The sequence below is a fragment of the Quercus robur genome, chromosome 4, assembly GCF_932294415.1.
Source record: "Quercus robur chromosome 4, dhQueRobu3.1, whole genome shotgun sequence".
In the NCBI taxonomy this organism is placed as follows: domain Eukaryota; kingdom Viridiplantae; phylum Streptophyta; class Magnoliopsida; order Fagales; family Fagaceae; genus Quercus; species Quercus robur.
The window spans coordinates 82,373,107-82,445,195 of record NC_065537.1 but is presented as its reverse complement, the minus strand read 5'-3'; the positions used below and the strand labels follow the sequence as shown (position 1 = coordinate 82,445,195).

Here is a 72,089-nt window from a genome sequence, read left to right as displayed (position 1 = left end):
CCCATGGGTTTGTAACAGTTGAACAGCTCCATTCACAACTCTACTTTTAAGTTCAAGTTGTTACTTTTAGTCTTTCAACTCGAGACTAGCCATAGAATCTGTTGGACAAAGGTTTTGGATCACAAGTCCTGCATTATTGGCTGAAAAGCCATCATTAAAACCATTTGTAATGAAATTGTAGCTGAAGTTCATCATCTATCATTTTAAAAAAAGAAAAGAAAAAAGTCCCTATCTATCACACAAACATGACAACTGACAAGGTATTAAATATAATACAAACCAACTAAATATTTTTTTGTTTTTATACATAAATAGTGTAATCCTCAACTACGATTTCGAAATTATATGTTCAATTGAGCTAGACGATTTGTGAGGTAGAGATGTTGTGTGGATTACGGATCAACTCTCTTTCCGTCTCTCTAGAGGTGTAATTTTTTAATTAAAGAAATTTGCACATCACTTGAAAAAACATTATATCATTGTTCTGTTAGCTAAATAGGTATTGAGACAAGAGTAGTTAACATAAAGATCAATAGTGCTCATTTTTTAAATTTCAAAGCCCAATAGCACCTGTTTGAAACACGAGGGGTCAAAAGCACTCACGTGGCAAATTTCAAAGTGTTAACGTGTATTAGGATATGTGGGCTTTAGGCCCACCTTGTTTACTTGTACAGCACACTCTGCCTCCTATATAAAGGCACTTATGTATATTCTATTACTTGAGAAATACAATACAATCATTCAGTATTTCTAACATGGTATCAGAGCCACTGCTCTGACCTTTTCTTAGCAGTCTTGTCTTCATTAGTGTGACTTCCTTTCTTTTACTAACGCTTCCGCCATCACAACTGCCGCCGCAGCCAGGGGCGGAGCCAGAAATTTTGGTTTGGGGGGGCCAAGTTGTAATGCTAATATATTAGTTAAGACAAACTTCTACACACACATGTATATAAATTAATTTACTAAGAGAATTTATCATTTTCTAAATTTTAATGAGTATATAAAAGTCATGTATTTCTTCTATTAGACATGTACAAAAATTTATCATTTTCTACATAATTTAATTTGTTAAACCTCTTAAATTATTTGATTTTAATACAATTCATTTTTCTTTTAAGAGCACCATTGAAATAACTCAAAATTTGGGGGGGCCAACTTCAATTTTTACATGCTACATTTTTAAAAATGTAAATAATATACATACTATAAAATAATTTTTTTAAATTTTGGGGGGGCCTTGGCCCCCCCACCTTTGTATGTGGCTCCGCCACTGGCCGCAGCCTCTCGCCGTTGAACCTCCAACGTCATCCAGCCGTCGTCCTTGGGTTCCAGACCTGCAGCCGCCGTCTTTAAGGAGTTTCACACTGCACAAACCACTGCTCTTTGCATCACCGCTACGAATATTGCTCCGATTTCATTTTTGAAGGTACCACTGAGATCGTCCTGCGCCTATCTACACACTCGTGGTAGCCTCGCCGCCATCGGAGACTGCACGTGCCCCCACGCGCCGTTCAAAGCTGCTGTGATATTGATCACGCGCCACCACGCGCCGCAGTTTTCTTGCACGCGCCGCCACGCGCGTCCTGTCTACGCTACGTGCTCCCACGCGCCGGAACCTGATCTGCTGACGACATCACCTCTGCCACGTCAACCCTAGCTGCGTCAGCAACCACTGATTTGCTGACGTCATCGCCACGTCATCCTGTGACGTCATCTGCCTGACCGTTGACCGATCGTTGACCGTTGACTGGTAGTTGACCGTTGACTTTGACCGTTGACTTTTCCGGGGTTGATTTTTGCAGTCCATGTGCTCCTTACCCAGTTTTTCGTGTAGATTTCATTTTTGCAGTCCATTTATGCATATTTTGCTTCTAAATGAAAAATAAGGACAGGTCTTCTTCTTGTTGCAATAATCGTCGCCGACAATCCAGCAAACGTTTTTGCAATTTTTGCAAACGTTTTGGCCACAATATTGAGACTTGCTATCATCGCAACAAATCAGCTGTGTCAATTTCCGCAGCTACTGTTGCTAACACTGAGAGTGTCCAACCAATGGCTCCCATCTCTGCACAGTCTAAGTCTTTAGGACGCACTTTCACCATGTCCATAGATGACCTTAAAAATATCATCGCCAATGTCATTCGTATGATTGGTAATGCATCTTATTCCTCTTCTCTCTCAGCTTTATCTGGTATGTCTCCTTCCTCTTGGCTTATGGATTCTGCTTGTTGCAATCACATGACTCCTCACTCGTCCTTATTTTCTGAACTTAAACCTGCACCACATCCTCTTAATATTCATACAGCAAATGGTTCCACTATGTCTGGTCATAATATAGGTTCCGTTTTGACCTCCAATCTCTCGGTTCCTGGTGTCTTTAATGTTCCTGACCTTTCTTACAATTTATTTTCTGTGGGACAATTAGCTGAGTTAGGTTATCGCATTATCTTTGATTATTCTGGGTGTATTGTGCAGGATCCAAGGACGGGACAGGAGCTTGGGACCGGTCCTAGAGTTGGGCGTATGTTTCCCGTGGACAACCTTCGTCTTCCACTTGTTGCTCCTGTTTCTGTTGTTGCAGCTACTGCAGTTTCTTCTACTCCTTCCCTTGCACTTTGGCATGCTCGTCTTGGTCATGCATCTTTCTCTCGAGTACAACAATTGGCTTCTAGAGGTTTGTTAGGTTCAGTGTCTACAGAAAATTTTGATTGTGTTTCATGTCAGTTAGGAAAACAACCAGTTTTGCCTTTTAATACTAGTGAATCAATATCCACTGATATCTTTGACCTTATTCATTCTGATGTTTGGGGGCCTTCTTCTGTCTCTAGTATTGGTGGATCTCGATATTTTGTTGTCTTTGTTGATGATTACTCTCGCTATAGCTGGATTTTTCATATGAAATATCGTTCTGAGTTATTGCAAGTATATTCTAATTTTGCAAAAATGGTTGAAACTCAATTTTCCAAACGTATCAAAAATTTTCGATCTGATAATGCTCTTGAGTACACTTAATATGCTTTCCAAGCTGTTTTGCATTCCTATGGCACTGTTCATCAACTAACTTGTCCAGGTACCTCTCAACAAAATGGTAGAGTCGAACGAAAGCTTCGTCATATTCTTGACACTGTCCATGCTCTTCTTCTCTCTGCCAAAGTTCCTGCTCCTTTTTGGGGTGAAGCTGCCCTTCATGCTGTTCATGCTATTAATCGCATTCCAAGTCCTGTTATTCAAAATCAAACTCCATATGAGCGCCTTTTTGGGTCACCTCCAGACTATCACCACCTTCGCTCTTTCGGTTCTGCTTGTTTCGTTCTTCTTCAGCCACATGAGCATAACAAACTTGAGCCTCGGTCAAGACTTTGTTGTTTTCTTGGCTATGGCTAAACTCAAAAGGGGTATCGGTGTTATGATCCTATCTCTCATCGTCTTCGTATCTCCCGCAATGTTGTCTTTTAGGAACATCACTCCTTTGTCGAGCTCTCTCACTTCCGTGCCTCCCTGTCTTCCTCCTCTGTTTTAGATCTTTTTCCAGATGAGGCACATATTCCTTCTGTAACTACTCCTGATCCTCCTTTTGTTGCTCCTAATCCTCTTATAGACTTTTCTGTCCAACCACCAGATACCTTTGATCCCTTTCCTAGTTCACCTTTTAATGAACAGGTGGAAGATACACAGGTTGAAGACGAGCTGCCCAACCCTGAGCTTGGGTCCCCTGCTCCTGCTCTGCTTGAAGATCTTGCACAAGACATTCCACCTCGTCACTCAACTCGGGTAAGATCCATTCCTACACATTTACTTGATTATTATTGTTACACTGCTCTTGCTACACTGCATGAGCCTCACACCTATCGTGAGGCTTCCACTGACCCTTTGTGGCAGATTGCAATGAAAGAGAAACTTGATGCATTATCTAAAAATCATACTTGGGATTTGGTGACTCTCCCCCCTGGGAAATCTGTGGTTAGTTGTAAGTGGATCTACAAGATTAAGGCTCGATCTGATGGATCCATTGAGCGCTACAAAGCTCGTCTTGTTGCAAAAGGTTTTACACAGGAGTATGGGATTGATTATGAAGAGGCCTTTGCTCCGGTTGCTCGTATCTCATCTGTTCGAGCTCTCTTAGCTGTTGCTGCTGCCAGAAAATGGGACCTTTTTCAGATGGATGTCAAAAATGCATTCCTTAATGGGGATTTAAGTGAAGAAGTTTATATGCAACCTCCTTCTGGTCTCTCTGTTGAATCAAATAAGGTTTGTTACCTTCGGCGTGCTCTTTATGGCCTTAAACAAGCTCCACGAGCTTGGTTTGCCAAATTCAGCTCTACCATCTATCGCTTAGGTTACATGGCCAGTCATTATGATTCTGCCTTATTTCTTCGTCGCACTGACAAAGACACTATTTTACTTCTCCTGTATGTGGATGATATGATCATAACTGGTGATGACCTTAGTGGCATTCAAGAACTCAAGGGTTTTCTCAGTCAGCAGTTTGAGATGAAAGATCTTGAACATCTCAGCTACTTCTTGGGTCTTGAAATCACTCATTCTACAGATGGACTTTATATTACTCAAGCCAAGTATGCCTCTGAACTCTTGTCTCGAGCTGGACTCACTGATAGCAAGACTGTTGACACTCCAATTGAGCTTAATGTGCATCTGACTCCGTCAGGGGGGAAACTGTTGTCTAATCCCTCTCTTTACAGACGCTTGGTTGGCAGCCTAGTTTATCTCACTGTCACTCATCCAGATATTTCCTATGCTGTTCACCAGGTGAGTCAGTATCTGTCTGCTCCACGATCGACTCACTATGCTGCTGTTCTGATGCTGATTGGGCAGGAGATCCCATTGATCGCAGGTCTACCACTGGCTATTACTTTCTTCTTGGTTCTTCTCTGATTTCTTGGCGAAGTAAGAAACAAACTCATGTGGCCCGCTCCAGTATTGAAGCAGAATATCGTGCCCTTGTTGATACCACATCTGAGTTCCTTTGGCTACGGTGGCTTCTCAAAGACTTAGGTGTATCCACATCCTCTGCTACTCCTCTTTATTGTGACAACCAGAGTGCCATTCATATTGCTCACAATGATGTCTTCTATGAACGAACTAAACACATCGAGATCGATTGTCATTTTATTCGTTATCATCTTGTCCATGGTGCTCTTAAGCTGATCTCAGTTTCTTCTAAAGATCAACTTGCAGATATCTTCACCAAGTCACATCCTAAGGGACATCTTCGCACTTTGGTTGACAACCTCAAGTTGGTCTCACATTCACCTTGAGTTTGAGGGAGGCTGTTAACGTGTATTAGGGTATGTGGGCTTTAGGCCCACCTTGTTTACTTGTACAGCACACTTACTTGTATTGCACACTCTGCCTCCTATATAAAGGCACTTATGTATATTCTATTACTTGAGAAATACAATACAATCATTCAGTATGTCTAACACAAAGAACATCAATGTAGTTTCACCTATATTTTACCTTGAATTGCTATTTCAAGGACAATAAAAGATTCTTCTAATTTTAAGGAATTAAAATAATGCTTGACTCATATTTCAAAGACTGTAACCGAACTAAACACATGGAACATAATTTCCAAACAAAAGAGTTAATGAAAGTACACAAAAATAATAGAGAAATGAAAGACCAAAGCAATTTATTTTTTGCATAATAAAGACAATAACATTAAATAAAAATTATTGATGATTATTATTTAAGTTGCAATAATTATCCTTAAAAAAATAAAAGAATTGCAATATAATTAATAATATTTAAAATAACATTAATTACAATTTGGCCTTAAGTACTATGATTTTGTTTAAAATAATTATAATATTTAAAATAGCGTTATCCCATAAAAAATATTCATGGTAGGATTATTTATTAGCTAATAAGTTGAGCATCAAACAAGAAAAACATATTTGTTTTCTTCACATACAAAAAACATGGAAAACATAGGTTCTAGTTAACTTAACTGGTAAGTCTATTGTAAAGTTGTTATTTACAACTATTTTGTGTTGGTTTTAATTCCGTGCCAAATTTGATTGTAATTTTGTTCAACCATGTTTACCTTGTATTTTATGTGAGATTTCATTGTAAGGGTTGTGTGTGAGAGAGAGTGTAAAGACTCAAGTTCTCATTGAAGACCAAGTGGATTTCGCGAGAAGCTATCCCACGAAGTGAGCCATGTGCAGAGCACATGACTGGAATGTGAAGAGTCATGACAACTGGTTTTCGCGAGTAATTCGCGGGTAAGGCCTTCCCGCAAAATACCCGCGAAATATTTTATTTTGCTATTTTGTCATATGTGTTCCACCATGTCTTCACCCACACTATTTATACCCTCATTCATATTGTAAGGAGTGTTTTTCAGAAAGAAAACCCTAGAAATTAGCCTAGAGAGTTAGAGATTGTCATACCCACAATCCTCTACACAATTATTTGTGGTTTTCCTCAACTCCTACCTCTCCATATCCATATCCTTAAGAAGTTGATAGTCCAAACACTTACAATACCCAATCTAAGTGTAAAGTGAGGTTTTGATGCTGCTGGGAAGCATTGGAAGAAGCCAATCATTTGGCGGATGCAATCAGGCTAAATTGCGTGATCCGAAGAGTTAGAGAAGACAAGGCTTCGTCAAGTCAGTTGGTAGCAGGAGTTTGGAGGGCTCAAGTACATGGGGTAGACTAAGCTTGGAAGGTCTTTTGTTATTTATGTACTCCAACTTATTCTCTAGTGGATCGATTTACCGCTTGGAGGGCAGTGAAGAGGTTTTTCGCCGAGTTCTTCGGTTTCCTCTTCGATAATATGTCTCGGTATTATCTTGTATTTGTATCATTTTTCCCTACTCTTTTAACTTTCATTTTATTGTTGATACTTGATGAATATGGCTTAGAGTAGTTTTATTGTTTGTTTGCTCGCATTAACTCTTATTTCACACTTAGTTTAAGTTAAAGTAAAAACAATCGAGCCGTAACTTTTAATTGGAGGTCTAAACAAGCTCTTATGATTTCCCATAAATTCGAGTTTTCATCTATGATGGTTGAATAAAATATCAAGAGTTAAATCCTTGCATGCCTATATCAAGAATTGATTTGTGTCTTGATTTAACAATAAATAACATAATCATCAGAAACAGACGTTATAGGTTGAAACTCTATAATAAAAAAATGAAAAATATAAATATATGCTTACATGTATTAATGTATCGTTATATATGTGTGTGGAATATATATATAATATTGATAACATAAGTGCATTTATATGTATGCATGTCTATCAAAAGTATATTTAATTATATTATAAGTAAATAAAATATATGAACTTTACCATGTAATATTCATCTAATTTCAATTATATGCAAATCATAACAAAAAGGAAAAACAAAAACATTGTACAATATAAATAAAAATATCAATTGTTTATGTTTAACCATGTAAATATTGAATAGTGAGAATTTATATATATTCAATTGATGCTAAATGGAGTCAGGAATTTATATTTATTTTTTAGTATGTCATATATTTGAGTGTAATTTGATCTAGTTACAGTATTTATTTACAGAAAATATTTATGCTTCCAAAATCCATATTTTAATAATACACTTATAATTAAATTCATAAATACTATTCAAGAAAAAAAATTTGTTAATCTTTTTCAAGCGTTATATCAAATTACTTTCATTCATATGTTCAGACTCTAATTTTGTATAATAAAATAGATATATTGCAATGCTAAAACAGAGTGTACATTTGCATAAGTTATTATGATTAAAAACAATCTATTTTGTTGTTTTATTGGCAGAATCATGCATATGAAGATAATCTCACAATAAGGAACACTTACAAACATGCAATTTATAAGATAACATGCTAAAACAAAGTTTACATTTACATTAGTTACTACGATTAAAAACATGTTTCTCAAAAAAAAAAAATTGATTAAAAACATTTTATTTTCTTCTTTTATTAGTAGAATCAAGTATGCATCTGAAGATAATCTCATAATAAATAATGCAGTTGCAAACATTTAAGCATGCCGCTTGTCAGTGGTATGGAAAATATCAAAATGGTGTGGACTTCAATATCGGGAATGTGTCATAATATTTTGATTATCTCCCTATTTTGCTCCCTCTTAAAGAGACTAATTCGGAAAAATCTATGATGATTGTGTCATGAGTGATTGTTTGATCATTGTACAATTTAGAAACCATAAAATTATACATGTGTAACACAATTTAGAAATCATAAAATTATACAAGTGTAAGACAATTTAGAAACCATGGAGTTTTAAATGTTCGGCTAGTTGCTTTTCAAAACTAAATGATGGGAACCTCAATCGACATGCTTTGAGACCCAACAAACAATATTGAAATATTTGCCCAAGAAAGCTAAAATTCATATTTTTGATAGAAAACCCCGACCCAACGTCTATAAATGAAACGCAAACCAAAAGTATAAAGTTACAAACCTTGACCCAATGGTTATAATTGAATTACGAACCGAAAGTATAAAATTTGAACGCTATGAGGAAGAGTCCTTGATAAGTTCAAAAGTTCTTTAAAGAACCAATAGAAGAAGCAAACCTCACGTTTGTCTTGATTTTCATTCCAAAATTAATCCCTTGATTACAATGAGTGCATACTGTTTATAAAACATTGCTAAAAATAAGAAAGTAGATAAAAAAAAAAAAAAAGACTAAATAATAGAAGCCTAAAATTAAGGTTGATTTGATCTTAAATTAGCAACTCCTCCATGCCAAAAATAGATTGAAATGGGCAAGGAAATCACGCCCATGGAAGGCAAGTCAATCAGCCAATTAATTGGTCTGGAACGGGAAAGTCAATCAGCTCCACTATGCCAAAAAGAGACTGAAATGGACATGGAAATCATGCTTAAGGAAAGCAAGTTAATCATCCAATTAATTGGTATGGAACTAGAAAGTCAATCAACCATTAATCCACACCATTGCTAAGGAAATTATGCCCAATTAAGCAAGATCAACCCTATCAATAACTTGGATTAAATTTATTACGCCTTTATCTTCCTTTGGGCCAAGCTTGGAATGCCCCGTTTTAGAATCAACCAAAATCTCTTGAATCAGCCCATTGAGTGCTTCTTTGATCTTGCTCTAGTAATAGGCCCAACTGGAACATGCAATGGATTAAATCTCTTATTATGTGCATTTATATGTGTGAATGTCTAGAAAAAGAATATTTGATTATATTTTAACTAAATAAGATATATGACTTTTACAATGTGACATTTCTATAATTTGAATTATATAAAAAAAAGTAACAAAAAGGAAAAAAAAAATAATTCAGCAATATAAATAAAAGTATACAATGTTTATGTTTATGTGTAACCATGTAAATATTGAATTGTGAAAGTTAAAATTATATATATATATATATATTTCAATTGATGCTAAATGGATTAAGGAATATAAATGATGAGAATCAACAAGCACCATTAAAGGATCCGTTGTATGTTCCAGTTGAGCCTATTACTAAAGCAAGATCCAAGAAGATCAAAGAAACATTTAGTGGGCTGATTCAAGAGATTTGGGCTGTTTTTAAAACAGGGAATTTCAAGCTTGGCCCAAAGGAAGATGAAATCGTACAAAATTTAATCCAAACTATTGATAGGGTTGATGTTGCTTAATTGGGTGTAATTTCCGTAGCAATGGTGTGGATTAATGGCTGATTAACTTTCCAGTTCCATACCAATTAATTGGATGATTGACTTACCTTCCTTTAGCGTGATTTCCTTACCATTTCAGTCTATTTTTAGCATAGAGGTATGCCAAAATGATGATAGATTGTAAGTATGTTGTTTTTTGGTGGTGTGGGAATACTTAAAATCGTGCTAACTTTCAATGCTTTAGTTTGTTAAAGAATATTTTTGTTTCAAAAACTATCTTCCTCTTGAAGATATTGAACAATTTAGAAACCATAAAATTATATACGCGTAACACAATTTAAAAACCATAAAGTTTTAAATGTTTGATTAGTTGCTTTTCAAAACTAAAAGTATACAGAGATCAATAAAGTTTTTACCTATTTCAATTAACTCCCTCCCTAATCACTCTGGTAGGATTGTTTATTAGCTAATAATTTGAGCATCAAACAATAAAAATATGATTGTTTCTTCACGTAAAAAACACTTGAAAAATATAAATGTATATGTGCATATTATGTTATATATATATATATATATACATACTTTTATTGATGTACATAAATTCTTTTGTTATGTGCATTTATATGTGTCTTCTAGAAAAAAAGAAGTATATTTAATTATATTATAACTAAATAAGATATATGAACTTTATCATGTGATATTCGTATAACTTGAATTATAAAAAAAAAAAAATGTTTATGTTTAACAATGTAGATATTGAAGCATGAAAATTAAAATTATATATATATATATATATATGTGTGTGTGTGTGTGTGATTTTTCAATTAATGTCAAATGTATTCAGGAATCTAACCTAAATTATGGACATTTAATGGTCATACGGTAATTTTATGGATTCAGATCCTATAGATTTTTTATGGTACTCTACCAAATAAATTTCCTTAAATCTTAACAATTTTTAAATGATTTAATGGTCTAAATTTTGCCATGTCAACATTCCACTAACAATAATTTTAATTGTTTTGTTTGCAATATTATATTATTATTTTAAGAATATTGTTAGTGGAATACTAACATGGCAGAGTTTAGACCATTAAATTATTAAAGAATAGTTACGATTTAAGAAATTCTATTGATGGGAAATTTTGTGTACTCCTAGAGTACCATAAATACGTACTCCCTCCTCTCACATGAATGGTGAGTCCCACTAATTAAATTCATTTTAAATTCATTTATATGCGTACTCCCTTCTCAGTTAATTAGTGGGACTCACAATTCATGTGAGAGGAGGTAGTACGCATTTATGGTACTCCGAGAGTACTTAATAATTTTTCTCTATTGATAGAGTACCCTAAGAAATCTAGAAGATCTGAATCCTAATTTTATAGCATTTTGTTGTTAGTTGAGTGTAATTTGATCTAGTTATACTAATATATATTTTAACAAACACTACACCCTTTATGCTTAATTTTTTTATATAAAAAACAACACCCTTGACGATACACTTTACTAATACATTTTAAACTATTTACTACCAAATTATTTTAATACTATTTAAAGTATGGTGCGTTGCATGACTTCAGAATAAAATTTATGGACTATTCTATTAAAGTAAAAAAAAAAATGAGAATATATATAATATACATATATGTATGTATATATGTGTATATATATGTGTGTGTTTTTTTCAAATTCTCTTCTACAGTATGTATTGTGAGATTTAATTGATTAATTTAATTAGTAGTGTAAGTGAATTATGTTATTTTTTAAATAATATTAAGGAAAGAATGTATTACAAGTAGTAATTATAAAATAAAATATTTTATTAATACTCTTGAAATTATATATATATATATATATATTTTTTTTTTTTTTTGAGATAAAGATAGAAACTTTTATTTATATAAAAATATAAAGGTACAGCTAGAAAGAAATATATCAAAATAACAAATACCACAACAACACACAACAAAGTTTAACAATATTCTAAACAGGATTAATGGTTCTCCATTGCTAAAGACCAAACCAATGGACATAATCTTTAATACTCTTCCAAGTCAATTGCCCCTTCCAATATCACAGCACGGGTGCAGAGTTTCAGCATAACTAAATACCAAATCAGCATACAAAAACAACCCCATTACTACACATAATCATTAATACTCTTCCAAGTCAACTGCCCCTTCCAAATTCACAGCACATGTGCAGAATTTCAGAGCTGCTAGAGAAGAACATCACATACCAGAATAGCCTCCAACAATTGAAAGAAAGAACAATCTTTAACGTGATGTGACAGCTAATACCAGAACAATTGTTGGAGAACAACACTAAATACCAGAACAACAAACAAACACACACAAACAACAGCCTCCAAAAACATTATTAATGGTTCCCCATTGCTGCACATAATCTCTGATATTCTTCCAAGTAGCCAATTGCCCCTTCCAATATAGCTTTAGGATGTTGTTGGATCTTCTCAAAATAGAACTTATTTCTAGCATTCCATAATGCCCACGATATCGTTGCCCATCTGTCCAACTCCATTTGTGTAAGCCTATTTGCCATCATCCTAAAGAGTGCAAAGAAGTCTTGTTCTGCATTCGAACTTTTTTGGATTTTCCCTCGGCAAAGTGCCCATACATTCCTTGCTAAGGGACATTCCCAAAGAAGATGACCAATGGATTCAGGTTTCCGGCAGCATATATCACATTGGGGGTCAATTTTCATTTTTTTCCCATGCAAGTTTTCTCTTGTAGGTAAAATATTTGAGCAGGCGCGCCACACAAACATCTTAAGAGTCCATGTATTTTTTTCCAGAGAGCCCGATCAGTTACTGCTCTTGAGTGCTCAACCCGATTTTTTTCCTTCAGATTTTTTTTTTCCTTTAGTTTTCTTGAAATTATATTAGTAGTTGACACTTTGAAAATTTTAGTAGAGTTCAAATCTTTAGGGCCACTTAAACGCAACATTTTCTCTTTTCAGGTTATATTCCTAATTTCTTAAGTTTCTAAAAAATCTATTTTTCTCTTTTTTCTTATGTTGATGGCTTGGATTGTTTGAATCAATACATGTTTTGGAAAAGATAAATAGTGAACCTTTGGAAGATATCCAAATTTGGATTATATACATTTATTTAACTAATTATAATTTTCTTCTTAAAAAAAACTAATTATAATTTGGTCTTGTCAGTCTAGAAATTTTTTTGGTGCATAAACACTTGCCTCAAATTTTGTTTGCTAATGTAGATTAAGCCCACCTTAAAAGTATTAAATTACCCAGCTTCATTTAACATCACTTAAAAACCATAAAATCAATATTTCAAATTCCATGCTTCAGTATTTACATGGTTAAACATAAACATTTTGTTTTTATATTTTTATTTACGTTGTGGATTGTTTTAATTTTTCTAGCTATGGTTTTCGTATAATTTGAGTATCGCTCACCTCACAGCGTAGCTCATAAAACTTATTTAGTTATTATATAATATCCATTTTACAAGCATACACATATAAATATAAATATACATATGAAAAATACATGGCCATCAATATACATATATGTTTATATTTTCCACACACCTATATAACAATACGTGTATTTACAAATTTATATTTTTGATGTGAAGTAAAACTTCATACTAAGAAAAACCGTGAATTAACATAGGAATTTTATTTTTTAAAAAAATACATAAAACAAAAGCAATCACTTTTTTATTGTTCCATGTGGTGTTTGTTAGACATATGGGTGGAAAGTTAATATTTATAACAAATTTTATAAATTTATTCCTATTTAATTCCTTTCAAATGTGTTTTTAATATCTTGAAACAAATGGTTTAGGGTGTGTTTGGTATGTAGGTGTTTTATTTTTAAAAAAGTTGAATCCGGTGCAACTTTATTATTATTTTATTAGAGGAGAGATAATTTTGTTGCTGACTTGTCTAATCACGTGGAGTTCGCATTCTCAAAAAAAAAAAATGTGGAGTCAAGGGTTGTTCACAATATTTACAATAATGCCATTGAAAAACATTATTTAAAAACTGAAAACTGGTGAGAGGCGTTTTCTAAAATCAATATTTAAACTTTAAACACCCTAAATTGAGCAATGTTTTTAAAACACTCCAAAAAAAAAAAAAAATTCTTGCCAAATTTTTTATTTTATTTTTTTAACTATAGTTTTTAATGTTTAAATACTAAAAACTATTGTTTGAGTTACATTACCAAACGGTAACTTATTTTGTTTCTTATTTATTCTGTCCTTAATGTGAACGCTTGATTTTATTATATTATATATTTGTGATTTTTTACTAACAAATATAGTTCAACTAAGTAAACAACTTTTTCTAAAAAAAATAAAAAATAAAAAATAAGCTAAGTAAACAACTAAATAGATCCTACTAAAATAATAGTCCTTTACAACACCTTAATTAATTTACACTCTCACTTAACAATATACTAGCTTCATGTACGCGCTCATTGCACTGTGTGTGTATTGAGAAGATCTAGAATCCATATGTTAGTAGTACACTTATAATTAAATTCATAGTTAATTAAGTTTTAATATCAAATTTCTTTCATTCATATGTTCAAAGTCCATTTTGTATATTTTTTATTTCTGTTTTTAGGTTGGATACCAATATATCATAATGTGAACTTCAATAATATTATTTTGCTAGCTATCACATAAACACACATTTACACACACATACACATAATGGTTATGTTTATAATACATATATAATATTTGTGTCTATATTTTCCAAGTCTGTTACATGTGAAAAAACCTGTCACAATAACGAAAATCATGAATTATTAACTTATGATAATATTTCCAATACTTAAATTTTTATTTTTAATGCAACAACGGAGCTGGGTTAGGGACTTAGGGGATTCCCCACAATTTGTTAAAAAGTTTATAATGTATATATATTGTAATAAACTTTTAAGCATTCAATTGAAAAAAAGAAAAAGAAAAAGAGAATTCGCTTCCAAAAAAAGGTCTTGCTGCCCAAAGTTCAATTTTTTTCCCCCAAATGGCCCTCTTAAAGAAGAAAGTTTTTTTTTTTTTTTTAACAAAAACAACTTGTCTATTTTTAATCGAAAAAATAAAATAAAAGATTAATGCTAAAATAATGCTTCTCCCTTTTACCCTTTTTCCTCTTGTCTTGTGAGCTTGGATTGTTGATTTCAATTAGTGAGTGTTTAATAAAAAATAGAAACAACTTTTTGTTGTACCTTTTTAACTATGAATCATTCTTGGCTTTTAATGACTTCATTGGAACAATTGGAATTTTAATTTATTTGCTTATGACTTATGAATAATAAGTATGATTTAATAATGCACAAAGCATAAGCATAACATTTTTTAATTTAAGCATAAGCATAACATTGATTATGAAAATACCCGTGAAAACTCGTGTCACTAGACTTATTAAATTGGGAAAAACTAAAGATCCTAGTTACTAGTGTAACACAATTTGGAAACCAGTAGTTGCTTTTCAAAACCCAAAGTCTACACTATTCCAAAAATTAAAAAAAATTAAAAAAAAAAAAAAAAAAAAAAAAAACCCAAAACCATACACAAACCAATGAAATTTGCACCTTTTCCGTTTAGCTCTCTCCTTGTTCACTTCGATGATTTGTGCGATATTTGCCTTGCACATTCTAGATATATGTGTAGCATAACAAAGAAGGAAAAAAAGAAAAGAAAAAAGAGCATATAGTTTAATTGAACTAGAGTTTGGGGATAACAATGAGGCAGGATAGAGTTAGATCAAGGGTGCCTTGTCTTCGTCTTGTGCACTATTTGAGACAAAGAAAATCTATGCGGGATAAGAGAGGGGTGAGTTGGAGATATTGTCATTCATAATGAAACATTTTTTACATTGATGAAGTAGAGATGAAAGAGAATGTATTACTAGTCGTGAAAGTTCTAAATGGGAGAAGAAAAAAGTGTTTAAGGAGATAGTAATAGAATATGTAAAAAATAGTAATGATTAAGATTTGTATAAAAAAATTAACTTGTGAATATAAATAATTTGCAATACATATTGAATATAAATATATATTCATATTTGCGGTGGGGTGAAATAGGACATGGGTCATAGAGAGGAAAACCTCGACCTCCTCATCTCTCTAATACGAAAAAACTCGTGTGGGACAAGACAAGTTAAGCGGGTTGATAAATTTTTGCTATCCCCATGAACTAACATTTGAAGTATAAGAGCATTCACATCAGACTAAGAGCCTTTTTAGTTAAATTTGGTCAAAAAAGTTATTTTAGCTAACTAATTTGCAAATACGCTTACATTGAATGTAATATTCTATCATTATTTAATATGTTTCTCTCTCCATACTCGCTAATTTTTGCTCTCTCTCTCTCTCTCTCTCTAAACCACTGTAAAACCCTGCTCTCTCAACATAACTCCATCATAACCCAAATCAACAATCGACATCCTTCATTGTGAGCTCCAACATGAACCCCACCATCATTGCTCCGCCACAAACCCAGGTTCAACTTCAACCACCAAGCACAACCAAACCCAATCATCTATGAAACCCACTGTCAAGCACCAAACCCAATCAACCCACTTTTAATCAACAAGCACTACCAAACCCACCAATCACCGATTGCCTTTAAAATCCATCCACCACCATCATTGAACAGATTTGTGCATGAGAGAGAGAGAGAGAGAGAGAGAGAGTAAATAATTTAATTTAGCACTGGCAATGAACAATGCCAGTTAAGTCTCGTGTGATACTATTCATTTGGAACTTTTCTCAATATTACGTTGATCATGATGTGGAGAATTTTTTGGTTGATTAGTCAAATTTTTTTGCTAGTTTTAGCCTATGACAAGACTATTGTGTTTAGTCAAATTTTTATTGATTATCATCTGAACCCATTACTAACATTTTTGTTTTACTTTCCACTAATAATCTATCATATCAGTAGTCGTGAAATTTGTAATATTTATAAATTTCTCATATAATTTGGTTTGATTTTGTCCCCTTCAACATTTCTTTCTTATTTTGGCAGTAACTTTTCACAATTAATGTGATAAAAAATAGCTTTCCATTTATATTACATTGCCTATACACACACACACAAATAATTATGGATATGGAAAATATGGCTGTAATAATAATAATAATAATTGTATTAATATATTGACTTTGCAAAAAAAACGTATATATTAGCTTCAAAACCCTTTTCTTTCTCATTCTCTCAACAAAAGCTTTTGTTCCCGTTCCATGAAGCCCAAAAACCTTAGCCACAACCAGGGGCGGCCCAACATAATTTGGGGCCTAAGGCGAAAAATTTATGCAAGGTCTTTAATATGTAAATATTAATTAAACAAAATTATTTAATACTAATCAAATTAAAGTTAATTTGATACATTAAATACATAAATAATACCAACTAGACTAATGTTAATTTCATATAAAGAATTGAATATCATAGTTGAATTATAAATATTAATAAAAAGAAATAAAAATATATTGCGATTGAAAAAGATATTTTATTTTGGATATAAGACGATGCATAGTTAAATAAAGTTATAATCTAATTTTTAATTTTATATTTTGATTTTAAGAGAGAGAGATAGATATTATTTGGTGTGTGACTTTGTAGGATATTAGTTTACAAAAATCAAAGTCTCAAACTATCAAGGGAGATTAATCTATAATTGATGATTTAACATATTTGCAACATCTTTTTGAAATATTTTAGGGTTTTAATTGAGTTAAGGTTCTATTGGTTTCGTAATTTGAGAGTCTTAATAGAAATGAAAAAGGAAAATGCACTAATTAAAAGCACTATAAAATGTTCAAAATATAATGTGACACTGTCTCTCATTGATGAACTTCATCAATTTAACTAATGAATGTTTATATCACTTTTTTGTGATTAATAACATGACAATTTGTAAGTCAATAATAAAATTTGTAGTACCCTTAACATCACTAATAAAAAAAAATGTACAACCTTTAGAAAATATATATATAATTTTATAAAAATTTGGGCCTTTAATTATGAAAAATGAGGCCTTTTTTCTTAAGAAAATTTTTGTTTTTTGATGGGGCCTTAGGCCTAGGCCTAACTTGCCTAGGCCTTGAGCCGGCCCTGGCCACAACAAAGCCAAAACCCAAACCCACAATATATCTCCACTCACTTTCTCGTCTCTCTGCTGCTAAAAATCCTTCACCGACATTAGTTCTGTACCCAAAATTCCATTAACCTAATTTTGTAGAAAAAACCCAAAAAACAAAATCCCTTAAATATTTTCTATCACACTTTCTCTTTTCATTTTCCCGAGAAAATCCCTGGAATCGTTTTCGCATTGAGCAAAATCGTATTGGGCAATTTTAGTTAGGTTTTGTTGTTTTCCACTTTCGGTGAAAATCTCAACGGTTCTATATATATATATATATATATTTGAATTGCTTTCTGCCGAGTTCCAGAGGGGTTTGAATCCGTGGCGGAGATTTAAGGGTTTTGTGGAGGATCGAGATTTTTGAATTGGTTTTTGGAATTTAGGGCAAAATTATTTAGGGTTTTGTGGGTTTTTTTTTTTGGATTGAGAAAGGTTTTAGAGATGGGAAGCGTCGATGATCAGACATTCAATGTGAATTTCACTACCGATGGCGTTGGGAAGCTAAGGGAGGTAGTGAAGGAGAAGCTGATGGAGTTCACGGATTTCAGCGATGATCATCTTGTGGTATGAGCAATTTTTATTGTTTATTAGGCTTTTTTGGAATCTGGGTATGCTAGAAAATTTGTATTAGATGTGTAATGGTTTGTTTATCTATTGGGTTTTGTGTGTTTTAGAGAATTTGTGATTTAAAATTTGGTTTTTGATTGGTTTTGGGATATGGGCATTTGGATTGGTTCTTGTTGTTTATGTTTTTATATTGTGTTTGATTCATTTGAATATACTGTTGGGAAGGAATGTAGAGTAGAGATGCTGTAAACTTGAGAGAGACTAAAGAAGTTATGTGTTATTTCAGTGTGGTTTTAAGAAAAAAAAAATAGAATTGCCGGGTATGAGGTGTGAAGAAGAGGTGAATGGTTGTTCAACTATTTCTTTAGCAATTTTGTGACTCAATTTTATTTTCTACTTGCTATTGGTATATCTTGTTGTTTATAGCAAATTTCGTGATCAAGGAGTTTGGAACGTGGAGAGGGGTGGGTTGGAAAAGAATGGGTGTTGCTGCCTAGTGAGGGTTTGATTCATTTGAATATACCGTTGGGAAGGAATGTAGAGTAGAGATGCTGTAAACTTGAGAGAGACTAAAGAAGTTATGTATTATTTCAGTGTCTGGTTTTAAGAAAAAAAAATAGAATTGCCGAGTATGAGGTGTGAAGAAGAGGTGAATGGTTGTTCAACTATTTCTTTAGCAATTTTGTGACTCAATTTTATTTTCTACTTGCTATTGGTATATCTTGTTGTTTATAGCAAATTTCGTGATCAAGGAGCTTGGAACGTGGAGAGGGGTGGTCGGAAAAGAATGGGTGTTGCTGCCTAGAGAGGGTTTTTCCAGTATGTTTGTTGTTGTGTATTTGGAATAAGGGCAAGATGAGTGTGCTCAAGATTGTTGAGAGTTAACCCCGGTGGTGGGCTCATTGCTCTAGAGGTTCTAGGTCAATCCACCACAGTATTGGTCCATGGGGTTTCTACTTGCTCTCTATTTAGTTAATATTCTTTTATTTAGGTTTTACCCGAATGGGTACTTGAATGTTTGAGACTAGGCTGCTGTTGCCAAAGCTTAGATGGTTTTAAATGGCTTGAGTAGGTGCACTCGATTGGGATACTTTGCATCACATTTGAATTTTGTTTAATATCATCTGATTGGCTTTAGTTGCTATTTTGATCTATTTTGGGGTGGCTGGATAGGGTCACTTGGGTTTTGCATGTTTGGATTGAGCCTTATGTTGGGCATAGGTTTGACTTGAGTTGGATTAGGCTTGCTAGTTGCTACTGACAGGGTAGGCGAATCGACATTTGGTTGGCAGAGGTGAATCAGAATAGGGATTTGGTAGGCTTGGATGACATAGTTTGTATGGAGGTCTGGCATTTGATGTAGTGGTTTGCAGAGCTCGTGGAACGGAGATTTGGTTGTGTAGATTATGAGGTTTAGAGGTGCTGTCTAACATAGATCAGGTTATTGGGTCCCTGGGCTGTTTTCCTTCTTTCGTACAGAACTTGGTGTGGTAGTTGTTCTTTCTCCACGAAGAAAATTATTGTTATTTCTGAGAAAAGTCTGAGCTTTGTGTCGCTGAAGAAGTTAGCAAGTTCTTGAAGCTTTGGTATTTTAAGATGGAAGCAACTTCTGGTTCTGTGAGGACCATTTACCTTTTGGATAATGGTATGATGTGTTGTTTTGCTCCGGTAAACCTGTAATGATGAGAAAATGGCTGGAGAGATCCCATACTGAAGTTCTTTATATCACAGAACACATTGCACCTTGTAGCATGTTTCTGGTGTATTATATGTGCATTCATATTATAAAATTTGTTGTAATCGTGTAAGTTCTTTCATGAATGAATAATTGGTTGTAATTTAGGATCTGGATATCTATGAATTGTTAGTATTATTTATTGGTTGGGCTATTCATAGAATAATTTTTTTCCTGGTGTGAAATTGATTAAAAAATTGCATCAGGCTTTGTTATTGGGATTTAAAGAAAAAACCCATTTTTCTAATAGTTTGGGTAGTCATTGTAATTAGAGTTTGTCGTCATGTTTTTGCTTGTGTTGGACAAAAGTGCGCTTTAGTAATGGTGGATGTGATGAAACCAGAAGGTTTGTACTACAAAGTAACACAATCAGAATGTAATGTGATGATTATAAAGCTTTTTAAAGCTATGTTTGTTCGTATATCTCTTCAGTGCTTCTAAATGTTTCTTTTGCTTATCATTTTCTGTTTTCATTCTGTGCATGTTTTTGCTATATTATATTGTGTTTAACATCTTCCATCTCTGTTGAATTTTAGTGGGTTGCAGAAATGCATGTTGATGTATTGCCATTGCTTTATGATTTTCATATTTGAAGATCTTGCATGATTACTCAACCAAAAAAAAGAGAAGATTTTGCATGATGCTATGATTTGACGTAGATTTAACCACTTCATCATCTGTTTGAAAAGAAGGGTTTGGTATTGCAACTACAAAATTGACCTGATTCTCCAATTTGTATGGGCAGGAATATGTGATTGTGTTAGTAAAGAATGGCAAGCGCAAGGAAGATGCAAGGAATGAGTTGCGTGTGTTTTTGGATGGGGACACTGATTCTTTTGTATCTTGGTAAAACTTAGTCCCTTTTATGTGCAAAGTTGAGGCCGAAACAAATTTTCAACAACTTATCTCTGTTCGTCTTTAGCTTTAATGTTATTTATTTATTTATTTATATGCCTCCTTGTTTAACAGGCTGTGGGATCATCTTGCTTTAAATTTGGATTTGTATGTACAACATGAAGAGTCTTATATGGAAGAAGCTCCCAAGACAAAACCCCCATTGTGGGACCAAGGTGGAAAAAATGATTCTCATTGTTCAGATTCTGAATCAGAAAAAGAGAAGTCTAATATGTTATCTAGAAGCCGGCACAATAGGGAATGGAAAGGACTAGTGAGGGATGCAGCTGAACCCCCTCCTCTTCGGAGCTCTGATATTGACAAAATTCATTATGAAGAAAAACCTCATCGCAGAGTAAGTCGTGCAAAGAGGTCTCCTTCTCCCCGTTCTTTTCAGAAGAAAAGGAGTCAGCCGGATGAGCGTGAGAGCAAGAAGGTTTGAATTTCTATTTTTTTCCCTGAATATAAAATGAATGTTATTTTCTTTGTATATTTGAGCATTTGCAATTCACTATATGTATGTACAAATTCAGCAGCTTCCTAAATAAAACGATTAAAAACAAAGTGATTTGATAATTTATACAAATAAACTTTTAATATTTCTTCGTTCCACTAAATCTTATCATGTTTGGCGCTTTTCTTACTCTGTAGCTTTCTTTTACAAAACATCTATGTACACTTGGTTTCCTCTTCTTCTTTTTCTTGCTGAAATTAAAATTTTTTTTTATTAGTAATTACACGCATCTAGTGGGTCTTGGACCCATGACCTCACCCTCCAACTTGCTCTTCCATGGGAGGAGGTGCTATTTGCTCTAGTGCTCATTGGTTTAAATTTCAAATAGAAATTTTGATATTATTCACACGTCTTGCTTGAGCTTGTCAGGCTAGTTTCAATGTATTGCCTCAGTTCAACTTCAGTTTGCTTGCTAATTACTAGATACATTTATTGTTAGGAAATATTTTGTTTTGGTAGTTCTATGTGGGAGTAATACAGTAGAATCTTTTGTTCCAGTTTTTGTCAAACTAATTGTCGAGGATTAATGGGAAAGTGATTTAGGAAGAGTTTCCTTGGATTACTTGGCACACGGTTCTGGCAGGTGGGGTTGTTTGTCCGTAGTTTACTCACTTGGGGTGGGTCTAAAGGGCCCTGCCTTGGTGAGGTTCCATGTCATCAACAAAAGAAAGTGGTCCTTCTGTTTTCAATCTCTCCATCGCTGTTCTCTTCACTTCAAATCTTTCTCTATGTTGTACATATGAGAAAGAGGATGGAGAGAAAGAGAACAAAAAGATGGTGTTCACATGGAGGAATGACATGCTTTGCTACCATGCCATTCCTCTTCTCCTTTTCTAGACTTTCTTGATTGCTGTGACAGCTTGAGGCTATCTACCAGTACACAGCTTGTGTACTGGTAGGCTTCCTGCTTTTCTGCATTTTCTTTACTTACAAAAAAAAGTTGTATTATGATCTGTAGCCTTTTCTATGGTGTACATGTGTTGGGCTCAATCTCATAAATTTGTACACGCGCAAAAGAAAGTCAAATTTTTATTAATTGGATGATACACACAATTCAATTATTGTTACGATTCAAGTAAAATTGTGAATTTTAGATCTTTAAACAGTGAAATACAAATTTTAGCCAAATCACTCATAAATTTTATTTTATCCACCAAATTTTTTTTTTTTTTAATGATATGATTCATGTTTTGATAACTACGATGTTTATATCCAAAAGCACAAGAATTGAAGTTTTAACTCATTCGTGTCAACGTGTATTACAATATAGTAGTTTGATATATGGAATCAAAGGTACTATTAGTTAATTGGATATTTGTTAATTTTAGTATCTTCATATCTTACTATTAGTTATCTAATATATGATTTGTTGATTCAATCTTGTTGGGAACGTATTATGCTTTCTGTTTTTACTTTTTTTTCTCCCTCTCTTAAGGATTTTATGACGTTGTACTTAATTAGGAGATAAAAAAATAGAATAAGAAATTATGCTGTAGTCAGACAAATGGTGTTGCAGATCAGCATTATTTCTTGCTATTCCTTTTTCATATGTGCTTTGTTTTTTCTTCCAAACCTTCTGATCCTTAATGAACGTTTTGGCAGAGGGAGGCAGTTTCTCAAGTAAATATTGATGCCCCAAGGCGTCTACTTCAGTTTGCAGTTCGAGATGCAGTGGGAACTTCGAGGCCTTCCAATTTGGCAAAGGAACCCAGATTGAAGCGACTTCGTTCTGTGGTTTCAACATCCACTGGGGACTCATTGTTTGTTGATCATCCTCAGCGGATTCAGTCTGTTGCCAGAGTGCTAAATCCCATGTCAACTGTTATTAAAGCTGTGGCAGAGGCTGCAGAAGATGTAATAAAGGTTAAACCTTCTGGAAGTGTGTTTGACCGACTTGGTCGTGGTATGGATGTATCAGAGACCAGTGTCCAGCATACAGAATTTAGAGAAGCTGCTGTTGAAGATGGAGAATATGGGGATGTTAACCAAATTCAGCAACAAACATGGCCGAGCTATCATCAAAGAAGCAATTACAGTGGACAGTATGTTGGCGATATGAGTATGTTAGAAAGTGAAACTGGCTTGGCATCTGATTCTACATCTGACAATGAAGGATATGATGATGTCAATGTCATGGGCCGTAGAGTGATGGATGTTTCTCAGACTGGCACGTCTGCTGGAAACAAGGTTGAGGATTCAATGATGGTGCAGTATAGTGTAGCTAACAATGCTGATGATGTTGTTAGACGAAATAAGGATCATGATCAAGCCGTGGCAGCAGCAAATACTTCTCGTAGTAAGATAGTGAACATCTCTGTGAATGTAAACACTTGGAAGCCGCCTCATTATCAGGAGCCTAGGGAGATTGCAGAAGTGGATAATAGGAAATCTCTATTGGAGAGCGACACAGGATCTGGCAAGTCTGGTGTGCGTCTTATGACGGAGCCGGCCAAAGTTGGTAATGGAAATGTAAGATGCTTGTGTGCATAAATATATGTCCTCATGCATGAATACACAATTCAAAATTTTAAAATCTAATGTGTGTGTGTGTATGTTGCTTGTCTTCAATTTGTAATTTTTCTTTATTCTTTATACTGGGTTCCTAGAAGTAAACTTGTAGTTGTTGATGATAAACAGGCAAAACCTGCTGTGGATGCTCAGAAAGAGTCCCTGAAGACACTGTCAGCCACTCCTGGTTAGTGATGAATGCTCCTAAAATTTAAGATTCTAAGTTGATATACAACACATTTACTTTTTGTTATTTTTTCTCCTTTATTGGGGTGTATTATGATTGTTAGCCTTTTCAGTTACGAACTCCTTGATGACTTTCCTCTCTTCTGTTGTGGATATAATGTGATCCCTCTGTTGTACTTGCCTTTTAAAATGTTCTATTGCGTGGTATTTGCAGGTTTATATGCTGCTGGTCGACCTCTAGAGGATGCTGATTCTCGAACCATCTTTATTAGCAATGTAATATTTCATACTGGTGTCCTTCTGGGATAGAAGGGTAGCTCTGTTCCTCACATGTTACATTTGTTGTCCTTAACAGGTCCATTTTGGTGCTTCTAAGGATAGTCTTTCTCGGCACTTTAATAAATTTGGGGAAGTACTAAAAGTGGTTATACTGACTGATGCAGCAACAGGGCAACCAAAAGGGTATAGATATTTCAGATGCTTTGATTTCTCATTTGCTCGTGCAAATCTTTTCTATTATTCTTGGGAAAGATGTTTATTTTTCTTCTCTAATAACATTTTACTATAACATTGTTTGAGCAGGTCAGCTTATGTAGAGTTCATGAGAAAAGAGGCAGCAGACAATGCTTTATCTTTGGACGGGACCTCCTTCATGTCACGGATTCTTAAGGTATATTGCTTATAGAAGCTGGTTTTCTTATGTTACTTGAAATGATATTCTTTTTGCGTTTCTGTGGGTGTGCTTGTGGCATGAGTGGCTTTTCTTTTCCTTTTGCTTGTGTAACATACCAATAAGTTGAGACTATTGTAATGAGTTACTAGATAGCAGTTGTCCAAAAGTTTGAACAATTTATTATGGTCTTGCATATACTAATAAAAAAGAGAAAATTATGGTATAGCATTTGGATAGAAGATAGCTGTGTTTAGTGGTCAGACTGTTAGAATTCTCATAACATCTACCATCTCCTTCCATGAGTGGTGGCTGAGCTTGCACTAAATGCTTTGGTTGCCCGGCATCATGAATTTGCTACTATTTACTGTTAAGGCATAAGATGTGATTTGGTGATATTATGGAGGTGCTTATACAAGAAGGCCACATATGGTACACCTTCACTGCTTTTGATAGATATGTTAAACTGTTTCAGAGTTCAAGTTGTATTATGGGACCCATTTTAGGCTGGCTTTTCATGCTTTGTGGTTCAATGTTGTTAAGAAGTTTTGCAATATTTCCAGTGAATGTCACTTGTGGCATTCTGCATTTGTCATGTTTCGTTTTCTATATTTGTTTTAAGAAATGGAATCATAGATGCTGCCTCATAACCTGGCATATTAGTGTATAGGATTGCAATCTGAGTGACTCTTTAAGCTTATGTGAATTACAACTGCATGAAAGCTGGAAAGTCAAGAGAAGCAGCTGATAAATAATTAGAGATTTAAATGGGTCCAATTCTGGAACATTCTAAGTCGTGTATGTTCTGTCGTATTTCTCCCATCTGGCATTGACATTAGATTTAATATACATTGAAAACATCATTTGAGGAAGTTGGAAGGATCAACAGTCTGTTAATTTTTTTGAAATCATCATTATCTGTTAAAGTTTTATTATTGGCTCAAAGCAGGGTAACATTGTTATTAGGATAACAACACTGGAGTTCTTAAAATCCCATCCATCTATTTTGAAATTAGTGGATTGGATTTTCAATTTTGTCACATCATCAGTAACATAAATAGACATTAAATTTGTGATGGTTGATAATGTGGCAAAAATCCAATTCACTCATTTCTTTTTTGATAGGTAAATTCACTCATTTCACAATGAATGGATAGGATTTTAGGAAGTCTACAGTGGAGTAACCCAAAGAACTGTAGAGGATCTTAGTCCCAAATTAAGTATTTTTGTGTCTTTTGTTTAAATGTTGCACTATGTTGGGTTGGTTTTTATTTTCTCTCTTTGGGATAAGGATGTTGGGTTGGGTTTCTTGCAACTCTCTAGTTGATTTTATGGATCATTTGAAATTTACCTGTGTAATTGTCTAGGAAGCTTTCCCATTTGAGCTTTCCTTTCATTAGCAAAATTTTTATTACTTATAAAAAGCTAAATTAAGCTTTACATTTATATTGGAGAATGAGGCTAATAGGTGCATCATGCAAGCCAAACCCTGGCAGAATAGTTGTACAATGCTATGAAATCCATGATGTTCTCTGGTTGTTCCTTTAACATTTGGTTTCTGAAGCAAGCAATGTCTCCACTTTTCTTACTGTAGGTTGTGAGGAGAAGCGCTGCCAATCAAGAAGCTGCCCCGATCATGACATGGCCTCGGGGCAATCCATTTGCTGCTGCTAGGTTTGCCAGGGTTCCTTTTCCAAGAGGCATGTCTGGTGCATTTAGGGCTCGCCCTCCATTAAAACTTGGTGCTAGGAGCATGCAGTGGAAGCGGGATGCTCAGGCCACACCAGCTGAGAGCGGTGCTTCTGTCTATGGAAATGCTATTCCGTCACCCACTGCTCGTAGTCTCACCTATGTCAGAACAGAACCTAAGCCAGATGGGAATCCCAGTACAACCTAGTTCAACAGCCTTCCCCTTTTTGCAAAATTCTCAACTACGATGTACCAAAGTGCACTTGCAGGCCAGATGAGACCCTACCAGTTCTCTATATTTTGGAATATCATTCTTCTGTACATGAATGTTTTCAAGGGTTGAGGTCTGAAGAAGTGTAATAATTTTCTTGGTTTAATTTTTTGGCTGGAGAAGACCAGGGTTTTTTTTTTTTTTTTGGGATATAGTTCTGGTGGATCCAAGATGGGAAGAAGTTTAGAGAAAGTGGTTTGGACCAATTTCTTTCGGTGCCTATGGTTGTAATCTGTGAATAGGGTGGATGGATGGAATATTAATTAATTTGGGAGGAGAATATCTTTGTTTGTTTTGTATTGGTTACTATTATTTTAATGATAAAATGAGAAAAAAAAAAAAAGAGATGAAGAAAAAAGAAAAGAAGAAAAAAGAGAGGAAAGATTTGGATCAGTTGCCTCGTTATGTACATCCTGGTGTGCCTTTTATCTTATATATGTGTGTGTGTGTGTGTAGGGTATGTGCCTTCTATCATTTTGAGTTTTTGATATTATATACTGTTTGTGTATGTTCTCTCGTTTAGTCTGCACACTTGATGGTAATTGTCTTTGGGTTAATCAGATATATATACGCATGCTTTATTTAGGCTCAAAAAAGATTAGTCCTTTGTATGTTCTTTAGTCCTTTTATCTCTTGTCCATCAGAGTGCCAGGTTTTCCTAGGCAGAGAGAGTAAGTGTTCAAGATGCATTTTTCTTCTTCTTTTGTTTGTGTTTGTCTTTGTTTTAAGGGTGAGGGGCTGGTAGTGTTAGAACCCTAGGCTGAGAAGTGTTAAAACCACTTCAAGATGCAATTACAGCCCCTTGTCTTTTATTCACTTCATGTTCACTAGCATTAAAAATACAGAAGGCATGCAGCCTTAGGGTCCGTTGGTTGGAGGAATGAAAAAGTGAGAGGATAGAAAATGGTGAGAGGATGGAAAAGTTGAAAGATAGAAAAAATTTTAATTTCTCTTACTTTTATTTGGTTGGGAGTGGAAAAGTGGAGGGATGGAAAAAGTGAGTTTGTATAAATTTATTCATACACTCTTGTTAAAAAATGATGGCCAATTGAAACAAAAAGTGACAAATAACCAAAAAAAAAAAAATCACCCAATTTATTAAAAAATAAAAATCATGTCCCACCCAAAAAAAAACTATCACACCCACAATCTAGGAAATATATATATATATATATATATAAATAAAGGGAACGTCCAGGAAAGAAAAGAAAAAAAAAAAAGAAGAAGAAGAAGAAAGAGGCCACGTTTCCTAGTTAAAGAAAAAAAAAAAAAAAAAGAAAGAAAGAAAAACTAGATATAGGCATTTTTGTCCATTAAACTGTCCTATTTTTTCCCTTCAGTTTTCTCTCCATTTTGGGGGGGAACGTTTTGGTGGGATCGGAAAGAAAACACTCAGGCCTCACTATTTATTTTCCTTCCTCCCCACTGAACCAAACACACTTTAAAAAGTTTTCATTCTTATTTTCTCCCCAAAGTTTTCTATCCACTCTATTTCACCTTCAAACATACACACTCTTAGGCTTGGACCTAAAAGGACTTTCAGAAATACCATGGATTCTTCTATATGCGTCTAGCTCTTCTAAATCAAACGAGAAAGAAAGTTGAATAGTAAACTGTTAACTATCTGATTACTGTTGGCGGCCACATTTGAAGAGCTAAGCTGTTTTGAATATAGTAATACTAGAGGCACATCTTTTACAATGGTTGACATGACACAATACTATTTTCACTTAAATTTATTATTGACATTACTTTTATTATGCATCAATCACAACATGCTATGTTAGCTGTTGTGAAAAATGTTTTCCTTCTATGTATTGTTTTGACTTTGCATACTTGTAAAGAGTCCGTCTTGGCTCAACTGGCACATCCTGGTTTGTGGTGTTTTAACAAAGACTTCCCAATGTGTATTCTTTTGAGTATTCGTACTTTTGTTTTTGGTTTCAAAGTCCGTATCACCAGCATTTTCCCGATGAGTATCATTTCCAGATTTCCTAAAAGCATTATCATTTGTTCTACTTCAACTTCTAATTTTCCATTATATAGCTATGACAAATAGAGAGCGTATACAGAATCGTGGTAGTCGGTAAACACGCTTCCTTTGCACATCTGCAATGCCTTGTATGGCTTCTGCTTGTTGCAAATTAGACCATCAGCAGCTCAACATTATATAATTTATATTACATAAAAAGTTTTAAAAATTTCATAGCAAATGAAATAGTGGTCATTCTGTAATGTTATTCCTCCTAAGCTCTCTTTGTCGCAGAGAATATCTCATTAATGAGAAAGTAGGCCTGATGGGTGTATAGTGTGTCAGTTTCAATGCACAACAAAAGGTTAATTCAAATTATTTCTCCACTTTTTTGTCACCCTACCTTACAAATATAAGTTAACTATCACAAAGCTTGCTGAAGCTCCACTTGTCCTTACTATGAGCATCCCAAGGATGATTCTAAAACACATCCTGGTACTTTCAAATAATTCTAGAATGACAATGATGGGTTCCCAAACAATGCAATCTAACACAGTGCACACAATGCCTTCATGAATTCTTAATTGCTATTGAATAAACTTTCTTCTTTTGAGAATTGCAAAAAGCTGCTAGTTTTCTAGCCCTTAGAAAAGCCAAAAACTCAGTTAACCTCTCATGTCTCCCAATGGGCAATGGATGACACCACCACTAGTGTCTACCTCCTGACAGAAAGTTTTGCTTCAAGATATTTATTAGTTTCATGTCTTTGATGGAATTGAAAATTCCCTATGTCTGAATACACATACAATTATACAGAGCTCTCAGAAGATTGAAGCATACTTCCCTGAGTTCTCTATCAAACTAAGAGCTAAATAACAGGATACATTCTATGTTGGCACATAACAAACAGAAGTTCCGTTTCTTCAGAACTGTATTATACTCAACATGAAAGAGCATCTCAGATTCTCAGAAAAGTACTGGTGTTGAAATCAATGGAAAACTATGAATTAATGAATTCTACTACCTCCTATATCCTTTCACACAATAATCACTTTCTCAAGTGCCTCTTAAATCTTAATTAATCCAACTAATTAATCATATATGTGCCATATTAAATCTGTATATGAATTGTTCTTTCCCATATGAATGAAATGTTTGCTTTAATCTCTGCAACTTCCCATTCACAATACCATCCAACTTGCTATTGCAACCAATCACCCATCTTTCTAGTGGGACAAATATGATGACTCAAAAGAAGAATAAAATGAATGAAAATTAATAATTATCAGTCATTATACTACCAACCCTGTGAAACAACAAAATTGATGTCAAGTTTAAATATTTTTTCTTCTAAAGGAATGCATAAGAAGATTCTCTTCCACCAAACTGCTTTTAGGTTATCACTTCACAAGTAAAATAATTAATGTGTCAAATGCTATGGCTAATACTAAATCACCATTAAACATTAACATGTGACCTTGAGACAAATACATCCATAACATTTTGATTTAGCAATCAAATCAAAACTCAAAAGTCACCGCTGGACTAATTCTTAAAATAAGAAGACACTGCTAACTTTTCAGCCAAAATGGTCATTTTATATAATGAAAGAAAAACATATGCCATCCAAGGAGAATCAAACATTAATACATGAAAATCCAACTCAATGGAAAACCAATGTATAACTTTATATCATTAGTAAACTAATCTTTTAAAAAAAGCTAACTCATCTTGACAGAAGAGTGAACAATAATCCAACTGACAAGCCAGCAATACAAATGAAGGAAATTCCGCGAACTCGAACAAATAATGTATTCAAATTCTTAGCAACCTGGAGAGTCAGAGTCAAAATCTGTAACCTACCTAGCTCCTCCATCTTCTTAAAGAAGTACATTGGCTTCAATGATTGCCTCAACATGAAGGCCAAAGAGAATGGAAACCCAAATGCCACAGCACTCATCATTGAAACCTCAGGAATAGGCGAAGACTTAGTGATATAAGCAATCCAAGCTCCAAGGCCAAGCTGAACCAGACCCAGAAAAGCCACAGCTTTACTCAAACTATAGATGGTCTTCATCGTCCCTTCTAGAACTTCTCGGGTCTCATTGGCTAAAGCAGATTGGTCACGCTCCACTGTTGGTCCCTCAATTTCTTGGTGCTTGAAATCCGGGTTTTGACTTGGGTATTCACTAGGCTTTTGGGGTTTCTCAGATTCTGAGGATGGTTCAGAGGTTGAATAAAATCTGGGTTTTCCTCCATGAAACCAATCAAGCTTGAAACTTTGAGGGTTTTTAACAGGGTTTAGGAGTTTCCCAGTGTGTATCAATGAATTATAGGCTGAAATATTTCTGGGTTTTTCATTTGGTGACCAATAAAGACCAGGGTTTTTGAAATTGGTAGCAGAGCTTGACCATGATCCAATGGAACCAAGATTGGAACTTTGGGGGTTTGGCTGTATTGGGGCTTGAAATTCAATAAGGTTGAAGCTTGGGTTGGAAAGTGTTTTGGCAGAGATGAGGGAAGTGGAGGATGATGAGAATAAATGAGGTGTTTTTAGAAGCCTAGAGCTAAACCTGCGTGAAATCATGGCGGCCATTTGTGTGCGAGAGAGGGACGAGGGACAAGGTTTTTGTAAGGAGACACAAGGTTTGGCCAACTACTATGTTTTAGCGCAACGACTTGTAGCACTTGTTGAAAGAGTTCTCTTAAAACTTTGGTATGTCGGTTTGACTTTGGTTGTTTTCATCCCATCTTCTTTTCTTTTTTTTTTTTTTTTTTTTTTTTTTTTGGATATTTGAGTGCTTGTTTGGTAGAGTAGTTTGAGTAATATTGTTTATATTTTTTTGAAATATATGTGGATGAAAAAGTATGTGGAAATGCGAGTAATGTTGTTTAGAAACTGAAAACATGTGTTTAAGATACTTTACCAAATGGGCCCTGAATCTTTTATTACAGACCCTAGTATACAGGGGTTATCATTGGGTGCGGTGAGTGAGACTCACTTCTATATGAGAGGAAGGGTCAAACTTAGGTTATAGTGTTTAGTATTACTAGACTTGTTGAGATGATGACATGTGTTCACTTTTAAACACGTGTCTAAAAATGAACACATGTTATCATCTTTCCGAGTCCAATGCACTAGACCTAAACCAAGTCCTAAGAAGAATAGAAGAGAAAGACATGTGTCACCATCTGGGACTGAAATAAGAGCTATGACTCACTGATGTTCTTCCTTGCAGGCTTGAACCTAGGAGATAAGATGCTAGAATGATAATTTTGCAAATATAAAAAAAGTCACTCTAATAGCTCCTACCCTTTTCGATTATCAAAAAACTACTCTCATTTTTTACTTTTCCCCCTTGTAAAAGGATCAAAATCTAACTAATCTACAATATTACTTTATAAATTAAGTCCTATGGTTCTTTGTGTGAAACTTATTTTATATTAGTTTTGTATTGTAGATCACATTTCTTTTTATTGTCTATATATGAAAAAACTAAAAAACTAAAAAAATAAAGTTTTAAAATAAAATTGGCAAACTAAATTATATAAGAACAATAATATAATTCCAAATGTGATTACATATGTTTCTACATAGGGGGAAAAAAAAAATCTTACCTAAGATTAACAAAACGTAAATGCAAAAATTTACTAATGCCGCATCCAAAAAGTGACAAAAGATATTTATTTAAATTAAAAATTATGTATACCAAAAAAAGAATTCTAATATGGATTTTTTTTTTTTTTGAGAAACATAATATAGAAAGTGAAATATATATTCTTTAATTTTTTTTAATATAAGAATATTTTTATTTAAACTTATTGTCCTAAACCTCAAATTGTAATGAGCGGACCTTGTCTTGACCTTTTCTTTAATTTTCCCCCCTCTTTGCTCCAATCCTCAAACTTATTATTACAAAACAGTTGAAATGATTTTCCCCCCTTTTATATACAGTTGACATGTTCTTTGATAAGAATGAAAATAATGTTAGTGATGGGTTGATATTGCTCCAATCACAATTTACCATGTTAAAATGTGGTGAACAAGATGGTGAAAAATGTTGTGTTGCTCATTATACAACAAGTTCCTAAAAGAAAATTCACTATTTACTTAAAAATCGCACATTTACCAAAGAAAATATATAAACATCTTAAAATTGCGTTTAGATGCTTGAATTTAGATTTGAATTTGAATTTTAAAGTGATGGATTTGAAATGTCTTAATTCTAAATCCATAAATATTTAAGTATGTCATATGGATTTCTAAAATTTTATGAGATAAGAATTTATGATATGTCAAATTCAAATCCTTAACCTTTTGCAAACTATCCAAACAAGGTATTTGGATTTTAATCACCCAAACCCTGCCATCCAAACACACCGTAAAGATACACATATATGAGCCAAACAAAGAAAATCAATGGGAAATCTTAACCTTAATACATTACTTGAATAATATAAAGATAATAATTCATCATTACAAAATTCATAGTGCTAACAGTACAACATCTCTTCCAAAGAAAAAAAAAAAATCAGCACAACATATTGAAATTCTGTTATAGCAAGATTAATGCATGCAAACACTAACAACATAACAAAGAAAACACCCTACAGCCACAATAGAAGCTGAGAAAGCAAAGGCTGATCCATCATCTATGGCTGGCGATGGAGCAATCTCCTCCTCATAAGCACAAGCTCTCATCAACTGTGAGCAAACCATTGCACTGAGCCAAATGGCTGTAACCAAGGAAACCATCATGAAGGCCAATGGGCAATAACGGCAGTGACACAAAACTTAATTAGCAATTGAGATATATATATATATATATATATATATGTGGGTGAAACTTTTGGACTTAGTAATAATTTATAGTGTGATATGCTAAAAGAAAGAGGAAAAAGATTTATTAAAAGGGTTAAAAAGTAAGGAGAATGCATGGTTGACATGTGTGACATGTGTTGTGAGGATTAGTCCTTGTATCTTCAGGTTGTCATTCATTTAGATAGTCTCATATGCCACGTTGTGTCTCATAGACTCATACTACATTTGTGATTTGTGTAGAGAATATTAGAACGTGTTTAAAAGATTCCTTATGCCCTAAATATCATGATGACCAATAGGCCAATGCTGCAACTAGAGAAGCATTAAGTTGGTGAGAGGATAGGGTTTCAATTAGCTCAATTGCCTAGAAATAGAATTCGAGTTTTGCTTATATACCAAAAAAAAAAAAAAAAAAAATCGGTTAACATCTTAGAGCCTTTTAAAATGGAAGTATAACATCTATTATTGCATAACATTTCGATTCACTTTGGTTTATTTCAGTCCAATTCGATCCATTTTGTTCACTTTAGTCCATTTTCGTCCACTTTGGTCCAATTCGATTTAGTTGGTTCACTTTGATCCATTTATATAACATTCGGTCCGTTTTGGTCCTATTTGGTCTAATTCGTTCTAATTTAGTCCAAATAGTCCCACTTCAGTCCACTTTGAAGTATTCGGTCCATTTAAATCTAATTCGGTCTATTCAGTCCCATTCAAAGAATGAGAAATTTAAAACTTAAAAATTTTATTTTTATTTTTTTTTTAGAAGAAAAAGTTTTAGTTGTACAAAAAAAAAAATTAGAAAAAAATTCATAATAATAATATTTAGAAGAATATGGACCACTTCAAAAAGAATAATATCAATCAAAAGCACTAAAAATAATAAAATTATATAATATATATTTGTAAAAATAGAGAGATAGAAATTACTTTTAGAAATTATTTAATTTTTAGGAAGAAAAAATTATTTACAATAAAATTTAGAGAATAAATTATACATTATACTACATCTCAAAATAATTATATATATATATATATATATTTTCATGCATAGCTACAACTAGTTTTTTTGGGAGAAAACCGCCCCAACTATGGGAGTATTATTAAATCTTATTCAAATCAAAGTTGTAAATAGCAGAAACGTCTAGAGAAACAGTCTCCATCCAGACTACAAATGGGTCAGACTCCAAGGCTCATCTAGCAAGCATATGACTATACGAGCAACACAATTTCCTAATTGACGAACATGACAGAAAAGAATATCCTGGAAACCAGCAGCAATAGTTTTGATATCTTGGATAATGTGACCATAAGAGGAGCTGCAACTATTTAGTATAAAAAGGAAACAATGAGAGATCATTCTACCTTATACTTAGTCCTATTATGGCTCTAATTAAATTTCCTCCCATTTACGCCAACGTACATAACAATATGGTAAGTAAATCTGTCAATTCTTTTGCCTTCTCATCTTTTCTTGTAGGCCAAAATAATACAGCAGAGAGGCAAAGCTGATTTTTAGTTATATGACCAAATAAAACTAGAAAACAAACAGATCTTTCTGGAACTTGAAGCGATTCTCTATATAGTAATATTAATTGGAGAACAAGAATCAAGGGATTTGATATAAATGGGATGTTGCCTAATGAATATATATATTTTATACAAGATAGAATTTCTACTCTAACCTAATCTAGGTGTATATGTGTGTGAAGTTTTCTCCTAGAGACTTAAACCCCGGCCCTTACCCCTCATACCCCACAAGCACTTATACTTATGGAGTGACCATCGCACCAAGGATATGCAAGATACATTTGCATATAATTAATTTAAAGTTGAATTTTGATTTCCGATTTCCATACTAGCGTTCCTTTCATCATGGGATATGATTATTCAGTCCACAATATCAAAGATTTTGAGCTATAAAATTCTTTCTATAGACTTACAGAACAGTTACACTAGTGATTGGAATTTGAAAGAATATTATTGTCAAATTCTCAAAAATTTCATTAAAAAAAACTTATTTACTATTTAGCCAACTTGAAATCACAATTGCCATCTCTCTTTCAAGTTGAGTCTAAATTGGAATATTGAGAAGAATTTGCTTAACCAATATACAAACCATAGGCACATCTAAAATCATCAAACACGACTGGTTCCAGAAAAGAAAACCATGCACAACCCAAATATATAATCCAAATAACGTGCACGAAATGCTCTTCTTTTCTAATAAATCAGACCATTCACATAAGGCATAAAATAAATTAGAATTAGAAATCCAAGAATAAAGAAATACAAATATAAGAAAACTCAAGAACACCCAAAAAAGATGTAATCTTTATTCCCTCACTTAAGCTCTATACCTTAACTTGTTTTAATTAAACATCTAGTACAAGTAATAGGCAACAAGTGACACAAGAGAAGCACCAACAAAAGAACCAACAACTGGGAAAGTAGCTGAGGCACCACTGCTTGGTCCTGGTGCTGGAGCTGGAGCTGGAGTTGGGGAGTAATGATGATGATGATGGTGATGATGGCCTTCATGAGCCAACACTGCACTCATTGAGGCAACAAAGAAAAGAACAGCACAAAGGATCTTCACCATTTCCATTGAGGCAAGAGTGAAAGGCAAAAATCTTGCAAATAAATGAAAGGATTATATCACCAACAATTCACCTTTGGTATTTGGGGGCTGTTGAATGAGGGTTGGGATTGAGGGGAATTTTATAGGAGATAACTGAGATTTTTTTTTGGAAGGAAAAAAGGAGCTGATTTTAAGTTTCCTTTTTTAAACATTTTATTTGGTAGGCTTATGATTACTTGATTTTGTTTGGTAAGAGGGTCAAGGATATAAAAGGTATTTAAATTAATGATTTTGAGGTTTTTAAAATTTTTTTTGAGAAGAAAAATAGGTAATTTTGAGGTTTTAAACTTGATTTCTGGTAAATTTTGTACAAGAAAAAAAAATTTGGTGGGTGTGCGGTATGCCTTTAATTATCTTGAGTGGTATCTCAGTGATAAATGTAAACAACATTCCTCATATTTACATTTGGGATTTGTGGATGTAAATTTCATCTCATATGTATCTGTTTGGGCCATTCATGAATGTGAATTCCTTTGGTATACAAGACAATTGTCATATAAGTAAAAGCCAATTGGTGTTTTAGTTTAATGATAAAAAAACAATTATTAGAATCAGACAATATAAATTAAAACTCTTAAAAAAATAAAAAAAAAAGACGGTTATCACATAATTTGTATAAGATAATTATACCTTGTAGGTGTTGATTAAACTATTTATGAGAACTTCTACGGATGGCAAAAATGCCTTATTTCATTAGACTCAAATTGTTTCACGTGGGTTATTTTATTTTATTTTATTAATTTGGTGGGATGATGGGGGGTGGGGACATGTTTTTCTCTTCCAATAAGCTATGAAGAGAATTCCGTTAAAATTACGCTTTTATTCTAAAAAATTACAACTAAAAGATGCCAGGAGTACTTTAGATATCCTATTTGTCTCTTTACATTGTTTTTTCTTTTCGTGTGGAAAATTATACTTTAAAGTTTAAACCTCTAATTTAGGAATAAAATAAATTAAATCCTGTAATTTTAAAAGTAACATAAAATTTTTTTTTTTTAAAAAAGTAACAAATTAGTTACTCTTTTTTTTTTTTTTTAATTATTATTATTTTTTTAATTTTATTGCTTACAACAAGGGGGGAGGGAACCCAAGCTTTTCTATGATAACACTAAATCAAAAGTCTCTTGGTCACTAACACAGTTACTTGGATAGTTGATTTTGTACTGAAGTTTCTTTTTCCAGTTGTTAAATTCATTCGTAATGGTTGTTCCAACTTCCAAGATCACAACTTAAGAAAATAATAAAAATAGTCTTTATGTGATTATTGGGGCATTTCCCAGGGAAGTGTCATATGTTTTGTGTTCTTGTACTTTTAAAAGGCTGAATAGAATGGAGTGTTTTGCAGCCTATTAGCATGGGTCCTCATCAAATTTTTCCCCAGACCAACTGCTTGCTCTGAGGCTTAGTCTTTGTCTACTCTATGCCAGCCAGCCACTTATCCAACAAAGAGGATAACAAACAGGTTTAGAAGTCGGATAAATGCTGTGTATACACATATGAGTAAAATCTCACATTAAATATCTGATAATGACAAGTGTGGATAGTTAATATAATATAGAAAAAGTTAATGGATGTTTTAAGAACATTGATTTATAAATTTTATGGGAAAAGAAAAAAAAATTAATTTTTTTAACTATTTTTTTTTCTTTTTTTAATGTTTTTTTACGAAAGTGGTGTCAAATTTTTTTTTAAAACAATTTATTAATAATTGCCCAAAGGGCACCGTTAACATGACCCATATAACATAGTTAGTTCCAAACAAAAATAGGTTCAAGCTTTTGCATTAAATGATGTTCATATATATATATATATATATATATATATTATGTTTTGGAGTGTCCCTAAAACAATCTATAAATTTGATAATTTAGATTAAGATCCTCAAGAAGGCTATAAAATTCCTAAAATCTTAATCAACACGATAAAATCCAATATACTAATTTTTACAATGGTTGAATACAATTTTGTGATTTATTGTTCATATGAGTATTGCATTAAAATGTTATGTAATGTTATATTAATTACTCAATTAGGAGTCTTCCCTAATCATTATCCCCAACAGTAAATTAACCATGATTTTTTTTTTTTAAATCTATAAATTGGATAATTTAATTGGATTAAGATCTTCAAATAGGCTATAAAATTCCTAAAACCTTAACTAACATGATAAAATCTAATATACTCATTAATTTAACAATGGATGAATAAAATTTTAGGAGTTACTTTTCATATATGAATAATGCATTCAGATGTTGAGTAAGGAATTTCTGAAAATCTATGATTTTTAACAACATTTAAAAAGCATTCACAACTTGTACAAAAAATAAATTAAAAGAAGTCATGCATAATCCAAGATTTTATAACCTATTAGAATGCTTTTCCATAGTATCAAATCATTCATATATAGTACGTGCATAAAAGAAATATATAAGAACTCTAAGAAAGAAAAGTTAAAAGGAAATCTAAAGAGAAAAGACCAACAAATTAGTAATATATTCTCATTAATCTTGTAAAATATTCTTCTTCTTGAAGCTCCCTCTTTTTTCAATTTCCCATTTTCTCTCTTTGATAAATGTATAAATCTAGTGCAAGTAGTAGGCCACAAATGACACAAGAGAAGCACCAACCAAAGAACCAACAACAGGCAAGCCAGCTGAGGCTCCACTGCTTGGTCCAGGTGCAGGTGCAGCCTGTGCAGGTGCAGGAGCTGGTGAGCTCGTATGATGATGGTGATCAGCCAACACTGCACTAAGTGAGGCAGCGGCGAAGAGCACAGCACAAGCGATCTTCTTCATCTCCATTGTGGCGAAGCGTGATCGGCAAGAAACTCAGATACAGATTTGAAGAGTTTTCACCGATTGATGCCTTTGGAATTCGCAGCCTGTTCAATGAGTTGGGGTTGAGAGGCATATATAGGAAGAGGGTTGAGCTTTTTTTGGAATGAAAGGTTGTGGTTTAATTTCTTAGCCTTCTATTTTTAACAATTCTGTTTTGGAAGGACTTCGATTACGCGGGTTGTTTTTACATATCAGAATCGTCTAGAATTTTTAGAGTAACTATATGAAATTCTTAAAATATTGTTCATCTATTGTAAAATGAGTGGATTAAATTTTGTTACGTCGTTAATATTTAGTGTGCAGTTGACATTGGCTTAATTTTTTTTTTTATACTATTTAGCTATTTTTGTTATTATTCATGGGTTTCATTGTACTTTTAGGTACTATTCATGGGTCAAACTGTATTATTTCAGCTACTTTTTTGCTTTATCTACAGTACTTTTAGCAAAAAATTTTTAGTTTAAGTTAAATAAGCTGTTCTCAAATAGACCCTTAATATGTATTTAAATTATTGATGAAATGACAAAATAAAACCCAATCACTTCAAAATGAATTGATAGAATTTTAGGAACTATATGGTGCTTTACCCTAACAAATTTCGAGGATGTTAATCTATTTTTACATGTATGAGGATGTTAAAATGAAAGTGATTTAACTTATTGGTTTAAGCGTATTTCGTGGTAATGCCTGTTAGAGCAAAATGGGTGGAATAGAGAATTAAATGATTAAGAGAGATTGAGATCAGGTACAATATCTAGGGTAAAACTTTAGATCGTTGAAATTGAGAGTTGATTCTCAACTATTGAATAAAAAAGTGAAAAAAGTAAAAGTAGTAAAAATCTGTTGTGAGTGAAAAGGGTGTAATTGCAATGAGTGCAATACCCGATCCAAGTCCAATTAAGAGTGAATTAAAAACAACATTCTAGACGAAAAATTTAGAGAGTCATTGAAGTCAACCATGCATGAGAGCAGGGTACAGTTGGTGACAGTTCCATACTATATAGAAAGCATGTTTAAGGCAAGACGAAGAGGTGAACCATGTTGTTTGAAGCATCCAAGTGAGATTGGGACTGCATATATATATATATATATATATATATATATATATATAAATATATATATTACATGAATCAATTATTTTGTGTGGTCATGTCCAATGCTGAGATGACTAGACTCTCCAAAGAATGACATAGGGCCTCAAGAGCATATATATATATATATAAACAATGGGCATGGGCCCCCAAAAAAAAAAAAAATCTATAAGAATAAATAGATATAAATAACTATTTTAGTAATATGCTTTCACCATGGCTAATTACTTATATATCGTGCTTTTATTTTTTTCATTTTCGTTGGGGATGATTTGTACTTAGAGAGTGTCCTTGTTAGAGTTATATTAGTCCATTAGTATAAGCCTTAAGTCTATGTTAATGGGCTGATATATCTCTAACAGTCCTCTAAGTCGTATGCCTTTTATAAGCTGATCAACAAAAGGAATAGATTGCAGTTGTAACTTGTAAGGTACCCTAAAGAAAATGGCGATGAAAAAAATGACAATTGAAGTGTATTTTACTACGCAAAAGATCTCACTCAATTTGTCGTTCCGCTACTAGGTACTGCTTCTATTTAGAGAATAAATTGATTTCTTAGTGAAGTTATTGTTGCTTGATCGAGTACTAAGGTTAAATATCGTGTTGTAGTTGACACCACTATTGAACACATTTGTTTGCACTCTCTTAACAAGCACATGACATCTCTATTTCTACCATCACATCAATTTACTATGATATTCAGAGTGCTATTTAGATGTCAAGAGGTTTGTTATTTAATGACATAATAATTCTCCTTTATTAAGAGAGCCCGTTTTTGAATTTCTCATTTCATCATTTCTATTATTGTAACCATAAAAAAAAAAAAAAATACAAAAAAAAAGAAGTAGAGCTATATTATTTTTTTTGAGAGAAAATGTAGAGCTATATTTAGATTGATCACAATAACTTTTTATTTTATTTTATTTTTTTTATGAAAGGACAAAACATATTAAGATTGATTGTTATTAAAAACCACATAAAATTTTATTAATTAAACTAATTAGGAGTTAGGATGCACGCTTATATGTAAAATTGGAGATTCCCTCACAGTAGAATCATTATTTACATTTTAGCAAAAACAAAAGAGAATAGAATACTCCATACAAAAAGCATAGTTTAATTATCACGTTTCCTAAATGTGACATTAGTTTAATTGTTTTCATTCACATAAAAAAAAAAAAAGAGTTTAATTGTTTTTAAAGTTTTCAATCTAGGTAGTTGGCATCAATTTTATATGTACAAGATTCTGTTCGAACCCATTGGCGTAAATTTTAATACATCATATTCTGTATTTTATAGTTAGACTAATTTAAAGGTGATGAGAATGAGTACTTTTAAGGCATTTGTTAATAGATTATTTAAAAAAGTTTTGATATTATTTTTATGGAAAATATAAAAAGTTGTGAAAAAATTTTAAAAATTTTCTATATAAGTTTTTGGGTAAACTGTGTATTTCATTCCTATCATTTACACAATATTTCAATTTGATCCCTAATCTTTCAACTGTGTCAATTTGGTCCCTAACCTTCAATACCATGTTACCTTAGTCCCTACTGTTATCTCTTAGATGGACTAAATTGATACGATACTGAAATGTTAGAGACCAAAATGATACAATTGAAAAAGTATAAATTAAATTAAAATATGGTATAAAAAATAGAAATTATAGTTTTTACCAAAATTATTTTTTAAAATATTTTCTAATACCTTTCTCAATTTTTTTTTTCTAATACAATTTCCTTAGGTATCAATTAACTTTTCCCATAATTTAAAGCTCTAACAATGGATTCTAGGATTATTTGAATGGTAGTTGTATAAGTTTGGTCCAGCCTAATCCGCACCACTGTTTGAAAGTAAAACCCCCAACCCCGACATATCTTTATCAGCTCAATAAAAGCTCAATATCCTATTGGTTGATTGATCATAAAAGACAATAAATGTACGATTAATAATTGAATTGTGCTTATATAAGAACAGTTTCTTTTCTCTGCCTATTCACTTCCATGATAACTTCCACAATTTTGCACCTTTGGGCATGATAAATTTGTAAAATTCTTGTTCTTATAACTTATATAAGTATATATTCCCAAGTCTTTGTTGAAACAAGACGAAATTGGAATTTTGACTTGGGCATATATACTTGAATGTTTCATTTCACATGCTATCTAGCATCAATTTCATTTCCCATCTCTATCTCATGGCTAACTCCATCACAGTCAAGGTTCTTGATAATTGCTATCTCTCCCCCCCACCTAATTCAGCTCCACAAACCTCTCTCCCTCTAACCTTCTTTGACATACCATGGCTTTTCTTCTCTCCTGGCCAAACTTTGTACTTCTATGAATATCCCTACTCAACTACTTATTTCACATCCACTGCCTTTCCAAACCTCAAGCACTCCCTCTCTTTGACCCTCCAGCAGTACTACCCTTTTGCTGGAAACCTCAAGTCACCACCAAAACCTGGCAAGCCTGAGCTTGTTTACACAGAAGGTGACAAGGTTCAGCTCACACTTGCTGAGTCAAATGGGGATTTCAACCATCTTTCAGGTAATCATCCAAGAGATGTCAATGAATTCTACCAACTTGTGCCAAATTTGCCAACATGTTTCTCAGGTGAAAAACAATTACTTCCTTTGCTTGCTGTTCAAGTTACTGTTTTCCCAAATTCTGGAATCTGTATTGGACTCACACACCACAATGTTGCTTGTAATGGAAGGACTTTTAACAATTTCATGAAGACTTGGGCTTGGTATTATGGTCTTGGTCCTCTTGGAGATTACCCCATCAAGTCTCTACCTTGTTATGATAGGTCAGTCATCATTGACACATGTGGGCTTGAGGCTATTTTCTTGAAGGATTGGTGGAACAGAAACTCTTCACAAGAAATTGTTGCTGTTGGTACTCAAACCAATGTAGATTTGTCCAACATGGTTAGAGCCACTTTTGTGATGAGTTTGAGTGATATGCAGAGGATCAAGCAATGGATATTAGCTCAATGCAAAAGGAAAAATAAGTCACAACCAATACATTTATCACCAAGTGTATTAACTTGTGCATTTGTATGGGTTTGTTTGCTTAAAACCCAAGTGGGTGTGAATGAGAAATGTGTTGGTGAGGATCCAATTTATTTTGGCTTTAATGCTGGAGGTCTTACTCGATTGGAATATCCAGTGTCCACAACATATTTTGGAAATTGCATTGGGTTTGGCAGGGGAATGGCAAAGATGAATGAGTTACTAGAAGAAGATGGAATTATAGTTGCAGCTGAAGTGTTTGGAAACACTGTTAAGAGGTTAGACAAATCATTTTTTGGAGGGGCAGAGAAGTGGATTTCAGATTGGGAGGTGATGTTTGGATCCGAGCTCCATGTTATGGTTTCTGGGTCTCCAAAGTTGGATCTTTATGAGACTGATTTTGGGTGGGGGAGACCCAAAAAGATTGAGGAGATTTCAATTGACACTACCAGAGCCATTTCATTGACTGAGAGTAGAGATTTGGAGGGTGGCATTGAGGTTGGCTTAGCCCTACCTAAACCTGAGATGGATGCTTTTGTTACTTTGTACACTGAAGGTCTCAAGGCCCTTCCTTGATTCACTCTAGATTCAATGTAAGTCTAGGATCACCAAAATTTTTCTCAATTGCTTGTGCCTACTGTGATTCATGCATAGAATCAATGAGTTGTGAAAAAAATTGTATCCTAGCATTGCTCTTCTTTCTTCTGGCTTGAGTATGCAAGATGTTTATTTCTTTTCTGGTAAGAGGCTTAACATGTTCTAATTTGACCATATTTGCCTTTAGGAATACACTTTAAAAAGAGGACCCCACGAAGACACATTCCAGACAAAGTTTCAATAATTATGTTCCTTTCACCATGATTATTCATTGGAAAAACTAAGCAGTATTACTTTTTTATTTTTTGAAAATAACTTAGCAATCTTTTCTAAGTTTAGGCAGAGAAGGATCCATGTCAAATTCCTTAAAATTTTCTCACTATTTTAAAATAAGAATCTACTTTTTAGCTTCACCACCTTTAAAAATGCTCTTACCTTATTTCTTATCATTTGTGGATGAGAACATTTGTTGTACTCAAGGACCTTGTACTAAGTACTATGCTTTGTTGTACATAGCCATATTTGTCAGTCATTAGAGGCTGGTCTTGTTAGATTTGAGATTGTTTTTAGAGTCAAATTCGGAGTTCAATACCAACACAAAGAAGACCGAGTTTATCACTTATCATTGCATTTTTAAGCCTAAAAAGGAATTAAAGCCTAAACTTCAAGGGCATGCAGACAAAGGTACTTTGATTTATATCCAATGGTAAAGCTGATAACAACATAGTGTAGATCCATCAGTAAAACAACATTTTATTTATTTTTGCTAATATCAGTAAAACAACATTAAATCAACTTGTGTTCAACAATATAGTAACAATAATTATATAAAATAAAATGAAATAGAATAACAATAACACGATATATAAGTCCAGCAGTAATAAAACATATGGATCCAACAGTAGAGATAGTAAATTGTTAGCATAAATTTTTTATAAAATGAGAGTAAATTTGAGCGTGAAAAAGAGAAAGGGCATGACTACCAGTGATGCACAAGAGTAAACTGGTTAGTTTCTGATGACGTCGAAAACCGTCACCAATGGGTCACACCGTACTCGCGTCTCGAATCGAACCTGCACGACTAAACAAACTAAAGAATCCTTCAGAGAGCACCGGTGTGGTGCCGGCCAAAGGCTCTCCGACGGTCAAGTTAGAATTCCTTTGTTTTACTTAGTGCGTTAGAGAGGGTTCATAAAAGCATACCTCGATTTCTGTGGGTATTATGGATTTTATAGTGTTAAAGGGTTGACTTTTCCTTTTTGGTTTCCATATCTTTTCAATGTGGGACTCTACTCCCAATTCTCCTAAGCGTGGTGAGCAAGGATTCCCATCTCCGGATCATGGGGTTTTTCTGGACTATAGACCTTTCGGATCATGGGCCCTTACAATGTCAGTCAGTGATGGGCCTTCAAAGCTAGGACCATCATCACACAGGCCCAAGAGGCCCAGTCCGTCAGGCCCATTAAGGTAAGCCATTAGGCCCAATATTTTATCATCTTCAGTTTCTATTGTCAATCACTAGCCAAAGTGGAGTGGGCTTTTCCCACATAAACACTTTTCTTTGCTTGAAGGGGTTTAAAGGGAAGTGAAGTGAAAGAAGGAAAATGAGTGGTTTTTTTATTTTATTTTTTTTAGTGCATTTGAGCTTGGACAACAAGGTAGTTTTATGTGATAGAATATGAGGAGATGAGAGAAATAATATGGACCGTGAGCCTTGATTTATTGAGGAAACAAATGGACCATAAGTCAAGCCATCCATGTAACAATTAAAAAAATGAGCCAGTGAGCCCAATTTGTAAAGAAAGAAAATAATATAAACTATAAGCCCATCTTGTGATGTAAAAAAATATGAACAGTGAGCCTGTTTTATGAAGTGAATGGAATTTTGGCCCATAACTGGAATCATTTAAATGAAGAATCTTGGACACAATTGATGTAGTTGGATGAATGTTGGGCTTCAAATGAGCTTTGGCCCGAAACCTATCGTTTAAAAAAAAAAAAAAAATTCATGCTTGAGATAGTCTGAGTTGACTAATGAGATTATGCCACATGGCCTAAGACTAAAAAAAAAAAAAAAAGACAGACCTCAAACACACTTATTAACTAGAATGTCATCATATATATATATATATATATATAAAACTAGAATGTCACACATGTATGGGAATGTTAGGTGAATGAAATGCCTAAACTAGTAATGTGGAGGAAAAAAATTAATATAGATTTGTAAGCTAATGATTGACTAAAGATTAAAAAAAATCAAATGGAGGATTCTATGAAGCAATGAATTCAATTTACTACGAGTCTTGTGAATTGTTTTTTTAGAGAAATCCGTGGTCCATGGCCTATCCCTCAAAAGTAAAAATCTTTGTACATTTAAGTACCACTTTTTTGTTGTTATCCTTTTGAGATATCCACAATTTTTTAATATAAATCACACAATTGGCAAGATAAGTCCAAGGCGGTGGCCCCAACAAGTACTCTAATCTCATGTGAGGCTGTGAACCATTATGAATTTATTTCATTTGTAAACTTTTTCAAAATTTTAAGGCATATATCTCACTAGCGAACAAATTTTATGGGTCCTCATGCACTCACTTATCAAAACGTGAAACTTGCGACTTGCTGTTCACAATATAATGCCAAAGACCTTATCAGCTTTTACTAATGCCTTGGCTTATTTTTGCTTTACACTTTATAAGAACATCCATAGTAGTGACGCTAAATTTTTAACTTTTTAGTACCATAAAAAGTCACTTTATTTTTTTTTGCTTTCTTTTTTTTTTTTTTTGGTATATAGGCGATATATTAAAACTCAAAGAGAAACAACAGGCCCATGGCAGGTCCTATTTACATACAAACCAATCCTATCATCCTGAAGAATTTGCAAAACATCCACAGGCGGATTCAAAAACTTAAGAAAATCTATTTCCTGCTCCACTCCCATTTTGGCCAACAAGTCTGCACATCTGTTAGCTTGCCGGTAGCAGTGCTTGATCTGAATTTGCTGAAAACAGGATAGTAGCTTCCTGCAATCATCCATTATAGGAGATATAATAGTGTTATCATAGTTGTAGTTCCTTAAGACATCAACCACTGCTTTAGCATCCAACTCTACAACAAGACATGGAATATTAAGAGAAAGGCACAAGCTGAGACCATCCCTTAGACCCCAAAGTTCAGCTGCAAAACAGTTTGTAGAACCTATATGCCTTGTGAAACCCGCTATCCAACTCCCATTATCATCTCTAACAACACCACCGCAGCCTGCTTGACCAAGTCTACCCAAAACCGACCCATCGGTATTCAATTTCTTCCATCCCATTGCTGGCTTCTCCCATCTGATGCTTCTAGTCACAACTCGAGTTGGGCTCCTAGGAGAAGCTACATAACACAAAAACTCCATAGCTTGGTTCACAATTACATTGGAAAGATTTGGGTTTTGGCTCTTCCTTTTAAAAATAATCATGTTTCTACTCTTCCATAAGTTCCAAACTGCTACAGGAAATAAAATATTCCATGGAGGATTACCTTGAAAACAGCTTCCCCTATCTTTGCTATTGATCTTGATCCAATCTTGTAAGTTGCTAGTCCAAAACACTCGGTCAGTCCTTTGAATTCCCAGCTGCTGCCATACTTCTTTAACATTTTGGCAGTCCCTAAGAGCATGAAGAATTGTTTCTGAGGCCCTTTGGCAGATTGGGCATGACTCCTCCTCAACTACTCTTCTTTTCACAAGACAAGCCTTAACCCCTATACTACCATGAGCACACATCCACAAGAAGGTCTTGATGCGGGGCAAAGTGTTCAACCTCCAAATCCACCCAAAATCATGCACACCCAAGTCAGCTTCCGCTCCCATGGCAATGGAGTAAGCACTCCTTAAATCAAAAGTGCCTCTTGGATTGCCCATCCAAGAGATTCTCTCCCTTCCTCTACTAGTGAAGGGTGTAGGAATGGCTTGAATCAAGGATTTTACATCCAAAGGCAATTCAAAAGGAATTTTGCTCCAATCCCACCCCGTATCTGTAAGGACATCCTTAACTTCCAATTGGGTTGCACCTTGAGTTAGAGGCCCTTGAATCAAGTTTCGGAGAGGGCCTTTGCTCAGCCAATTGCCCCTCCAAAAACTAATGTTACTATCCCTGCTAATCATCATCAAACTACCCTTCTTGAAGGTCTCCCTACCTCTTTTTATGGCTGTCCAGACCTGGGAGCAAGGTAGTCTGTCCGGATTTCTAGCATTAAGCCTTCTATTGTTATGGTACTTTTGCCAAAGGACTTGTGCCCACAAAGCTTCGCTCTCCATGTGCAGCCGCCAATTAAGCTTGGCAAGGAGGGCTGTATTTCTACCTTTAGCTTCCTGCAACCCAAGCCCCCCTTCCTCTTTTGTTCTAGTAACTTTTTGCCACCCCACCCAGTGGATCTTCTTGGCGGTATCCGTGGTTCCCCATAGGAAATTTCTATTTACCCGATCAATCCCATCCAAAATTCTTCCCGGTAGCTTAGTGCACTGCATGATATAGGATGGTATAGCAGCAGAAGAGGCTTGAATAAGGACAGCTCGACCCGCAAAGGAAAGCATATTCGCCTTCCATCCTGCAAGTTTTTGCTTAACCCTATCCAAAACAAAGTTGTACTCATGGGACGAGGATCTCGGATGCATAATAGGAATCCCAAGGTACTTACCAAGCGAAGGAGTTGAGGCAAAGCCAAGAATATCACTTAAGGATTCCCTAGTATCCCTATCCACATTAGGCGAGAAATAGACTCTAGACTTCGCTTCACTAATAGTTTGCCCAGATAAGCTACAAAACTCATCCAAAACATCTCTAACAGTAGAACAATTAGTGCCATCAGCCCTAGCAAACAAAACCAAATCATCTGCGAAAAACAAATGAGAGAACGCCGGCCCACCACTAGACGCCTTAACTGGCTGCCAAAGTTTGGCATTACATTTTTCCACAATAAGTTGACCCAAATACTCCATACAAAGAATAAACAAGTATGGAGATAGCGGGTCTCCTTGTCTTATCCCTCTTGAAGGGTATATAGGCTCCAATGCTTCACCATTAAACAAGATAGACGTAGAAACGGTGGAGATGCAACTCATGATTATATCAATCAAATCAGCCGGCAAATTTGCTCTAATGAGAACTTCCCTTATGAAACTCCACTCAAGCTTGTCGTAAGCCTTCTCAAGATCGATCTTCAAGGCCATATAGCCCACTTTCCCCTTTTTCTTACCCAAGGAATGAATAACTTCTTGCACTATGATTGCATTATCTACTCCCTTCCTACCCGGAACAAAGGCTGCTTGGAGGGGTGAAATGAGCTTCTCCAAGTGTGGCCTTATTCGGGCAACAATGATCTTAGTGATGATTTTGTAGACGGTATTGCATAGGCTAATCGGCCTATAGTTAGCAATCGTTTCCGGCCCTTGGATTTTTGGAATAAGAGCAATGTGGGTCTTGTTAAGATATTCCGGAACTTTTCGCTCTAGAAACACCTTCTTCACTACATTAATCACCGAGCTACCCACAATCACCCAAAACCTATGGAAAAAGCCAGCATGCAAACCATCCGGCCCCGGCGCTTTGAAAGCTTTCAAGGACCACAACGCCGCTTTAATTTCATCCTCCGAGGCAGCCCCCCCAATGCTCTGTTTTTCCTCTTCAGAAAGGCTAACCTGCCAACGGGAACTAGATGGGACATCTCGGGTAACACAGGAAAAGGAGGAGGTATAAATACCCTCAAACCCATTCCTAATGTACTCCTTAATAGCCCTTTCCTCACACAGCCACTCACCCACTGAATCCTTGATCGCCAAAATCTGGTTCCTTTTCCTCCTAACCAAAGTAGATACATGATAAAAATTAGTGTTTCTATCACCTTGAACCAACCAGTTAACCCGAGACTTTAAGGCCCAAATCTCCTCCTCTTGACTATGCACAACCTCCAGCTCTTTCAACAACTCATTTTCAAGATTGATGAGAAAATTTGAAGGCCTATTAGCTAAAGCTCGCTGGATGCCATTAAGCCTTGCCATGATATTCTTCTTCCTATTAAAAACATTCCCAAAGTGCAATCTATTCCACCTTGTAGCTTCATCAGTGAACTTACTAATGGCATCCACAAGCATTTCAGATTGACTCCAAGACCGAGACACAATGGCAGGGAAAGTGGGGTCAGACAGCCAACAAGTTTGGAACTTAAAAGGTCTAATTCTCCCCCCCCCCCCCCAACTCTTGGCTGCATTTCCAGTAACACTGGACAGTGATCAGAGTGGCACCTGGTAAGATGCACCACTTTCGCTTCCGGATATAACAGACACCAGCTGGGATTCACAAAAAATCTATCTATCCTTTCTTGAATTAGGCCATGAAGATCTCTTCTATTGGTCCAAGTGAACCGGGGCCCAGAAAAACCAATGTCTATCATACTACACTTATCCAGACATTCTTTGAACAAAAGAGACCTATTGACACTAACTGCTCTACCCCCAAATTTATCCTCACCTATAAGCGGTTCATTGAAATCACCCGCTACCACCCAAGCCATGTTATGAAGATCAGCTACATTTGCTAAATTATTCCACAGAATATGTCTTTCAGCAGTCCTAGGACTAGCATACACAGCAGTAAACATCCAGCTAGAGTTTGAATTTCGTACCTTAACTACTGCATGGATCTCCTGCTCAGTGCTTGACAGTGGTGTGACCTCAACTCTATCCGAGCTCCAGAGCATCCAAAGGCCACCAGAATACCCAATAGTCTCCGTATGATAGGCTCCGTCAAAAGGCATCCTATCAGTGATCTGCTTAGCCCGATCACCCCCAATTCGAGTTTCCATTACAACCATTATAGCTGGATTATGATTGTGGACCAACGTACTGACATGTTTCAGAAAAGAGGGCTTCGAAGCACCCCTGCAATTCCATACTATTACATTCATAATGATACTGGATATCAAGGAAGAAACACTTATCAACAAAAGGTAGCGGCTTCGCCTTCACCCTCAAATTCCATCCGCTCCGCCTCAGCATGACTCTCATCTGTCCCAAGCTCGGCGGCATAATCAGCTTGAGCTGAAGTAACCCCCACTCCATCTCCAGTGCAGCCACGAGTAGGTAGAGCACACCCATCAATTGAATCGCTTGAAACACTATTGCCGTGATTAAGCTCCTTCAAAGGTTCCATGGGGATTTCACCATAACCCACACTGGGTCCAAAAAATCTGCCTTGCCCATCTTTGCGCTCACCTTCATCAGAAAAAATCTCCAAGTCCATGGCTTCATGGACTCTGCCTTGACCCATATTATTACACGATTCAGGCTTGCCATCTTCAGAGATACAGCTGCCACGCTCCCGGAGAGAAAGGTCCACCTCTGGTTGTTGGCCAGTAGTGAAGAGAAAATGACTAGGACAGCCCATTTGTTGACCGCCACGTTTGCTGTGGCTGGAACTAGCAGCGAGAACGGTAGATTCATGAGGCCTGATCGGCACCTGAGCATCAGCTGTGTTGGCTTCTTCAACGGCGCTCCCTAAATTAGTTTGGGATGCCTTTTGACGAGCAAGTCTTTTCTTGCCCTTAACTGAAAGTTTGAGGCTTGGGTTGGGCTTACTAAGGTCCACATCAAACCGGGTACTCACCTGGTTCAGCTCCAACGGTTTTTGAATACTCTCAATACTACCTTGGGCCCGCCGATTGGGCTTATTTACAATGCGTTGAATAACGCTTTCTAAGACAGGCCCATGCACCTTCCGTTTGGGCTCCCTTGCCTTATCGCTGCTGGAATCAAATTGATGCGGAACAAAACACGTCCTCAAGACCGCCTCACTTCTCTTGTGCAGCTGCTGAGTATGGCCACTACCTTGTACAATAGAGACCCCACCACTCCTCTGATTCTTCATCCCATTCTTTTTTTGTGTGACCACTACCCACGGCCCGTAACTACCATTTGTACCTTCATTCTGCTCCTTAGCCAGCACGCTCTCAGTGGGTCCCTGAAATTCTTTGTCAATATCTGCAACACGTTCATCGCATGAACCAACATCCCGCTCCCCTTCTAAACTTTCATTTCTAAACTACTTTCATTTCTAAACTTTTTTTTTTTTCATTCCTAAACTTTGTAAAGAATTTTTTCAATAATTTAGAGACAAAAATAGGAATGAAAAAAGAATTTTTTTTCAATAGTTTTATAGATGAAAAGCAAACTTTTGGTAAAGTTTAAGAATACAAATAAAAAGATTTCAATAGTTTAAGAATGAATGATAAACTTTTTAATAGTTTATGGACAAAAATAAACTTCTTAAAGTTTAAGGATGAAAATTTCTTTAAACAAAATTTAGTAACCAAAATTATATTTTATCCTACGTAAAAACAAGCTATCCATGTCCTTTTTTTGATATACATAGACAAGCCATGGGTACCACCAAGTCCTATATAGGATGACTTTACTGAGTCAGTCCTGATGTGTGTACTAGGCAAAACGAGTCATTCTTCTCTCTCTCTTTACCCATGGCAAAATCCTCCACAATCAAAGTTCTTGAGCACTGCAATGTCTCTCCCCCACTCAATTCAGCTCCACCAATCTCCTCCCTCTAACATTCTTAGACATACCATGGTTATTTTTCTCTCCAAGCCACCCATTGTTTTTCTATGATTATCCCTACACTACTTCTCGTTTCACATCCACAACCCTCCCAAACCTCAAGAACTCTCTTTCCCTCACTTTCCAACACTTCTATCTCTTAGCTGGGAACCTCACAATATCACCCTTTGAACCATGCAAGCCAGAGATTATATATAGCCAAGGTGACTCGGTTTCATTAACTATTGCTGAGTCAAATGAGTATTTTAACCATCTCTCTGGCAATTATCCAAGAGATGTGAATGAGTTTCACTCACTTGTGTCCCAACTAGATGATAAGCAAGTGCTAATTCCTTTGCTAGCTATTCAAGTTACAGTTTTTCCAAAGGCAGTCATTTGTATAGGACTTGCTTACCAACTTCTTGTAGCTGATAATTTTTTTTTAATTTTTGTACCAAATGGGTTAATTTAGTGTAAAAAATGAGAAGTCTAATATAAATAAATCATAAAAAACATAATCATATATCTAACTTTACATATAAAATTAGAGGAAGAGAGAGTTTGAATGGTTTTATATTTATGAGCATTATTTTTTTTTTTTGTATAACTAAAAACAAGTCAAATTTATAAGTAATTTATATAATATATCATGACTATATACGGTCCATTATTAACTAGGCAATATATATATATATATATATTGTTTTTTTAAACCAGAGTTTAGAGAAAATTCAATTAGAATCAAAATAGAATTTTGCTTTTGTTAGCTTTTCGTACAAACTAATTTTTTTAAAAGATTTTTGTTGTTATTCTTTCTCTGAACTCATGAACACATTTTTTATATTATTTCTATTCAAATATTTTGTATGTGAAGATATTGAATGTAACAAATTGTAATTGAGCTTAACGATTCCATGCACCTATTCTTATTCAATTTAAAAGATACTATTTCACCAATTTATTATTTTATTTTGTGTTATATTTAATAGAATATCACATACAATAATTGTGAATTGATATTGTAAATGTAGTATTTAACAGTGATTTTCAAAATTATATATATAGTAACAATGTAATGAGAAACTTTACATAACCAATATTATGAAAATTGTAAGGAAAAACTATTTTAGTACCTCCAAATATCCTAGTCAAATTATATCTTATATGTTTAATAACTTAAACTAATATCAATAGCATTACTACAATTCATCATTTCCTTACAAAGTGATTGAATAATGATTAAAACAAATTCTATGGAGGATTCAATGAAGCAATGAATTCAATTTAATGTGTCTTGTGAATTTTTATTTTAAAGTAAAAATCTTGCACGTTAAGTGCGACTTTTTTGTAGTTTGCCCATTATTTGAGATATATATCCACAGTTTTTTGATATAGACCAGGCAATTGGCAAGATAAAAAGTCCACAGAGGATGTGGCCCAGACAAGTTGGCTGCATATACAGTACTCAAAGATGTCATCAGTTCTTTCTCAAAAAAAAAAAAAAAGATGTCATCAGTTTCTATGTGAATATGTTTGTGTAGTACTCAAAGATGTTACAAGACTCTGACAGTAGGGACCTTATTTGCTATAATGGTTAAAAGGCCTATGTCCTATATATGTTGGTGTAGCATGGAAGAATCTATGGAACTCATGCTATAATAAGCATTTCTTTGAGGAAATAATGGTCCAAAGTTTCAATTAGAGAAAGCTTAACCATTAAGTATTTGAGCCAATAGATAAGTGATACCAGGACCTAATTTACCATTGGTTTCTACATGTGTTATGGTCTTTTCAGCTCAATATTTGATTTGCCTGAGGGGTTTCTGCAGGTTGTGAAATCTGCCTGAGGGTGTTGGCTCTGTTTTTATCAAAGTGTGTAGGCTTTTTGTCTTGTTTATTATATGAAAACTATTGAATTATCACAAGGATTAAATTATCTCATTTCAGTTTCTTTTAAGTGCGTTTGTTTTAATTTGTTCAAGTCAAAAGTTTATGAAATGATATTTTATTATACTATTCTATATAGTTGTTGTGGGATCTTATAATACTTTTATAACTTTATTAATTTTCTTGCTTGGATGGATCTGCATATTCTAAGAGCCGTATCTTTCATTAATCTTTTTAGAAGATCCTAATAATGAATATGTGATAGGATCTTTACATATAAGTGGTGAAGATAGTGTTCCACAAGCTCAAGTAGTCAGCCAAATGTCCCCACCCCAGGTTGAATCTATAGCTAAGAAAACACAACATGGCATCAACTTCTCCATCCAAGATGACAATCTTCTTGTGTTTGCATTTCTCAATGTTAATCAAAATTTAGTGCAAAGTACTAACCAAAAGAAAGGAACTTACTGGAATAGAATTTCAGAGTACTACCACAAGTGGAAGACCTTTGAGTCTATGCGTACTTAGACTTCTCTAACGAATCGATGGTCAACAATTCAACAATGCACCAATAAGTTTTGTGGGTATTTGTCACAAATCGATTCAATGAATCAAAGTGGTATGACCTAGGAAGACAAGGTACATCTTACAAAGAAATTTGTGTTAGTTTGATAATTTGTTTAAACTATTTCAAGATACTAATTATAATATATTTGTTAATTTTTCAGCTTAATAAGGCAAAACAATAGTATCAAGCATTTCATGGTTCCACATTTCCATATGAATATTGTTGGAATCTTTTGAAGCACTCACCAAAATGGTTGCATACTATTTAAAAGCATAGACCAAAAGGAGGGATATTTGAGACAACATCTTCATCTTCTAATCTAGAGTCAATAGATTTAAAGGATGAAGATATCCCACATGTTCCCAATGTATTGGAGAGACCACCAGGCAAGAAGGCTGGGAAAGAAAGATTGAAGAAACAAAAGAGCAAATAAGGTATATCTTTAAATATGGAAGCCTCATTAAATGTCATAATGGAGGAAAGAAGAAAAATGAATGAGATGAAAATAGTTACTATTGAAAAAAGATGTCTTGCAAACCATAAGTAGGAGATGGTGCGAATTCATCTTGAGGATAAAAAACTTACAACGGCACAAATGAAAATGGAATTGGAAATAGAAAAATTGAAAGAGGATAAGGAAATGGAAAAATTGAGATTGGAGAAGATGAAGGAGGAAAAAAAAATTATGATGATGGATGCAAGTGTGTTGCCTCCAATGCAACAAGAATATATTCATTAATGCCAAATAGAAATCCTTGAAAAGCGAAGGAATTAGCTTGACATGGGGTGCTCTTGTTTTGTATAATTAGGAGAGCACTTTAAACATGTTTTGTTGCAATGTGATAAAACTGACTAGAATATACAAGGTCACTCATTTTTTTTTTTTTTTTTTTGCTGCAATGTGATCCCATTTACTAAGGATAGTAGTTGTTATCTACTATTATTTGATGTATTAGAAAATTTTCTTTTTATATTGTGAGTAGTCGATAGATTTGATGCTATTGTTATTTAAACTTTGCATTAGAAGGTTATATATATATTGAAAAATATGATCATTGCAATATTATTTATACTGAAAAATGTATGATCATTTGAACAAAATGATTGTTGAAAATGTATGATCATTTGAAATATATGATCGGTTAAATAAAATAGTTGAGAAATATGATCGTTGCAAAATTTGAAAATGTTGTTATGAAATTAAAAAAATATAACTGTTGGGAATGAATAAAGGAAGAATAAAGAAAGATTAAAAAAAGAATAAAGAAAGAATAAAAAAAAATGAAGAAATAATATTTAAATGAGATAAAGAATGAATAAAGAACCTGTTAGAAAGTGTAAAGGTAATGTAATTATTTACTTTTCAAACAGTACAAAAATTTGAAGAATCTGCTAGAGATTCTCTTCTCTAACACTACAACAAAATGTATTTTCAGTGACGAAAAAATTCGTCACTAAAAGTCCAGTTTTTCCTCACTAAGGACCTTTAGTGACGAAATTGGACTTTTAGTGACGGAACTCATTCCGTCACTGTAGCCCCGTCACTAAAAGTCCTGGTGACGAAAAATTTCGTCACTAAAAGTCTGATTTGATTTTTTTTTAAAAAACTTTTAGCGACGAAAACGTTTCGTCACTAAATGTTTTCCTCACTAAAAACACCATTCAGTGACAAAAATATTTCGTCACTAAAAACTCTTAAGTTTACTAAATCATATTTAGTGACGAATAATTTCGTCACTAAAACTATGTTCGGGTACATATAGTGACGAAAAAATTCGTCACTAAAACTATTTTAAAGAAAATCTAAGCACATATAGTGACGAAAATTTTCGTCACTAAAACCATTTCTTACAAAATTTTGCTATATTTAGTGACGAAATTTTCGTCACTAAAACAATTTTTTGTTGCTATATTTGTGACGAAAAAATTCGTCACTAAAACTTATTTTTTGTTTTTATTTTTTTCATGGCTTTGATATTAACCTATAACCTGTCATTACATTATTAAAACCTCACATTTGAATAACACATTTATTTCAACAACACATTTATAAAAAAAGATCCATACATTCCACAAGTAAAAAATAAAACAAGTATCTAATTCAAACTCCTTCCATACAATAATTGTTTGCAATACATACAATAAATCTACCTAAACCCTATTTTAAAACTAACGGAAGATGTCCTCATATGTCTTCAAGTAATGCCAAAAGTAAATCTCCTAAAAGCCACCAATAAGAAATCTGCACAAATATAAAAACAATACTTCGTTAAAATCGTAAAGTAAAAACATTAACTATGTTATAAGAAACATTTCTAACAATGCATTAAGAGCAACCTCACCAATAAATTAAAATCACAACTCCTAATGTATAAGTTGTAGAAAGCAAATAAAGTACTAACCAAAAAGTGTTTTAACTTGAAGTTGAACCACCCCCATAAGTAAGAGCATCATCATAACCCTTGCTCCTCAAACCATGCAAGACACCCGCTTGCTCCAATACAACAACCCACCACAAAACCAATCACAAATATCACAAGTATAATGCTTACAAGTATTGAAATCAAATAAAATACTATTCATCACATTTAATCAACAATACTCATTCACGTTTGCAAGAAATGAAAAACACTCTCAATATGTATTTACTATTCATCACATCTAATCAACAATACTCATTCACATTTACAAGAAATAAAAAACACTCCCAATATATATTTAAACCACCTTATAACACCATGCAAGCCACCCGCTTGCTCCAACACAACCCACCACAAAACCAATTTCCAACATCACAAGTATATATAGAGATTTATAAGTTTTTAACTAGAATTTACTTAGTTTGCTCAAACTAAGTTTACAACTTTCAGAAAAAATCCAAAGTTAACTTGTATTCTTCACCTTGTTCCACACAATTTCTTCAGCCACAAAAGAGAAAGAGAGCTGGAGATAAAAGAAAGATAACTTTTAGGGAACAGTTAAGTAGACCCAAATTTAAAATACATATTCTTTATTCTTTTTCCCGTTTCTAAACAGTGGTATAGCTTAGAATTCAATATTGAAAAGATTGAAACCCCACCTTGTGGTATCAAGTCCCCACATTTCACTTCGTTCATATTGCTAGTAACCAGACCCAATCATACCTCAAAAATATTTCACTTCGTTCATTTCACTTCGTACATAATAAATAATAAGTAGATAATTGACATAAAGTCATTAGAATTAGGTAACAAAGTTTACACCTTCACTTGTACACTACATATATCTAACACTGGTATGAATGTGGAAACCAAACCAATGATCAAAGAGATAATGAAAAATATGTGCTCAAAACAATGATCAAAGAGATTCAAAGAAGCCTTGGTGACTATCCTAATCGATCATCAATGTGAAATGTATGTGATGGGGATTTCCTTATTGGTTGGTTATGGATTTTAATGGTTTAAAAATATTGAGATCACATTCTCATATGCTCACCAAGGACCTGGACACCTTCTTTAGCAAATTTCAATAATTCCAACTCTCTTTTATAGTCTGACAAATCCATACAACAAACAAAGACCAGTCATAGAAAAAGGTATGTAATATGGTTGATTTCCATCGAATAAATCTGCAATCAGAATCAATTTCCACCTAATAGACATAAACTTGCCAACCAACCATGCCCATTTTGCAATGATCACCATCCACCCATCAACAACCATGAATTTCCAGAACAGAACCAACCCATATATAAAAATCAAAACCCAAATCTCCAAAATGCTTTAAAACAATCAATACTCGTTTAACCAATCCAAAATCAAAATGATTTAAACCCATATATACCTGTTTTCTTCTAGCAAGATTCTTGAACTCTTAAATCTGCAAAACCATCCATTATCCATACAAATCAAAACCCAGTTCTTTAACATAGTTCAAGTCTATTATAGTTCAAAAATAATTGAAAATCAGTTATCATAGCAGGAAATCAAGAACTTCAACATTCACAAAACATACATAAAACTTAAAGCAAAAGTTGAGAGAGATTGTCTGACCTTGAAGGCTTGGAGTGAAACTCATAAAGCTTTACACTGAAAAACTAAAGCCTCAAAGTCAAAGATGCTGAAACTAAGATTGAATGTTGAGCATTTCATTTCAAAAAATATTGAATGTTGAAACTATAAAAGAAAGGTTTAACTTTTTGAAGTCAGAATATTTGAAAAAGAAAACTCACCGTCGCAAACGGCTGGCGAGCTGAACCGTCGCGAACAGCTGACGAGTTGAACCATCGCGAAATGCCAGCAAGCTTCGCGATGAGCTGAACTGTCGCGAACGGTCGGCGAGCTTCGCAACGAGCTGAACCGTCGCGAACCGTCGCGAGCTGAAGCGAGGATCGGCGAGGATTTGCGAAGGTAAGCCGAGGATTTGCGACGGTGAGGCTGGGTTTGGCGACGGAAGCTGGGTTTGGCGACAGTGCGACTGGGTTTGGTGACGATGCGGCTGGGTTTTGCGACGGTGAGGCGCGACCAGCTGACGAGTTGAACCGTCGTGAACGGCCAACGAGCTTCGCGACGAGCTGAACCGTCGCGAACGGCTGGCGAGCTTCGCGACGAGCAGAACCGTCGCGAACGGTCAGCGAGCTTTGCGATGAGCTGAAGCAAGGATCGACGAGGATCTGCGACGGATCGGCAAGGATCTGCAATGATAAGCCGAGGATCTGCGACGATTTGGCGATGGAAGCTAGGTTTAGCAACGGTGCGACTGGGTTTGGTGACGGTGCGGCTGGGTTTTGCGACGGTGAGGCTGGGTTGCGACGGTGAGGCGAGGAATGGCGATGGTGAGACAAGGATAGGCGACGGTGAGGCTGTGTTTGCAACGGTGAGGTTGGGTTTGCGACGGTGATTGCGACGGTGAGGTTGGGTTTGCGACGGTGTTTGCGACGGTGAGGCTGGGTATGCGACGGTGAGAAGTGGTTTAAGTTTGTTTACTATTTGGAAATATAGGGAGCAGAGTTTTTTGTGAGAATCAGGTGAGTGAGGGAAGTTTAACAAAATAAAAAGGGGCTGAATTACATTTTTAGTGTAAAACTTATTGTGACGACTTATATTTCGTCACTATTGGCTACCTTTAGCGACAAAAATTAGCTTCGTCGCTGATAATGATACCCATTTTTGTGATTTTGTTTTTAGAGACGACTTATTTTCGTCACTATTTGTGACTTTCAGCGACGAAATGGGTTTCGTCACTAATAGTATTTTTATCAGCACCTTTAGTGACGAAAGTTTTCGTCACAAAAAACTTAAACTTTTAGTAACAAAATAATTCGTCACTATAGATGAATTTAGTTTGGCGCCTACATTTTCATTTGGCGCCTTTAGTTCAACTCAACATTTAGTGACGAAATTTATTTTTCGTCACTAAATGTTACTAATTTTTTTATATTTAGTGACGAAATATAAATTTTGTCACTAAATGGTACTTTTTAGTGACGAAAAAATTTTCCTCACTAAAATTCGTCACTGAAAATACATTTTGTTGTAGTGTAATCTCATGTGAGCCATTATGAATTTATTTCATTTGTAAAAACTTTTTCTAATTTTAAGGCATATAGCCATATATTTCACTATCGAACAAATTTTATGGTTCCTCATGCGCTCACTTATCAAAATGTGATACTTGCAGTCACAGTATAAGGCAAAACCCTATCAACTTTTGCTAATGTGTGAATTTGTACCTTGGCTTATTTTTGCTTTACACTTTATAAGCAATACCACATTTTAATATAAAGGAATTACTATATTTAAAAAGAGAAAAAGGAAAGAAAGAAACTAATAATACCATGATCATGTAGTTTTCTAAATTTCATAAGTACCCAAAACCATATATATCAAATCTAACCGGTCAGGACTACTTGTTTGTTGATATTTATTGGAGAGTTTGATGGAGTTTGTAACGGGCCATTGGGAGTAAAAGAAGTACATTACATCCATGTATGTACAATTCATGCAACAGTATTTGATATTTCTGAAAGGTGCTCTATTTGCTTGTAACTAGCGTTTGATATTAGATAAAATAAATCTTGATTTTTGTTTCCCTTGTGATGGACCTAAAGAGGGGCAGACATGCCAGGTATCCACATCTTAGTACCTATCAAGAAGAAAAGAAAGCAAAAATGATTTATGTACTAGTGGCAAGCAAAATGGGGGTAGCCAAAATCATGAATATCTTATGGGAGAGCAATACAAGCCTCATGGCTGATAGGTGAAAGTCCAATAACTGATAGTTGAAAGCATCACTAGCTTATGTTCTAACTCAAGTAGCATGGGGTACATTTAGAGTTTGAAATTATCTCACAATAGAATCACTGTACATTTTAGCTAAAATAAAGTAGAATATAAAAAAATTACATTCTAAACATTATAATATTTTCAAAAGAAACAAATTAAACATTGAGATTTTAAAAAGTAATAAATTAAGCATATTGTTTTAAAAACAACAAATTAATCCCTGATATTAAAGAATTTTCAAATTAAAAGTAAGCTTATTTAAGTTAATGACATTGTATTCGGAATTTAACATAGGCTAGGGGTTTAATTTGTTAATATTTGGGTTTAGTTTGTTAATTTTTTGAAATATAAAATTTAATTTTTTTAAATGTATAGTTTAATTTATTATTTTTAAAACTATATGGTTTGAATTGTCATAATTCCTTATTATAGGGTTTAAAATATTATTCTAATAGAAGAAAGTACTTTTTTTTTAGGTGAATAGAAAAAAGTACTTTGTACATAAAGCATAGTTTAATTATTTCCCAACTTAATCACGCTTCCTACATGAAAAATGTGACATTAATTTAATAATTTCCCAAGTCAAAGTTACTATCTAACTAGTTGGCATCAATTTTATTTTTATATGGTTTCCTTCTACCTGGTTGGCATCAATTTTATATGCACCATGTTCTGTACTTTCCATTTTTATATATATGTAAAAAGAAGAAATCCAATTCCTTTTTTGATATAGACAAACCATGGGTCCCACCGAGTCCTTTATAGTATGAATTACACTTATTCAATAATTTTAAAATTATACAAATCTTAGCATTACTATCTAAAACAAAATAATGCAAAGATAAGTAAAAAAAAAAAACAATTTTTTTTTTTAGAGAGTTTCAACCTATGGCGTCCACTTCTACTGATAACTCTTTATTATAAGACCAAAACACCAATCAGTTTTTAGTGTAGGCGAAGATTGAATCTCAGATCTTTTATATAATTATTAGAGACTTTATCAGTTGAACTAATTACAAGTTTTATTTCTACACAATATCAACATCTCAAAATATAAAACAAAATTAATGACTTATTGGATAATTTATTTGACAAAGAATAAAAGCATATAAGAAATTTACAATCTTGAAAATTAATTTTATAATCTATTATCAATTGTGGTTGGCACTCTATTTCAATTTGAGATATATATTAAAGTTTGATTGTTTACTTATTTATACACTGTCTCCTTTATGAATATCATATTATTGTTAAGTAACACACACTCTACGAAATATCATAATTTATTTTGAAAAACCGTTTATTTTGGATATAAATTGTTAAAATATAGGTCTAAGCATTCATAATTTATGTTAATTTAATACTTTGGCTTCATTATTTTCACATTTGTGAATGTTTTTCATATATGTCTACAATTTTAAATCTACGTTTTTAATTGTACTGTAACCAGATTATCTTGGCATATACTTTGCTATTTGATATTTAAAAATCTTTACTTATTATAGAATGCTCAATCATTCATCTTTCAATTAATTTGCACATAGTTATGTAAAGGTCTCAATTGTTTCCTTAAAGTTCACAACAAATAATTAAACCAATACTGTCTTAATTCCATTTTTTTTTACCCAAAAAAAAGTTTTAAAAATAGTTCAGGTCGCGGGTCAGGTCGGGTTGACCTACAAAAAACACAGGTCAGATCATAGGTCAACTCATTTTTGCTTTGGGTAAAAAAAATCAGGTTCGGGTTAAGTATTTTTCGGGTCGGGTTAGAAAATTCTGACCCATTTTGCCATGTTTAATAACCAGTCATTCCCCTCTCTCTCTCTCTCTCTCTCTCTCTCTCTCTCTCTCTCTCTCTCTCTCTCTCTCTCTCTCTCTCTCTCTCTCTCTCCATGGCAAAATCCTCCACAATCAAAGTTCTTGAGCAATGCAATGTCTCCCCCCCCACTCAATTTAGCTCCACCAATCTCACTCCCTCTAACATTCTTAGACATACCATGGCTATTTTTCTCTCCAAGCCAACCATTGTTTTTCTATGATTATCCCTACACCACTTCTCATTTCACATCCACAACCCTCCCAAACCTCAAGAACTCCCTTTCCCTCACTCTTCAACATTTCTATCCCTTAGCTGGGAACCTCACAATGTCACCCTTTGAACCATGCAAGCCAGAGATTATATATAGCCAAGGTGACTCGGTTTCATTAACTATTGCTGAGTCAAATGGGCATTTTAACCATCTCTGTAGCAATTATCCAAGAGACGTGAATGAGTTTCACTCACTTGTGCCTCAACTAGATGATAAGCAAGTGCTTATTCCTTTGCTAGCTATTCAAGCTACAGTTTTTCCAAAGGCTGGCATCTGTATAGGACTTGCTTACCAACATGTTGTAGCTGATGGAAGGATTTTCAACAACTTCATGAAGACTTGGGCCTCATTTTGTAGCTTTGGTGACTCTTTCTCTATGAAATCATTACCTAGTTATGATAGGAAGGTCATTGTGGATGCACTTGGGCTAGAGGATATTTTCTTGAAGGAGTGGCGGAGAAGAAAATCTTTAAAAGATATTGCTATAGGAAGTGAAGCTAATGTAGATTTGTCCAACATGGTGAGAGCAACATTTGTGGTGGGCTTGAGTGACATGAATAGGATCAAATCATGGATTATTGCTAAATGCAATGAGGAAAATAAGTCACTCCCGGTTCATTTATCAGCCTATGTCCTAACATGTGCATTTATATGGATTTGTTTGGTTAAGGCCCAAGAGAATGTCAATGAGAAATGTTGTGGGGAGGATCCAAATTACTTCGGGTTCATTGCGGGAGGTATTACCCGTTTGGACTTTCCAGTACCTGCTTCATATTTTGGTAATTGTGTTGGTTTTGGTCGATCGATGGTGATTAGGAAGGAGCTAATGGCAGAAGATGGGGTTGTTGTCGTGGCAAGAGCTATTGGAAGCACTGTGAAGACTTTGGATAAGGCAATTTTTGGAGATGCAAAGCAGTGGATCTTGGATTGGAAGGTGTTATTCGGGTCGGATCTCAATGTTATGGTTGCCGGGTCACCAAAATTGGATCTTTATGAAACGGATTTTGGGTGGGGAAGAGCCAAGAAGATAGAGGAGATTTCAATTGATTGCATGAGAGCTATTTCACTCACTGAGAGTAGGGATGTGGAGGGTGGCATTGAGGTAGGCCTAGCTCTACCCAAAACTAAAATGGATGCTTTCACCACTTTCTTCACCCAAAGGTCTCAGGGCTTTTCCATGATTTATCTATTTTTAAGCAACCCATGATTTGTTCTAGTTAAAGAATTCACTTGTTGGATTCATAATTAATGTTTAAGTGAGAACTCCCTTTGAAAAAAAAAAGGAGTTCATTATTTAAAAAGGCTTGTACATAGGGCAAGACAACTGCTATTATCATTTTAGTTTTAGTAATTAATAATGTGTCTTTTGAATGCTTTAACTCTTCAAGTTGTTGTTGTTGTTGTTGTTTTTTTTTTTTTTTTTTTTTTTAAATTTTATTTTATTAGACAACTTCAAGTTGTTTAATAATGGACAGAACTTTACTTTTATTAAATAATAGAAAGAATTTTACTTTATAAAGCAATAACTTTCCAAGGCATTTGTCCTTGAATGATTCCCTCAATAGAAAGTACTATTTGAATTCCTACTTCAAGTCTCCAACTAACTTATCTGTAATTCCGAGTAAATACTGTTCCTTAGATTCATCTTTAAAATTTTGCTATATGGTAGAATCTTAAGAGGAGAATCTAAGAAACATCATTTAAGATATTGTACGTAAGTTTTGTCTTTAGTGTAATGTATAAGATATGGTGCACATATTTTATTAATCATTTTATTTAGCATAAAAAAACCTCCTAGTCCTATTCAAAAAAAAAAAAAAAAAAAACCTCCCAGTCTAATGATTAAAAGAAAGAAACCTAGTCTGTAATGCAGTGACTTTCGAAGCCATGCATCTCTCTTTGATTAATTCCCAACTTCTTAAATAGAAAGTATTATGTAAGCTACTAGTTTTATTTTTGGTGTGGTAAATATGTAAGTTACTGTTTTATATTAGTTAAGTCTCCAACTAATATAAACTACCGACATGCTGGTTGGACTTGGGACAACATATCTCAGGACATGGTTTCGAGTTCTCTACTAAGAGCATGTTGCGACTCCTTCTATTGGTTAGGATGTTATTATGGTCATACTTAGGTAGGAAAGCCACGTTTGCCACTCCTTTCTAACTATTTTTCTATTATCCTTAAAAAAAAAAAGGTCTCCAGTTAAGATTTGTACATAAGATAAGTGTTGAAGAGATCACAATTTGACTCCCTACAATCACTCTAAAAATAGGTCTGTGGGACATTATGTTGAATGCCATAAAAGATATGAGTGTTTCTTCCATATTAGTAATTAATTTTGAGGTGAAATAATACAACTTACGGTCTGACAAATGGTATTGGAGCCAAGGTTATGGGTTTGAGTCATGGAAATATCATTGTGAGGGAGGAATTGTTGAGGAGTCTACAAGTCGACTCCCTACAGCTACTTTAAAAATAGGCCCACAGGGCATGATATCGAATGCCATAAAAGATTTGAGTATGTCTTTATCATCACTAATTAGTTTTAAAGTGGAATGACACAACATATGGTCCAACAATAAAGTTGTTAGTGCATGAGATGTAATATAGCATCTATACATACGAATACTTTAGCCAATGCCAAATGGGAGGGATCATTCCTTTCATTAAAGAGGGTTCGAAAATTAGGGGGTGTTTGGTAGAGGAGTTTGAGTAATATTGTTTGGGTGTTTTTGATATACGTATGGATGAAAAAATGTGTTAAAATATGTGTAAGTGTATTTAAAACGCTCAAAAAGTTGCTTGAAATGCCCTACCAAACTAGCCCTAATGTACATATATCTTCTACAAGCATATACTCCGAACATCCATGTAATTCCATTTTAAAATGTTCAAAAATGATAACTATTATAGAAAGTGATCTGAACAATCCATGGAAGGGAAGAGAAGGACCGCGAGGACTCAGCAGTCAGGAATCCTTAAGCTTTTTTCTTTGTTTCTAACCATTCATAGTAATCAACGATGATATTTTCGTTTTTAGTGACTCTTTGTCTTTTTTGTTTTGATTAGTTTTGTTTTTGTTTATATATATACATATATATATATATATATATATGTATGTATATATTTTTTTTAAAGCTCAGGTACCCTTGTGTAGATTTTTTTTTTTTTTTTTGAGAGTTTCAATTTATAGCATCCTCTTCTGATGATGTTCTTTATTATCAGATAGGGTAGGCTGAATGGCGGAGCAAGAGATGCGGTCGTTTAAGGCCCTAAGTTAAAAAAAGGCCTCCAAATTTTAAACAATAAGGTTATTTATTACCGGATGAAAAACAAATAAAAAATAGAGAAAAATGCAACGTCTACAATATTTTTCATAATACTTTTATAACTAATTATGTTAAGTAACAGATTGTTATAGCCTGTTATTGATGGTAAAAAAATAATTATAGTGATATTTTCAAATAGAAAACAAAAAGTAACTTAAAATCTAGGATTTGTTGTAAAAAATAATGTGAATGTTGCACTTCTAATAAAAATATGAATAATAATAAGAGTTTAGTTAGCAAACTTTTATTAGTTTTCATTTAAGTCTACTACTAACGTCACTCTTTTACTTACCAATTTATCATTATCAATCTACCACATCAACAAGTATGAAAAATTTTGCGAAATTTTTTTTGTCTATAAAATTTCTTAAAAAAAAAAAATTCAACGTAGTTCATGTTAATTAGTAATAATTTTGCAACTAAAACAAGATAATCAATTTACGTCTTAGGCCCCAAATTGCATTAAGCCGCCCTTGTCATCAGACCAAGACACTAATTGATTTTTGGCGTAGGCAGGGATTGAATTTTAGATTTCTTATTCAACCATCAGAGACCAGTTGAACTAACTGGAACCCACTACTTTTGTGTAGATTTTAAGTTGAATTAATTCATATAAAATGTATAGATTAATACAATATTTTCCACCCAAAAGCTCCTCTTGAAAAGTCTTTTCATACTCTTCCAATAAACAGAAATCCGACTGTAAGTCATTTTCATATTCTTATATATTCCATTTCAATTTTAATTTCATTCAAAGATAACGAATCCCTTTGCCAAACTTCAGTGTCTCTATAGGCAAACCATCACATTGTGCTAACGACATGTTGCAAATAGGCATTGCCTTTTGACGGAGATGCTTCATCTTTCACCATTGCTTTGGGTTAGAATAATTATATTTTATTCAACTATGTATAAACTGTACCCAAAAAAAAAAAAAAAAAAAAAAAAAAAGTCTATATAGAAGCGCACACTCTATGAGTAGATTAGAAGAAACATCACCACAAAAGAAACATCGCCATAAATTCTTGGTATAATGGTTACTTCATAAGTACAAATGTTTATTAGGGTGGAGGCTTTACGAGAGAACTTCACACATATATATTTAGATTATGTTAGAGTAAAATTCTATCTTAGATTAAAAAAAGAAAAATGAAACATGAGTTCTGTGCTAAATTACCAATTCTTCCAAAAGCTTAGACAGTTAGAAAATTGTGAACTTAATTATTTAAACATAATTCTAATATTCAATACAATTTAAGATGGGTTAGACTGAGTCTCTAGATTAAGGAAGTCATCACCGTATCGGAGGCTGTACCGGTTTGACCAACGATACGATATATTTCGGGTACCGGTTAATACTGGTTTACCGTTTTAGAATTACCGCTAATATATATATATATATATATAATTTTAAAATGATAAATTTATGTCACTCATCTAATCAATAACAAAAATAATAATATATACTTTAGATAAACCAACAAGTTCATCAAAAAAAGAAAAAAAAGAAGAAGAAGAGAAACCAACAACGTAAATATATTTTAGTGTGTACCATTGTAGTTATATAGTATAAAAAACATACTGCAGTGGCAAGTTAAAAACAAGTACCATCAATTTACTTAATAATAATAATAATAATAATAATAATAATAATAATAATAATAATAATAAGAAGGCTAAAATGCAAAACTCACCCTCTAACTTTTATCATTTTTCATTTCAATCTTCTAAGTTTGCATTTTGTCATTTCAATTCTTTAAGTTTCATTCATTCTCAATTAAATCCTCCGTCAAGAGTTTGTCAATTGTTGCCGTTAACTTATTTAATATATATTTTTTAAATCTTAATTAAAAGAACCAGAAATTAAATACCTCAAACAAGGTCACTCTCCACATCCGAAGACCTCAAAATTGATACCCCACCCATAATGAAATCATCATTATTTTTTCTCATAAAATAAAAAGATGTATTTGTCATGAAAGGAAAGGCAAAATTTAAAATAAATAAATTTTGGAAAAAAAAGATTGACATTGCAAATCCCTGGAATCATTCAACGGCTTGTTTGGTGTGGAAGGTGTCATTCTTTCCTTTGATGCCTTGGCAAATGACGCGAGTGTTCTTGTCCATGAAAACTACCGGCGGAGGATGCATAGCCGCAGCGGCATATTTCTGAGTCTGAGTCCATGAAGAAGAAGAAGAAGCTCTAGAGATCGAGCCAATCAGCTTGGCGAAGGCTGGGCAACCCATCTAATTCTTTCTTTCACATTTTTTATATAGCAAAGATTCCATTAGTGTCTAGTGCCTGCCTTGCCTTCCTCTACTACTGCTAGCTCTCCTTCTTTCCCTAATATTTTGGTGGGTGGGGTTTCAATCTTGTGTCCTTCAGAAGTAGAGAGTGATGTTCTGATTTTCACATGGGCTTGAGGTCTTGAACAGATAAAAAGAGTGAAAACTGAACAGGGAAGGGTAAAAGCAAAAAGTAAGAATAATAAAGGAGAGGAGACAACCACAGATGAACTGATTGTTGAGAAGAAGAAGCTTAAGAAGCTTGGGTGATCAACAACGGCAATAAATGGCGTACCGGTGCTGCTTCTTGCTTTTATTGCTTCTTCTTCCTCTTTTACTTCTTCTTGTCAGCTTTCCCCTCTCTCAAAATTTACAAAGCAACTCTCTTTTCTTAGAAGGTTTACAAAATTAGGTGAATAAGATCATAGAATTGGCCAAATGGATGAAATTTGGCGAACATTTCGGGCAGTTGATCATGAGAGGGAATATATTGCAACTGTTAAGTACTCTAAAGTAGGTGACGATGAAATTGAATAAATTTAGTGACAACAGCTCACACTGTCCTTGGTTCGCTCAGGAAAGGCATTATTGTGTCTGATCTGTATTCTGCTTCAATTATTGGCTTATTGCATTTGATAGGAGTGGCAGGAAATGAAGAAGCTCCTATATCTTGAAGAAGCCATCTCTGCCACAATAGATCAAATGTAGTATTATAGAAAGCACTTTGTATTTTACGTTTTGTCCAAGAATATGCCACCGCAGTACGCTTAATCCTGTCGAGCTTTAGTCTTCAAACGGAGTCATTTTGAGTTATCTTATAGGTAAAACAAGTAAACACAGAATTTGCCAATTTATTAATCGTGTCAAAGTGAACGAACTTGCTTTAACATGAACATTTGACACTGGACACAAACTTGCAAAAAATCTTATCATGTTCTCAGGTCGAATCAAATATATATTGTTTGGTTTATCTCTATCTTTCTTCTGGTCTTGGGCTGAATTTGGCCCACAACTATAGCACAAATGACAAACCGCAGGGCCAGCAGTCTCTTTCTCTTTCACATTAAGAATTCTTATTACTCGGATGTATATAACGCGGCCAACCAATAACCAAGAAATATGCCAGCAAAAGCAGCCATTGCATGTAATGTTTGAATACTTATCGACTGTCTACACTTTGATAGATACAGCCCAACGAATGTCAATCATAAACTGTGTATATGAAAAGCACTTGCAATCTACTTTCCTTTTCCTACACTCCTATTACACATTATTTTAACTAAAATTGACTTCAAGTAATGGTTAAATTTTAATGAAGTAACGTGTTATGTGCGTAATAAACATTACCCATAATCCCTTTTTCTCTTCTAACACACTCTTGTTACACAGAATTCTTATCAAATATTATTACAACTATTTTATTATTAATGAAATAATAATAATAATGTGTGACACTTGAGTTTTAATTAACTTAACTACTGAAGTCTCTCAGTTAGTTACCATCAAATAAAAACAAATTAGTTATAAATTTCACTTATACTAAAAAGAAATTTATTAATGTCTTAACAAATTCTATCTTGATAGATGTGAGCAGTCATTATGAGTTGATATCATATGTTTCAAAATTATATATATATATATATATATATATAAAATATGGAAATGAAGCCTTAGCTTTTAATTCTACTATTTGTGCCATGTAGTTTTTTTTTTTTAATATTTAAAACTTCCAAATTTCATTTAAACCATCATTTTTTTCCCACTTGACCCAATTGTCATCTCTTAGAATTCAAAACCAGTTCCATTAATTTTGACTTTGGATGTACCGATAAAGATTCAAAATTTAAAATCATATTCTTTCATTTAGGCATATTATTGTATTCAACTGTCTACATTATATTCTTTCGTTATTGTACAAATTCTTAAATTGACATCTTGTGAATGTAATTATTGTACAAACATCTCCTTTTTGTTTTGCAAAATTATTGCTCCTCTTGTTACTACCAATAAATATGAATGTAAGGAATATCTTGATGTGAACCCCGTCAAGAATAACGAGACCCAACAACAAAAGGGAACCCAAGATCATTCTATGGACAGATTCAAATGGGAGATCTCGACCCGTTGTTTATGACAAACAAGAACCTCGGTATAAGGAAGACGCCACAAACGGTGGTGGAAACTCTGTTTGATAAGTTGAGATGAACGCCACGGTAATTCCCGATAAGTTCGAGTAGTTCTTCAAAGAACCAAAGAGAATAAACCTCACAAGTTTTATCAATAATATCTAAAAAACGTTTACAGACTTAGATGACTATTTAAGGGCTCCATAAACTTGACAGACAAGAAAATATATTCTAAAATAACTTCTAATTGATACATAACCATATCAGGAATAAAGTTTGATCTAAAAAGTATTAAATGCACCTAAAAACAAGGAAAGAAATCCTTACCTTTCTAAAACACACAAGACATATAAGGCAATAAAGGCTGGACGCCTAGAGTCATATAGAAAAAAAAAACAACATAAAAGGAAAGAAAGTGGCGCCTAGAATAGCCATGCAACCCGATCCTTATAGAATAGACCGAAAATATTTCTTGCCAATTCTTAGCCTTGACCTGATCCTTCTAGAACTTGAATCAAGGTGATGATTTTTTGTTACCCACGTGGATCATGCTCAATGGGCCTCCACGAATTTGCTTGAGCCCATAACTCTTGGATGAGTCCGTTGAGTACATCCTTGAACTTCTTTGCTCGTGCTCTTGTAACCGGCCTAATTGGTACTTGAACGAGATCCTTCGAAGCGGTGCCTTGATCTCCATCATATTTGCTCTTTGGAATTATTCTCGTCCCTTTGCAATGCAGTGTTGTTTCAACAGAGAACAATCATAAATAAAAAGTACTTTAAGTTTTAGAAGCGAGTGAGGCAGATCAATCTTTGGAAGGGATGCAAGTTTAGGATAGAATCTAATATACATTATTTCAAGTGCATAATCGAGGTTTTGTAAGCCCTTCGAAGATAGGAATACTAAATTTGGAAAATCTACAACATTCAGCTTGGCAGCATCATCAATTTCCCATTTTTCTCTTCAGGAAACAACAAATGTGGAAGTACATAAGAAATATGGAGATGTCTAAGAGATGTGAGTCTATGCAATATCTACTCAGATAGTCACTTATGATAGAAAGATGTGGTAACTCTCTTTTGAAAAAAAAAAAAAAAAGATGATTCTTGGTCAACATTCACCGATAATTGATTGTT

General features: G+C 34.1%; 7 protein-coding genes and 1 long non-coding RNA gene across 8 annotated transcripts; 3 read left to right on the top strand and 5 right to left on the bottom strand.

Annotated features, from left to right (window-relative positions):
* The first annotated feature begins 17,767 nt into the window (after positions 1-17,767).
* LOC126723967 (protein gar2) lies at positions 17,768-27,237 on the top strand. The gene is made up of 9 exons (XM_050427996.1): positions 17,768-18,358; positions 20,842-20,942; positions 21,066-21,426; positions 23,107-23,973; positions 24,142-24,199; positions 24,413-24,474; positions 24,554-24,660; positions 24,781-24,868; positions 26,463-27,237. The coding sequence occupies exons 1-9, from the start codon at positions 18,236-18,238 to the stop codon at positions 26,763-26,765; spliced, it is 2,070 nt and encodes a 689-aa protein (XP_050283953.1). The 5' UTR covers positions 17,768-18,235; the 3' UTR covers positions 26,766-27,237.
* A 3,139-nt stretch (positions 27,238-30,376) lies between these two features.
* Positions 30,377-31,497, bottom strand: LOC126723966 (uncharacterized). The gene has a single exon (XM_050427995.1). It carries the CDS (start codon positions 31,394-31,396, stop codon positions 30,527-30,529), a length of 870 nt encoding a protein of 289 aa, XP_050283952.1. The 5' UTR covers positions 31,397-31,497; the 3' UTR covers positions 30,377-30,526.
* Positions 31,498-36,005: 4,508 nt separating this feature from the next.
* LOC126724575 (arabinogalactan protein 23-like) lies at positions 36,006-36,230 on the bottom strand. Its single transcript, XM_050429056.1, has one exon. The coding sequence runs from the start codon at positions 36,228-36,230 to the stop codon at positions 36,006-36,008; it is 225 nt and encodes a 74-aa protein (XP_050285013.1).
* A 2,615-nt stretch (positions 36,231-38,845) lies between these two features.
* LOC126724574 (arabinogalactan protein 23-like) lies at positions 38,846-39,065 on the bottom strand. Its single transcript, XM_050429055.1, has one exon. The coding sequence runs from the start codon at positions 39,062-39,064 to the stop codon at positions 38,846-38,848; it is 219 nt and encodes a 72-aa protein (XP_050285012.1). The 5' UTR covers position 39,065.
* A 3,110-nt stretch (positions 39,066-42,175) lies between these two features.
* LOC126723965 (anthocyanin 5-aromatic acyltransferase-like) lies at positions 42,176-43,912 on the top strand. The gene has a single exon (XM_050427994.1). It carries the CDS (start codon positions 42,350-42,352, stop codon positions 43,781-43,783), a length of 1,434 nt encoding a protein of 477 aa, XP_050283951.1. The 5' UTR covers positions 42,176-42,349; the 3' UTR covers positions 43,784-43,912.
* Positions 43,913-46,619: 2,707 nt separating this feature from the next.
* Positions 46,620-50,665, bottom strand: LOC126722770 (uncharacterized). The gene is made up of 2 exons (XM_050425919.1): positions 50,097-50,665; positions 46,620-49,866 (listed from the first exon to the last, which is right to left on the bottom strand). Exons 1-2 carry the CDS (start codon positions 50,663-50,665, stop codon positions 46,620-46,622), a joined length of 3,816 nt encoding a protein of 1,271 aa, XP_050281876.1.
* A 6,663-nt stretch (positions 50,666-57,328) lies between these two features.
* On the bottom strand, positions 57,329-59,098 carry LOC126723964 (uncharacterized). The gene is made up of 3 exons (XR_007654541.1): positions 58,887-59,098; positions 58,678-58,713; positions 57,329-57,795 (listed from the first exon to the last, which is right to left on the bottom strand). It is a non-coding gene; the product is annotated as an uncharacterized LOC126723964 (long non-coding RNA).
* A 3,915-nt stretch (positions 59,099-63,013) lies between these two features.
* On the top strand, positions 63,014-64,565 carry LOC126723963 (anthocyanin 5-aromatic acyltransferase-like). The gene has a single exon (XM_050427993.1). It carries the CDS (start codon positions 63,051-63,053, stop codon positions 64,413-64,415), a length of 1,365 nt encoding a protein of 454 aa, XP_050283950.1. The 5' UTR covers positions 63,014-63,050; the 3' UTR covers positions 64,416-64,565.
* Positions 64,566-72,089: the final 7,524 nt, after the last annotated feature.

What these genes read in the sequence shown, in the direction of transcription:
- LOC126723967 (XM_050427996.1), top strand. Translation starts at nt 18,236, where the DNA reads ATGGGAAGCGTCGATGATCAGACATTCAATGTGAATTTCACTACCGAT. An exon ending in TCAGCGATGATCATCTTGTG is followed by an intron (nt 18,359 to 20,841) that starts GTATGAGCAATT and finishes TTGTATGGGCAG; the next exon opens with GAATATGTGATTGTGTTAGT. An exon ending in ATGAGCGTGAGAGCAAGAAG is followed by an intron (nt 21,427 to 23,106) that starts GTTTGAATTTCT and finishes ACGTTTTGGCAG; the next exon opens with AGGGAGGCAGTTTCTCAAGT.
- LOC126723966 (XM_050427995.1), bottom strand. Translation starts at nt 31,396, where the DNA reads ATGGCCGCCATGATTTCACGCAGGTTTAGCTCTAGGCTTCTAAAAACA.
- LOC126724575 (XM_050429056.1), bottom strand. Translation starts at nt 36,230, where the DNA reads ATGGAAATGGTGAAGATCCTTTGTGCTGTTCTTTTCTTTGTTGCCTCA.
- LOC126724574 (XM_050429055.1), bottom strand. Translation starts at nt 39,064, where the DNA reads ATGGAGATGAAGAAGATCGCTTGTGCTGTGCTCTTCGCCGCTGCCTCA.
- LOC126723965 (XM_050427994.1), top strand. Translation starts at nt 42,350, where the DNA reads ATGCTATCTAGCATCAATTTCATTTCCCATCTCTATCTCATGGCTAAC.
- LOC126722770 (XM_050425919.1), bottom strand. Translation starts at nt 50,665, where the DNA reads ATGGTTGTAATGGAAACTCGAATTGGGGGTGATCGGGCTAAGCAGATC. An exon ending in AAAGTGGTGCATCTTACCAG is followed by an intron (nt 49,867 to 50,096) that starts GTGCCACTCTGA and finishes TGTTTTTAATAG; the next exon opens with GAAGAAGAATATCATGGCAA.
- LOC126723963 (XM_050427993.1), top strand. Translation starts at nt 63,051, where the DNA reads ATGTCTCCCCCCCCACTCAATTTAGCTCCACCAATCTCACTCCCTCTA.